We start from the raw sequence: 60,948 nt of genomic DNA on the forward strand, positions 1-60,948 counted from the left end.
AGATCAACAAAGAACATTGATTCTGATTTTAATATAAAAATATGTTACATGTATGCAATTATGTGACAATTTATACTATGACTTTCTGTGGAACCAAAAAAAAGATATTTTAATAAATGTGTCCAATAAAAGTTGTTTTGTTCTCCAAAATATCTTTTTTTGTGTTCTGAGAAAGAAAGCTAAATTCCAAGTCAAAGTCCAACTTTGAAATGAAATGAGGGTGAGTAAATGATGAAAGAACACCTGTTTTAAACTAATACGTAACATATTTCTATTGACAACTGATCAGTGTTATACATGGTTGCATTACATATCCGATAATGCTAAAAAACTATATGTTAATGTTTTATGTATGCACTTTATAGTACAGTATATGTTTCAAATAGTGTAACAAACAGAAATATGTTATTAAATATGCCCAAATATCAGATTCTGTATTTAGGCAGCATTGATACACGCTGCTTTATATATAGATACATGCTAAAGGGACATGGGTGCATTAATTAAAATGTATCTTTCAATAACATGTCTGGACAACCGCACAGGGAGTTGTCACAATAACTTTTCTATTATTAAATATCTCTGCCCGTCTCATGGATTTACCCCAAAGCTGTGGTCAGAGGTCCAATTGCACGCAAGCTGAGCCTCGGGAGATGTTGAGATATGTGTGGGCCAATAACTGATCCACTGCCGAGGAACTGTTCACACCTCTAACACTCCTTATTCTCCTCTTAACATCTCCCTCCTTTGTTCGTGTGCATCCCGCTCATTTTAATTTTTCATCCTACCCCCATAACTCACCAGCTTTCCTGCCCTCCATCGGTAAGACATAATGTGACGAGGCCGTTCTTAATTAAATTATCAGAATGCAGAATTACACATCAAATTGGATTCATGTCTAACATGCCCAAAAGCCTACACGGGCACACATCCGTGCATTATCTCTTTGAGCATCTCTCTCCTGCGCACAGTGTCTACACTTGTGAATCCTGACCTTAAAGACATGACCGAGAGAGAACGCTCTAATTTTGGTAGCGAGGAAAAAGGGCAATCGAACGAGAATAAGGAAACACCGCAGGGAGCCTGAAGCATGAAAAAATGGAAATGACGATTAGGACGAGGATAAGAGTCTCATTCTGTCTTTTACATTAACGCTGCCTTTATCTTTATACCGCCACACCCCACTGTTCCTTTTTAACACTTGTCTTTTATCTTTACTTTTTGTTATTATAATTTCCACTTCTTTCTTTCAGACTCCCTGTAGCTCGGTTGGTAACGTGTTGCACAAGCAAAGATAAGGTCAATGGTTTGATCCCAGTTAAGACACATAATCACTTGCGTCAACCAAACGCATACTTTTATTGTAAATACTACATTTTTCATTAAAGAAACATATAAAGATGTCTTGATTTGGTTGGTGTGTTCGTGTTTGACATGATTTGAACTGGCTTGATAATGGACAAAGGGCATTAACAGGAACATTGTGCAATGAGACCGTATATGGTTTGGTGTGTGTGCATGTTTATGTGCGTAAAAAATATATGCAGCCACGTGCGGCATTTGGAGAGCTCATAAATAATTGTACCAGCTAAAGGGAGATGTATAGAAAATAATGAAAACGCCGTATGGCAATTTTTGTAACCAAATGAAACAACAGAGGCAGGCAGCTGGTAGTGTGTCAGCCACAAAATAAGTGGACACGTAATTAAATTGAACGGCTGCACTTTGTTTTCTATGTTTCCATAGCATGACGCAACTGGTTTGTGCCACCTCCAGGCTTAAGATGAGTTGACCTAGAAAACCAAAAGCATCTTTATAGTGACTGGAGGAGTTTGTGTTCACAGTTTTTCCCTAAAAAGATCTTTAAAACGGAGTCATAAACAGTGGCGATTCAATCCCAGGTAGTGGTTACTGGGATAAAGAGCCTGTATTTAATGTGTACTAAAGCGTGGCGTTAAATCCCAAACTACTTTAATTCAATTAGTGTATTGAAAGTCACTTTGAATGAAATATATCTGTGAAAGGGTTTCCCGGACTATTTAAACAGGAAGATGGAAAGCAAATGGGATTTAGAATATGCTATCCATTCAATGGAGTTTGCATTCATGGGCAATTTGAGGTGACTGAACTGGTGGGTTCCTACACCCAGGCCAACATTACCAGCACGTACGCTACGCAATTTAGTTCTCATTATAGATCATTTAGGCCTTGGTCTCCCATTTATTCCCCCCACACAATGCTTGCACCCTAATATGGGATGATTTATTATTCTAAAGGAGAAGTTAAAAAGTCAGTAACCAGTTTAAAATGCGCCAAAAATGGTGTTTAATGAGCATTTTCACCTTGGAATATTTTACAAAATGGGACACGTTGTAGGACTTGGTTAATTGCAAAGCCATCATTTATTCTCAAGCAAGCTAAAACACTTCCTTTGTGTGGAAAACATCTGCTCCGTGAGAAAACACGATCCTTCTAACACCTCGGCTCTGATTGTCAGTTTTTCTCAAAGAGCAAATTAAAGTTAAAACTTGAGTGCTGCCAAAAAACGTTCTCTCACAAGCTCCGGAGTTAAAAAGTACGATTTCATCTCTTAAATGACAAATTCTTTTAGAACGCTTTTCAGGCAATAATTATTTTATTTAAAAAATCCTGATGGTTAATAATCGGAGCTTTAAAAAAATCTAATGATCACACGGAAGTTTGGATTCATTAAATACAGTGAAACTCTTTGCAAAACTAGCACATGTGGCCTCTAGCTGTGAAATGGTGCCTAATTATAGATTAGAATATATTACTAAGATGTGGCTTTCATATTAAATACTGCTGAGGTGCAGTCATCACGATCGCCAATGTGTCATTTTTTAAAGACGTTTTATACATTTGCATTGCGAATTGCTTGCCACTTTATGTTAATCATTGACATTTTCAGTAGACTGATCAAAAAATGTCTTCAATGTTCAAAAAGGCTTCTGCTTTAAAAGAAAGATATTTTGTGTATCACTCTTAGATGTTGCCTGTCTAAAGCTACCAAGGTTATTTTTTCACAGAAACATATCCACAGTGGATATACTGTGAGGTTGTATGTACATTTACTTTATAGGTCACAGGGTGGAGTGAAAATGCTGCTCGAGTTGAAAGCTTCTATTTTGACAGCAGCCCTTCAGCCCCTCTAGCACTGCATGTTTAAGCTCAATGTCATCTTCTGCTTTCCTCTTTTGGGCTTTTGAGAATCTGTTTCGCTATCTGTATCACCGACTGAATCAGAGATTTCCAGATCAGGTCAGCTTTGAAGTATTTAAGAGCACAAAAGATGGATGTATATATTTAGAACAGCTGTTTGGCATCAGTTGCAGCCTTTATAAACCTATTGTTCAGTCATGGTTACTTATTTGAAAAGTAACAAACCGACAATAAATGTAAAGTGTGCATTCTTCCAGTATATGTTTCCTGGGAATCAAACCCATGGCCTTTGAACTGCGGGCTGCCAATGGAGTTACAGGACTACTGTAGAAAGAAGACAGAAGAAAAAAAGTAGAAAGAAGGAGCTTGTTAAAGATATTTTGACTTTCTGGGTTCCTGTAGCACATCTAGTAGGGCTGGGTGCTATCAGCACAAAGGTCATAAGGAACACTCCAACTGAGGAAATCTGTACATTGAATACGAGATGCTTTGCATTAAATATATGTTTATATGATGGTCTAAGGAACAACAGTTGAGGTTAAAAGTGTGTTTTACTTGTTTATGTATCTCTTGTTTTGCATTGTAAACACACAGGATGCAACATTGTCACAAAAGTGCCAACATCATCATGTGTAAAGATTGCAAAGTGTGCAAAATGTAAACGTCTGGACAGTTTTTTCCTCAAAAACTGCAACAAAATCACAAATGGCAAAGGCCAAAGGGTCTTACAATATAGATTTTGTATATAAAATAAAATAGGTAATTACAGGTAATAAGAATTATAATAATAATTTTGACATATATGAATTGCTAATAGTCAATAAATACAACACTTACATAAATACACTGTTATTCTTGCCCTAAATAATAATAAATATACAATAATATATATGTATATTTTTTTGTAGCATTTCTAATAACCAACCCATACTGTTAAAAATCGTGGAGGACAGTGATGTGATGCAATTAACATTGATTCTTCCCCACATACAGAGTATAACATAGAGAACAGCTGGCACAACCAGCGAGGATATCATCTGTTTCTTAGCTGAATGACATTGACATTGTCTATGTTTGACTACTTTGTTGTTAAGCTGAAAGAATGTCTGGATCCACTCATGTGGAAATGGAAATTAACGCCGTGGGGGAGAAGAAACTTCATGGCATATCCAAATTAAGGTCAAGTTTTTATATATTTATTTATGTTTTTGGTGTCTGTGTGCATCTTGATTTAAACTGAAGATGATACTAATTTCTCTCGCTACATTGTAAAGGCCACGAAACACATTTTATGGTACACACAGAGTCTAGATTAAGATAAATCTACAGTATTCTGCTTTCCTTTTCTGACAGAATTTCACCGGGACCAAGTCTGTGACCCTTTACTGGCATCCCAGCCTCCATTCTGAAAGATATTAGTCTCAAGTGGATTTCAGGTGGCACAATGAAATATGGGCTGTCAGAAGTGGTTCCCTTGGTTATGGGGCGCTTGTAGATTACATTTGAATCTTACTGTCACTGAGAAGTTCTCCAAACATGTTTATTTTAAACGCTGTTTGATATACAAAGATATGATATGAAATTCTTACGACTGCTTTACTCACCTGACTTATTGCGCTATTTGATCCAATTTTACTGTACTGTTACTGTAATAACCCAAATAACCTATTTATAATGTGGGTTTCTATTTTATGTACAGTGAGGAATGCAGGGAATAAAAAACACTTGCAAACAGTTGGTATGGAGTCAAAATCTAAGAGCTCCACCTACTGGTTACACAGAAAGTGCCTATGGCTTTGTGGTATTGCTTTTTATATTGCTAGGAACACACGCACACACAAAAAGGTCTGATGCAGTGATGAATTGCAGAGAAGACCGGGGCTAATTGTCACATGGGAAGTTGCAACAAGAGCCAAATCTCCGTAACAATCACATTTTCCCTGTTAGTCACGTGTCCAGGTATAAATTTTTAGCCCATGCAAATGGACTTGAGAATGACTCAAGCAGTCATTTGTAGGCTGGTTTTAAACACCTACTTCGCTAAAGTACATATAATACAATAATCTGTATAGATATATTTATATACGGTATATATATATATGTATGTGTGTGTGTGTGTGTGTGTACCCAGATAGAAAATTGGTTATGGGCCTTATCTGGTAGAATTTGGCTGTTGTTATGGCCCACATACCGCCACAGACCACTCCCCTCGAATGGCCCTTAAGCTGCTTGCCTAAAGAATACCACAACCATGCCTGAAGCAGACAAATAACTAAACCACAACTTTTATATAACTCACAAAGAAAAATCGTCACAAAAGGTCAATCTGCGTTAATTCTATATCTATTTTTTTTCTGCTCAATAATGTCAAAATCATGCCGTGACAGAAATATTAAAAAAATATTTCTAATAAACCTACCATGAGATATATTTAAATCATATTCATATTAAACTGGCGCCTGTTGTAAGGAACAAAAACTACTTGAGATATTAGTAGAGAATTTTGGGGCCAGTTCTCCTGTGTGTAGTTTGAGTCAACACAATGCCGGTTTTATAAGCCATATTAAACTGGGATTTAAAAAAATTGAAATATTAAATAACCAAGAAACATTATTACTTTATGGTTTATACTTATTAATGTGATTTAATGTGAAAAAATTACACTCAATTACAACATATTATGATAGTTTCTACATATTTGTCGACGGTTGTTTTAATCTAGATTCTGTTACACACCACCACATAGGGGTTTTAAATCAATTCAGAAACAAGACAAATTATTATTTATAACATACTTTGTAGTCTATGTTTTATTTGCTCCTTCACATAAAAATGTACATAACCTCTGTAGAACCTAGAAACTGAATAAATTCAGGTAGTTTACAAAAAATTTGACTGTTAATATGTTTCAAGTTAAGAAAATGTGCACATTTAGATTTTACAAAAGCTAGCCGATAGCGCCCCCCACAGGTTACTGGTACAACTGCGTCCTAACTGACTATGACCCCATAAATGATAGGCCTATCTGTCAATTTCAGTCTCGAACATGAGCAATAATAAAAAGTGAAAAAATGTATATACCACAGGTAAAATAAACAAATTTAGTATACTCTGGTCTGAAACATCATATGGGGAACATCGTGTGAGGAACATTGGATGAGATGCATCAAACAGCAGGTCAGAGAAGAAGATTGTGTCCATCGTGCCTTGATAACTCACTTTAAAGTGAATAATTGTTGTAAAATTATTAAATTTGTTGTTTTTCTAACCTTAACTGGAATTAAATCGCTAGGATAACAATGTTTTGTCCAACATTTGATACATGCAGTCTGACTCTTTTCCAATTAAAGGTGATGATACTGTACTTAACAATCAGAAGGTGTAAATGACAACTGCAGACACATCATGCAAACAAACCAACTCCACCGCAAACTGACCACATGAGCAAGCATTTACACCTTCACACACAACATCCTGCCTATTTCTGTCTCATATGCATTGAACTTGAGTGGAAACATTTGTGGTTAAGATCATCTATATTACTGAGAATAAAAGACCCTTTGCCAAAAACACTGCTGATGAAATTTTGCGAAAGTCACACCTTTAAAGATCTCTGCAGCTTTACTGAGAAACCTACACTAAAGAATAATATATAAGAAAATCTGAAGAAAGTCTGAAATATAAGAAAACAAGAAAAAGCAAAACAATTAATTTATTTTGGATGAGTTAAGGATTATGATTATTTTCAGAATCCTTACATGTCTTATTGTGTTGGGTAATTCAAAGGGTGCTGATTGTAAAAATTATTCAGATAAAAGTCCTAACAGGAAACCCACTTAAACATCCTGTTATTCAGGTTATCTCTGTACATGAGTTGATTCTACAAAGTCTATAGGGAGACTTTTAAACAACGTACTAAAAAATATTTTCAGATACACATATACACCAACACACGGTGAAAGAGCGTCAGATGCAACGGCCCACCACTTTAACAGTTGATGTAAGACTGTGAGCATGAAAGAGAGACACAAGTGCAATATATTGGAAACGAATGCTGTGACCTTTGTGCAAACTTTTATGTTATGAAACTTCGTATATGAGTCGTATACCCCTACATAGCAAAGCCTCTAAAGCAAATTATATGTTGGCTATATACTGCATACAAATGGACATACTTTTTATTTACAAAGTTATATAGGAAATGAGTTGTTTCAGTTAAAAAAAAATACTGAAAAAGGCACCTGCGTTCTTTTTAACCATCAGAAGTTCTGTACTGTGTCTGTTCGGATTGGAGCATAAATACTAAAGTCAGAACTCTGCAGTTGCTTTTTCTTGAGTCGCTTTTGTCTTCTGGTTGTCACATCCAAGGATGCATAACACACATCATCCTCAACCTGTAATAAACATTATTATTTCTAACATTGAATAAATTATAAAAGTTAAAGGATTTTGGTTTTGAAGTTATACTTCACAAGTTATATCACTCGGTACGGAAAGTATTTAGACCCCCTTAAAATTTTCACTCTTTGTTATATTGCAGCCATTTGCTAAAATCATTTAAATTCAGTTTTTTTCCTCATTAATGTACACATAGCACCCCATATTGCCATAAAAACACAGAAATTGTTGACATTTTAAAAAAGAAAAACTGAAATATCACATGGTCATAAGTGTTCAGACCCTTTGCTATGACAAACATATATTTAACTCAGGTGCTGTCCATTTCTTCTGATCATCCTTGAGATGGTTCTATGCCTTCATATGAGTCCAGCTATGTTTGATTATACTGATTGGACTTGATTAGGAAAGCCACACACCTGTCCATATAAGAATTTACAGCTCACAGTGCATGTCAGAGCAAATGGGAATCATAAGTTCAAAGGAACTGGCTGAAGAGCTCAGAGACAGAATTGTGGCAAGGCACAGATCTGGCCAAGGTTACAAATAAAATTCTGCTGCACTTAAGGTTCCTAAGAGCACAGTGGCCACCATAATCCTTAAATGGGTGACGTTTGGGACAACCAGAACCCTTCCTAGAGCCTTGGAAAAGAGAGGTGAAGAAGAACCCAAAGACCACTGTGGATGAGCTCCAGAGATGCATTCGGGAGATGGGAGAAAGTTGTAGAAAGTCAACCATCACTACAGCCCTCCACCAGTCGGGCTTTATGGCAGTGTGGTCCGACGGAAGCCTCTACACCGTGCAATACACACGAAATCCCGCATGGAGTTTGCTAAAAAACACCCGAAGGACTCCAAGATGGTGACAAATAAGATTCTCTAGTCTGATAAGACCAAGATAGAACTTTTTTTGGCCTTAATTCTAAGCGGTATGAGAGGAGAAAACCAGGCACTGCTTATCACCTGTCCAATACAGTCCCAACAGTGAAGCATGGTGGTGGCAGCATCATGCTTTGGGGGTGTTTTTCAGCTGCAGGGACAGGACGACTGGCTGCAATCGAGGGAAAGATGAATGCGGCCAAGTACAGGGATATCCTGGACGAAAACCTTCTCCAGAGTGCTCAGGACCTCAGACTGGGCCGAAGGTTTACCTTCCAACAAGACAATGACCCTAAGCACAAAGCTAAAATAACGAAGGAGTGGCTTCACAACAACTCCGTGACTGTTCTTGAATGGCCCAGCCAGAGCCCTGACTTAAACCCAATTGAGCATCTCTGGAGAGACCTAAAAATGGCTGTCCACCAACGTTTACCATCCAACCTGACAGAACTGGAGAGGATCTGCAAGGAGGAATGGCAGAGGATCCCCAAATCCAGGTGTGAAAAACTTGTTGCATCTTTCCCAAAAAGAGTCGTGGCTGTATTAAATCAAAAGGGTGCTTCTACTAAATACTGAGCAAAGGGTCTGAATACTTAAGACCATGTGATATTTCAGTTCTTCTTTTTTAATAAATCTGCAAAAATGTCAACAATTCTGTGTTTTTCTGTCAATATAGGGTGCTGTGTGTACATTAATGAGGAAAAAAAATCAACTTAAATGATTTTAGCAAATGGCTGCAATATAACAAAGAGTGAAACATTGAAGGGGGTCTGAATACTTTCTGTACCCACTGTATATATAAATAAAGGATAATTGCTTTACTCGTATATATGTTTTATAAAAAATGATGAATAATATATTTGACTACTTTCCCTAAAATGCAGGAGAAACAATTGTGCCTTTAATACTGTAGTAATTAAACATGCAAGAGTGTTTGTGTTGTTCATACCTCAGGAATATTTCCACATTTTACATCTTTTCTGTGATCAGTTCCACCACCTGAAATTTTTTCGAATGAGAACGTCACTTTCTTAAATTTGCTTTAAAGGGATTATAAAAATGCCTTGACTAGCACATTCCAAATACTACTGATTAATAGAGGCATTTATTCTACATTTCAAAGTAAAAGTTGAGAATGAAGAAAATTAAATGTATGAAGTACCTGTAGTTTTCTTCTGACAGAGGCAGTATAAACAGATGGAGGAGAAGAGAACACACACAGGACAAACACTGAAGAGCAGCGTCCAGCAGAGAAAACAGTCTGAAGCAGGAGGAGGAGAGACAGTGCTGGAGGGCCCAGAACAGGAAGTTACTGAAAAATATATAATTTTTTATTACTATTTTTTATTAACTCAAATAATGAAAAATGACGGACAAAAGTGTTTGCTTACCATCAAGAGAGAGACGTGTTATTTGGTTTCCATAATAGTACACATCTGAGTATGTAATTCCGTTTTCATCTTTTTCTATCTTTTTCTCATATTCCGCACAGTAATACAGTCCCAGATCATAGACTGTAATGTTAGTAATATGTAAATCAAAAGAATTAATTTTGCTGTTTTTAGGAAGACTGAAACGTCTAAATGTTTCTTGGATAGTTTTCTGATAATTTATAATGAGAGAGGGTTGATGTTCATGAGAGCAGTTTCTAATCCATACAATAATAGAACTACGAGTTAAAGGACGATCACAGTAGAGAGTGATGTTGTCTCCTGGTCGGACCTTCACCTCGATCTCTGCTCCATAGACTTCTCTTTGTCTGAACAGTAAAATATCTGCCGAAGTCAAAAAAACAGACTGCTTAGAAGTTGATCTAGATCCAATGCAAAAGTATTCACAGCTATACAAGGATAGCTTAATATTCATTTTAAACAAATGAAAAAATGTTTTGTCTTACATGTAAGCAGAGCAAAAGTAACTCTTGATCTCTCCATCTCAGCGAGTGTGAACAACTGACTCTGATGATGTAGATAACAGATCTCATCTGATTGGTTCACACCAACGGAAAATTGCCTCGGACATTTGAAGAGAGAGAGTTGTTCCAACCAACCAAAAGTGTCGCTCTGTTTTGACTATTTTTTGTTTTTTTATTGGTTAAAAAGATTTGGTTCACATGCAGTCAGTCAGTGTATCTATCTAAAGATCTATCTATCATGAGGGCCTTACTGTTTGAGAAGAAGCTGATCTTTTAATCATCTTGAGGACGATATTAACTTTTTTGTTTTGTTATAGTACGTCAAACTACAAAGCTGCAAGGCAACAGAATCTAAACACATGTAAAGAGGAAACCCACAAGACTTTCATTCAGACCACTTTTAGACACATTTACTGTTTATCCACGTCATCGGGTCCTTACCTCAAATATCTCTTAGCTGATCACTGACAAATTTTCCATTAGCCTTGGGTGTTGGGTTGAGTCTATATTTGCTTGGGGCACCTTAAATTGGTTCTGTGGTTAAAAATAATATTATGTATTTCACATTAGTTCTATAAGAACAATAATTTTATGAAGTTTAATGGACTACACATTATCAATAATAACATTCTCAGTTGGCAGGTTTTGGTTTGTAATATGTTTGGAATGTAAAAATGTTTGTGAATATTTTAATCTATAAAAGCATTTTAATTATACACAATAAACTACCACAACTAGGAGCCATGAAAAGTTTCTCAATACATATGTGACATCGTGGGAGACCACAAATATGTGTGTGCTTTTTGTTTGATAAAGACATAATGGAGTGTGAGTGTATGTGCGTAGAAAACTGCTGAGACAAAAACTGCTTTCTTTCACTTACTGTTCAGATGTAGTCGCTTGTAGGGAAGTGTGCGACTTTGGGGTCAGGGGTTTCGGGGTAGTTCCATCTCAGTCCACTGGAGGGCAGATAAGAGCTAGAGTAAGTGCACAGACCAATTTTAGGAGATACAAAATATGATTGCTGTTGTTAATTTGACATTAAATCATGTCTTATTGCTCATTGTGAAAGCTATATTCTCATAGAAAAACACAATTATATCACGAGCCAAATGCTCATAGTGCATTTTTTTTTGCTTTTGTTTATCATTTGTTAGAAAATATAACAAGATGCCCACAATGGTTTTAAGCACACACGCAACTGCTTGTATAGTAAAATTTGACCAGAAAAAAAAGAAATTACTTGAGACACTCTACTTTACATAGTTGATGAATAAACCACGCCGTGTGCGTTATGGTGTGACAGCAAATATTTAGAAAATAAACTGAAAAAATATTTATTTTATATTATTAATGTCTATATTTATTACATAAAATTGTGAGGGTTTTTTTGCTAAATGTCACACCACAGGACACAGGAGCAGTTTATTTGTCAAGTACTATTTACATTATGCCACCCCTTCAATTTTACCTGGATATATATTTATATGTAAAATATATGTCATTGTACAAAGATACATACAGAGAGTATCAACTTGCATTTTGCATTAGAGCTGTCCAATGTGCTTAATGTACACTGATCGCTGCCATACAGTAAGTTTCTCAACAGGGGTCGCTATAACTCTGTTGTTACATCTTGACATTGTATAAACTTGCTTCACTTTTCAAAAAAAAATCACATCCAAAGGAAATTAAATGTGCTTATGGAAAAAAATGTGCTTGAAAAAACTTTTACAGGTCTCTGACGTGTAATGCAGAGGCTTACAAATCAATTCAAAGTAATGTGCTTAGCATAAAACACCAAAAATGAGTCACAAACATGAAACACACATCTTTAGATTTTATCCAAAATAATGTGTTATTGATGTATTAAAAAAGAACAGACGTCTTTGAGCGACAACATATCTTGTACATTGTGTGAATTGAATTATATAGTTCACTTAGCTGCATGAAACTATGCTTTAAAAAGACAAAAGTGTTATAAAAAATTAAAAAAGTCTACAATCATATTTAAACCACTAAATATCTTACCAATCAGTTGTTATGATTTCAGCCCACATGTGTCCCCTGTTTTGAGTAACTTTGATGTCATTTCCTGTTCTGTGCCATGTTTGTAGTCATTTGTCGTTTTTCTTGTTGATTAGTCTTCCACAAGTGTTTCTTGTGTTTCTTAGTCGCAATTACAACGAGCTCTGCACTGTTTCCACTTCCATCTGTTTGAAGCTTAAAGTGTCTCGCCTCATAACAGTTGTTAAGCACAGATGCACTGACTTAAATCTTAAGAAACAAGCGCTTATGTACATTTATAAAAAAAACATATTGTAATGCTGGTTTATTTGGTGCCCCTGGGCACTCGCCCAATTGCCCATATGATTAATGTATATATGTCTATACATACTTGTCAGGGTTTGTGCACAGAACCCAAGCACAGGCAGCAGTGGTGTAAAGTGAATATTTTAATAAATACAAAGACACAAATCAAAAACACAAGAGGGGGTCAAACTACAAAAGACAGGGGAATACAATAATGCAGACTAAACAGGAACGTAGACTAGACTAGACTACATTTGTCATATGTCATATGTCATATGTCATATGTCATATGTCATATGTCATATGTCATATGTCATATGTCATATGTCATATGTCTTGTCTTTTCTTTTCTTTTCCAAGTTATTAAGCAAAAACAAACTGACACTGGACAGAAAACACAGGGGCATAATAAAGGGAACCAAATCAAGAGGGGAACAGGTGCAGGGCATGAAATCATTAACGATCAATAATGAGGAAACGAGAGGGCAGGAACAAGGATGAAAACGGAGAGAGCGCATGGCATGACAAAACAAACAATTTCATGTCTCTCTCACACTAAACACGTGGGTCTGCGTTGATCCTGCCACAAGACTAAGAAAAACATGAACAAAAGAGAATCATGACATATAATTTTCCAAAAATTGAGACAACACACATCCTGTTGATCTGAAACATTAAACCTTTTTATTTGCCTTGTGAACTTCACATGAAAATTTTTCTTTTGAAAATGAAAACTCAGAATCCTCTAACTAATCCAGAAAGTAAAAGAAAAAGACGTAACAGTTGGAATAAATATTTAGTTTCACTTATTATGTTATCGTATGCTCACTTCAGCAGCAATGTTGTGAATATTTTTTATCTACACAATGATAATTGACAGATACATTTATTTTTTTCGTGAGTTGGAGTAACCTGGAGAAAAGTTACTTAACTAGGATTATACTCGCAGTGATCATCCCACACAATAGAGTTCTACCCGCTAAGATATTAATGTTTGTCCAATAACCAAAGCAATTTTTTTCTCATTAATTATGATGTCGTGCTTTCTAAAACCTCTAAGAGTGTGAAGGTGCAAACACAGCACGTGTTCAAAGCAACTCCACCACAAACTGACCACATGAGCATGCATTTACACCTTCACACAGAACGTCCTGTCTATAGTTTTCTCACATGCATTGAACTTGAGTGGAAACATTTGTGGTTAAGATCATCAATATTACTGAGGATAAAAGACCCTTTGCTAAGCTGTAAAATCGCCATGGCTGGCTAGCAGGCAATAACATGTGTGAGGAAACATGTACCACTAAAGAATTAAATGTTTTACTTTTGTTATTAGTGATTTAAAGTGGTCAATCTAACATTTACTGATCCAAAATGCAAGAAAACAAGTAATAACAATTCATTTATTTTGTATGCCATTCTGGCTACAAACGAACGTTACCTCAGAAGTTGCTCTCAAAGGTTGCTGATTGTAAAATAAGTCAGATAAACTAAATGTTCCTGTCCTTTTCTAAAAAAAAAATACATACTGTAAATGCTAATATAAACTTATTTTATTTAACGTATTTTAACATCCTGGTATTCAGATCATCACATGTACATTAATAGTTTTTATACAGGGACACATTTAAAACAACACATTTAAAATGGAAGAAACACATATTCACCAACACACAAAGGCGGTCAGATGGCACGGCCAACCACAACAACAGTCTCCAAAAAATAAAAAAAATGCATCCAGATCACATCTGTACAGGCATTAAGGATATGTGCACCCTTGCAATGTCTCTAAGTAATGAAAATGATACTGTATGTAGGATATATATATATAAAGGGAAATACTTTTTTCAAACTTAGACATAAAATTAGTTGTTTCAGTCAAAATGTAAATAGCACCTGTGTTCTTTTAACCATCAGAAGTTCTGTACAGTGTCTGTTCTGACTGCAGCATAAGTACTAACGTCAGAATTCTGCAGTAGCTTTTTCTTGAGTCGCTTTGGTCTTCTGGTTATCACATCCAAGGATGCATAACACACCTCATCATCACCCTGAAATAAACATTATTCTGATTCTTAACAGATCATAAAGTAATTTTGTTCAAATGTATTTTAGTTATAATTTTTGACTTATATTGCCCTTAGAAGTATTTTGCTTATTCTGGTGATAATCTGTGCAGAAGTCGTAGGCATGTTAGTATTTTCTTAAAAAAATTAAGTACATTTATATTTTATGCTCTAGTGTATTAGTAGGAAATATCAATTTACATTTTCAAACTTTGCTTTTGATAATTGTATTATTCCAGTTTACAGTTATTTTTGTATTTAAAGTGTGGCAATAGCCAGTGCTTCACACAGAGATCTGGACTGACCATATCGATATGAGACAGACTAAATCGATGCTAGAATATACTTACTTCAAAAGCTACCTCAAAAACTATGTGCAAGCGTTTCTAGGACAAAACCTGATTTAAACGCAAAGAGTGGTCACACCAAATATTTATTTTATTTTGAAGTAAATTGATAAATAAAATTCGAGCCATGGCTCTAGCAATTTTTAGTTTTTGCTCTTTTTTCAGAATAAATGGCTGGTGAGACCGTATCTCTGTGTGGAGCACTGGCTATTTTGACACTGCATACAAAAATCTCATTGGAAATTGAGAAAATTTCGGAAAAAACTAACATGCCTAAGACGACTGATTTTGCCAAGTGGTTGATGTCCTCAGGACAACATATTTTGTTGACCTAATGAAAACATTTTTATAAATAAAACCTATACCCACACCAATCCCCAAACTTACTCCTAAAATCAGAGGGCAAATGATAAGCGAAAAACAAAGGTCTAGTAGCACCAAATCCTGGTTGGAAGTTTAAACTTAAAATAAACTTTAAGCTTTTTTTAAAATCTGATTGGTTGATTTAAATGTTGTCCCAGGGTCAACATGATGTTGTCCTAAGGATATCAACCACTTGGCAAATACAGGAGAGCCTGCCTTCACTGTAGAGTTTAAACATGAGCCTGTTTGTGTTGTTCATACCTCAGGTGCGTTTCTACTTTTCATATTTTCTTTGTCATCAGTTCCAACATCTAAAATGTGTAAAAATGAAAACAACACTTTTTAATATCAAATAGGACATTCTGTGTAAAGACTCCTGATCCAAATCCTGCTGACCAGCAAAAGTATCTCATATACATTTCAAAGTAAGAAAAAGGAGACAAGAAAAATATTTGTATTATTTACCTGTAGTTTTCTTCTGACTGAGGCAGTACACAAAGATGGAGGAGAAGAGAACACACACAGGACAAACACTGAAGAGCAGCGTCCAGCAGAGAAAACAGTTTGATTCAGGAGGAGGAGAGAAAGTGCTGGAGGGCCCAGAACAGGAAGTTACTGGCTCCAAAAAAATTATGTTACATGTTAATGAATAACTCTTGTCAACCTTGATTAGTTCTTCTCAGAGAAAGGCAGTTACCCGAGACAAGCATTACAAGCAAAAATTACAAAGAATATTACAAGAACGGCCAAAAGTTTTTTTTACCAGCGAGAGAGAGACGTGTTGTTCGGTTTCCATAAAGGTATGTGTACATGAAGCCATTTTTATCATTAAATTTTCTTTCGTATTCCGCACAGTAGTACAGTCCCAGATCAGAGACTGTGATGTTAGTAATATGTAGATCAAAAGAATTAATGTTGGAGTTATGAAGAAAGCTGAAACGTGGAAAGTTTGTTTCATCCATTATCATATGATCTATTATGAGAGAGGGTTGATGTTCATGAGAGCAGTTTCTAATCCATGCAATGCTGGAACCACGAGTTAAAGGACGGTCACAGTAGAGAGTGATGTTGTCTCCTGGTCTGACCTTCTCTCGATCTCTGCTCCATAGACTTTATGACTGAACAGTAAACCATCTAAAAGACAAATAAATAAACAAACAAAATAAATAAACAAGTAGCCTTACTAAAGAAGATGAATTCCAAATCCATTTATGTTAAGATAAAAGCTTATTTAAAATATTAAAATAAATAACAATTGAAGAATTAAATTTGTCTTACATATAAATGCTGTAACAGTAACTCTTAATCCCTCCATCTCAGCGAGTAAGTCTGAATAAATGACTCGTGACGCATCAGATCTCATTTGATTGAGTTGAAAGAGTGAGAGGTATATCAACCAATCACAAGTGTTCTCACTCTGTTTTATCTGTTTTGTGCATTACATTGGTTCACAGAATTAGACATTAAGTCTTATGCCCTGTGACCAACAAACACATTTATACAGAGAGTGTACAGTTTTTAAAGACATATATGTAGATATTGTATTTATGTTTATTTAAAAAATGTGTGTTTTGCCTTTTACATGCAGTCAGACAATTTAATTTAAGACTTATCAGAAATATCCTATTGTCTGAAAATAAACTTGTCCATTAAATCTGGAGATAATCTGTAGAGTATAATTCATGAGGTCTTTGTTTTGTTGCAAAGCAACAAAGCAACACGATATAACATGTAAAAACAGGAAACCCACAAGCCTTACTTGATCACTGGTCACTGAGAAAAAAATGTTTCCATTAGTCCTTGTGGGTTAAGGTGCTTAGTTTAAGTGTATGCATATTCCTGTGGAAGCTAAAAATATGCTTTACTGTGATTAAATTAAACAAACTAGAATATTGTTTCTAAACAACAGATTTGTTCTTGTTTGTGAAACTACAAACATACTGGATATATATATATAATATCTTCATTATTTGAATGAATACTAAATTGTATTTTGTTTGGTCTTTGTGTTGAAACTCTACTGGTCAGCATAGTGGGCTATGTTACTGTATATTATCACATTACAGATGTGAATACAGAATACAACACTATTAGATTACACAATACTAGCCATAATGTGCAGCATCTGCACACAATCACAATCTTCTTCTTGTAGTATTTGGTGGTGGATGGCATACCAGTGTCTGGTACGTTTAGCACCACCTACAGAAAGGGACTGTTGAGGATGTACAGTATGGCTAATATTATTAAAAATGACGTTTAAATTTATGAAAATATCGAGCGAGTCACTTCACGAAACGTCAACATGAAAACAGAAGCAGCGTTTTGGAATTATGATCTTCAGGAACTCTTAGACAGATGGACTCCACATGCTCCCATTATAGGAACAGAGAGGGCTACGGATTAACCAAACAATCTTCTTTATTGTGTTACTCAAGAAAAAATGTTACCTACATCTCGGATGGCCTGAGTGTGAGTAATTAAATGGCAAATTTGAGTTTTTGGCTGAACTATCCCTTTAAGCCTTGTAGGCTCAGTATTGTCTTATTCATAGGTAAGGAATCACTATTTTTCATCTTGACACCATTTTAGTCCTTAGTTTACAACACTTACACAGTTTAGTCAGCACATACGAATCAATCTTGGACTTCACTGAAAGTTGATTTGAGCTTTTTAATAATTATCCCCTACTGTACAGGTCCTGCTTTTTAGAATTTTTTTAGGTTTAAGACCAATGTCTGAGAATTTCTGGAACATTAATGAGACTTAAACTTCACTGACTGTACATATGCTGTAGCATGTTATGATGTACCAACTAGGGTATAGCAGGGCTGATTTGTTGTGTAGTTCATCAGTCCACTAGATGGCAGTTCAGAAGTTCAGAAAGCAGACACCAATATTAAAATGCTTTTAATAATGTTTTGCTAAATTCTTGATGTTGGCAATGTGATTTTTATGTATATATTTAAATTGATATACATTAACAATGTAAAACAGCACAAACCGACTCAGTGTAGCATTTGGAGCTGTCCATAGTGCTGAATTACAACTGGTATTTTACAAAAGTGTTTCTCAACAAGGGTCATGGGTCATTTTTTTGTTTGAGTTTTATACAGCATCTTAAAGCTGAATAAAAATACTTTCCAATGGTTTTTCAATATGATTTGTTAGGATAGGAGAATATTTGAAAATCTGTAATCTAAGGGTGCAAAAAATCAACATTTGAGAAAATTGCCTTTGAAGTTGTATATCAGAGGCGCTTTAGCAGTGCGTTGCTAAGAAGAAACAGGTTTATTTTAATGCTCTCTATTGGCTTACCACTGAATTGATGTTGTGGAGAGTGATCATCATGAAAGCTGAAATTCTAAGCTTGAAATTGATACCAAACTTGATTAGGTATTTCTCAAAGAGCCGGCAACAGTAAACAATGTTTTTAGGCATGTTTCCGATCATTTTTGTTCACCATTGTTCTGCATTCACTAAAAAAATATATGTATTTATGGTGGGAAATTATCTTCATGTAACACAATCTTTACTTAATATCCTAAGGATGTTTGGCATAAAAGAAAAATCTATTGACCATATAATGAATTATTGGCTATTGCTGCAAATATACCTGTGCTACCTATGACTGGTTTTATAAGTCCAGGGTCACACACACGCACACACACAGGGGTTTTATTTTTATTTTGCTAGAAACACATGACATCATAATCAGTTCACTTCTACCAGAAAGAGTCGGAAGGCAAAATGTTATGTAGTGAACATTTATTAAACAGCTGATAGACAGAATATATGGTTATAGTTAATATGAATATGTAGTTTCTTTGGAGTAGGCTCCTGTCTGTGGCTGGCATCCAGAGGGCCAAGATGTCCTCCACTTCTCCCCTAGGGTTGTATGGACAGGGGCCTCCTGGTGGTGATGGGGAGGATGGGGGGCGAATAAATGCTGCTTCGACTGCGAACACAAAGGAGGGGTAAGTGGCGATCTTTTATTTTATCCATGTTGGAAGGTGAATGGCTATGTGTTGATTGGTAGTGAATAATGCAAGATTGAGTTTTCCCGGCAGAACTTGCACTATATATCTAATATTAAATATTGTGTGGTCAAGTGTCACCTATATTCAGATATTGTAGATGCATGTACAAGAATGTGTCTGAGACGTGTGTTGCACTGTGTCTGGAAAAAGTGGTGATAACCCACTGCTCTTAACCACAAATTGTTCCAGTCCATCTTTGCACTCTATACCAGACACTTGCTAACACTTATTAGTGCAGAGCAACAACACAAAGTTGTGGTTTCCGGTTTCAACCCTATTGTATCTTAGAGCTAAATGTATTTCTGAAGCTCAGTTGGTAGAGTTGAGTTTTGTGTGTACAAAAGGTTAATGGGTTTGATGCAGCCATTTCGCATACTGACAAAATTTACAACCTGAATGCACTCTCTTTCGTTTTTGATAAAAGTGTTTGCGAAATGCATGAATGTAAATAAACTACAGACTTGTTTCACGTTTATGCAACCTTAAATGTTTACATTTTCTGTATGATACATGATAAGTAAAAGGCAGGTCAAGGATTTTCAAAAGGTTTCTTTAATTTTGCACCTGTTATTTTTCCTGTTTTTAACAATTTTATTAGGAACAGCCATCTGTTTAACTGTGTACTTGTGAGTAATCTTAGCATAACAAAAACAGGAAACCCACAGCACTTTCCTTCTGGCCACTTTGATCACTTTGCATCTACTGCTGCAACTTATTATCTGCTCTGAACTCACACTTATTTTTTTATCGCTGATCATCAAACACATGCTTCCATGAGATCATATGTGGTTTTGTATGTTGGTTAGAACACATTTAATGAGGTGCATTGTTTAGCATTTTATTTTTCATTCATTCAGGGGGTAGAAAATAAACAATGTTTGTCCACACACTGTACATTGTAACACTTCATTTTTTCACAATTACTTTTACATTAAATAATGAGAACAAAGCATTGTTGCACTTCAGCTATGTTTATGTGTTTAAAAGACACAGTACAGTGAACACCATGCTGAATTTATACAGGTCCTTAACGTGTGATTGTCCTTAAAAACCTAATAAAGACAGAATAAACATAAAGGACATATCACCCGTCTTCAGAGAGTTACCCAATCAGTTTTGTCATCACATCAAATATTAATTCTAATTTAAAAAAGGTGATAATAGGTTTGGATAACCTCAAATGACAGCCAAAATAAAAGATCGAAGACTAGACAGGAACCAAAAAACTAGACTGGACAAACTAACATTACACTTTACACTACTAACTGGACTGGACTAAACTTCGACACGACTTGAAGAACAGAAACAAGGTATGAAGGCTTCGCAAGGTTAAACACACAGGTGAGCACACGATAAGGAATACAAAACAAACAAGCAAAGGACCAAAAATACAAGGACATTAAATAAGGAACTAAATCAAGCAGGGTACAGGTGAGGGACATGAAACCAATATGATCATTTACGAGGTAATGAGAGGGGGGGGGCAAAAACGAGACCAGAGAGAAAGTACATTATGTCTTGACCGACAATAATGTGTTTCACTCCACACAAAACACGTGATACTGTCATGATCCTGCCCCAAGACTGGAAAAACCTGAAAAGAAGTGGCAGAACCATGACATTAATAACTTCAGTTATCTCTTTGAGATTTACAGTTGTGTGTGATTAGTTTTTAGTTTTTGTACCCAAATATGTTTACTGCATCCTTGAGAAAGTTCATAACTGAGTTGGCAAGGAGTATAGTAAGGATTTACTATGGTTGAAAGCAGAGTTTGTATAAAAAGAGAGTCCCATTTTAGGGATGATCAGATGGTAGTAGTCTATAGGTGACTTCATAATAAAGGTTGAACTTTTCAGTCTTATTCATTTCAGACAGATGTTTCTTTATGTGATCACCTGAAATAACAAAAGTTGTAAAAATTATAATAGAAATATAAAGATTTAAATTTGAGGCAATGTTGTTGAAAGGCTACCTTTAAAACATTTACTGTTAGCACCTCTGCACTGTTCTCAGAACCTTAAACAACCATTAATTATTAATAGGTTAGTACAATGAAAAGAATCTATAATGCGATCCTGACATTAAAACTTTCACAATTCAGGTTTCCTAAAAATATCTTGGTGCAATCACTCCTGGTATGAATTATGTTCATTTATAATAATAATTTAGTCATTTGGCAGACGCTTTTATCCAAAAACAGTATAAAATGTTGCTAAATAGCTTTTTTTAATAATTTGATTAGTCATTTTCAGAAAAGGCAGTTTACATGAGTATTAAAAACAATAAAGAATATGACAGACAAGTGACAAACTTTCTTCTTACCAGCAAGTGAGACACCTGTTATTGGGTTTCCATAATACTACACCTCAGATGTGTATGTAATGCCATTTTCGTCTTTACTTATTTTTCTTTCAAATTCGGCACAGTAGAGAGTGATGTTGTCTCCTGGTCTGACCTTCATCTCGATATCTGCTCCATGGATTTTATGACTGAACAGTAAACCATCTAAAACAGAAATAATCCATCAAAATAAGTAGCCTTAGTATACAAAACGAATAACAAATTAATTTATGTTAAGATAAAAGCATATTTAAAATATTAAAATAAATAAAAATTGAAGAATTAAATTTTGTCTTACATATAAGTGCTGTAACAGTAACTCTTGATCCCTCCATCTCAGCGAGTAAGTCTGAATAAATGACTCTTGACGCATCAGATATCATTTGATTGAGTTGAAAGAGTGAGAGGTATATCAACCAATCACAAGTGTCCTCACTCTGTTTTCTCTGTTTTGTGCATTATATTGATTCACAGAATTAGACATTAAGTCTTATACTCTGTGACCAACAAACACATTTATACAGAGAGTGTACAGTTTTTAAAGACACATATGAAGATATTGTATTTATGTTTATTTGAAAAATGTGTGCTTTGCCTTAAACATGCAGTGAGAAAATTTTATTTAAGATTTATCAGAATTGTCTTATTGTCTGAAAATAAATGAGTCCATTAAATGTATCTTTTAATCCATTAGAGTTAATCTGTAGAGTATAATTCATGAGGGTCTTTGTTTTGTTGCAAAGCTACTAAGCAACACGATCTAACATGTCAAAACAGGAAACCCACAAGCCTTACTTGATCACTGGTCACTGAGAAAAAAATGTTTCCATTAGTCCTTGTGGGTTTAGGTGTTAGTTTAAGTGTATGCATATTCCTGTGGAAGCTAAAAATATGTTTTACTGTGATTAAATTAAACAAACTAAAATATTGTTTCTAAACAACAGATTTGTTCTTGTTTATGAAACTACAAACATACTGAATATATATATATATCTTCATTATTTGAATGAATACTAAATTGTATTTTGTTTGGTCTACTATCTGTGGTGTAGACATGGTGTAAGACTTAAGCAATCATTGTCTCACTGTCGACATCTCTGTTTGAAAGATAAAATTGCAGGTTGCGTAATGTATTTATCTTCCAACCATCTTTTGTTGAAAGGAAATTATGTTTTTTTCCCTGCAAAGTCAAACAGCTCAACTTATAAATCCGTGTAAAGCTTGCCATTGTGATATGGGATAAGATAAGCATACAGTTTTCAACAGATTTGTATGTACACCCAAATTAATAATTGAATAGTTTAAATTAAATAAATAAACAAACAATGGTCACATAATAATAATAAAGTAAATACTTAAATAATAAAATATATGTAATGTCTTTATTCAATCATACATGAATGGTGCTCTTTTTCTGTGACTTATCCCTTGCAGGCTCAGTATTGTCTTATTCGTAGGTAAGGGATGACTATTTTTCATCTTGACACCATTGTAGTCCTTAGTTTACAACACTTACACAGTTTAGTTTAGTTCACTGACTGTACACATGCAGTAGCTTGTTATGATGTACTAACTAGGGTATAGCAGGGCTGATTTGTTGTGTAGTTCATCAGTCCACGGGAGGGCAGTTCAGAAATTCAGAAAGCAGACACCAATATTAAATTCTGATAATAATGTTGTTGCTGAATTCTTGATGTTTGTAATGTGATTTGTATTTATATATTTAAATTGATATATATAAACAATATAAAACAGCACAAACCAATTCAGTGTAGCATTTGGAGCTGTCCATAGTGCTAAATTCTTACAGATCTTTTACACAAGTGTTTCTCAACAAGGGTCTTATGGGTAAAAAAATTTGTTTAAGTTTTATACAGCATCTGAAAGCTGAATAAATATAATTTCCAATGGTTTGTTGATTAGATTTTTTAGGATAATACAATATTTGAAAATCTGTAATCTAAGAGTGCAAAAAATCAACATTTAAGAAAATTGCCTTTGAAGTTGTAAATCATAGGCGCTGTAGCAGTGCGTTGCTAAGAAGAAACTGGTTTATTTTAATGCTCTCTATTGGTTTACCATTGTATTGATCTTGTGGATAGTGGATCATCATGAAAGCTGAAATTCTAAGCTTGAAATTGATACCAAACTTGATTAGGTATTTCTCAAAGAGCCGGCAACAGCAAATAATGTTTGTAGACGTGTTTCCAATCATTTTTGTTCTGCAATCACTAAAAAAAATCTATATTTCTGGTGGGAAATTATCATCATGTAACACAATTTTTACATAATATCCTAAGGATGTTTGGTATTAAAGAAAAATGTATTGACCCATATAATGAATTATTGGCTATTGCTGCAAATATACCTGTGCTACTTATGACTGGTTTGTAAGTCGTTGGTCACACACACACACACAAGTGTTTTATTTTATTTTGCTAGAAACACATGACACCATAATCAGTTCACTTCTACCACTTCTAAAATTAAATATTGTCGTGGTCCAGTGTTACCTATATTCAGAAATTGTAGATACATGTACAAGAATGTGTATGAGACGTGTGTTTCACTGTGTCTGGAAAAAGTGGTGATAACCCTCTGCTCTTAACCACAAATTGTTCCAGTCCATCTATGCACTCTATACCAGACACTTGCTAACACTTATTAGTGCAGAGCAACAAACACAAAGGTGTGGTTTCCGGTTTCAACCCTATCGTATCTTAGAGCTAAATGTAGTTATGTGTTATGTGTTATGTGTGTACAAAAGGTTAATGGGTTTGATGCAGCGATTACGCATACTGACAAAATCGTCAGCTTGAATGCGCTTTTGATTTTTAAGTGTTTGCGAAATGCATGAATGTAAATAAACTACAGACTTGTTATGCAACCTAAAATGTTTACAATTTCTGTATAAGACATGATGAATAAAGGGCAGGTCAATGATTTTTAAACGGTTACTTTACTTTTGCACATGTTATAAAAAAAACATTTTTATTAGTAACAGCCATCTGTTTAACTGTTTACTTGTATCAAAGCATAACAAAAACAGGAAACCCACAGCACTTTCATTCTGGCCACTTTGATCACTTTGCATCTACGCTGCAACTTATCTGCTCTGAACTCACACTTAATTTTTTATTGCTGATCATCAAACACATGCTTCCATGAGATCATATGTGGTTTTGTATGTTGGTTAGAACACATTTAATGAGGGGCATTGTTTTGCATTTTATTTTTTCATACGCATTTTCAGCGGGTAGAAAATAAACAATGTTTGTCCACACACACATTGTAATACTTAATTTCTTCACAATTATTATTACATTAAATAATGAAAACAAAGCTTAGTTGCTATTCAGCTATGGTTAGGTGTTTAGAAGACACAGTATTGTGAACACCATGCTGAATTTATACAGGTCCTTAACGTGTTATTGTCCTTAAAAACCCTATAGTGACAGAATAAACATAAAGGACATATCACCCGTCTTCAGAGAGTTACCCAATCAGTTTTGTCATCACATCAAATATTAATTCTAATTAAAAAAAAGGTGAAAATAGGTTTGGATAACCTCAAATGAACGGAATACAAATAAAGTTTTATGGAAATACTATAAATCAAACTTACTGAACATTTTTAAAACCAATTAAAAAATTAAATTGTCAGGACTTCAGAAGGACAGAACCCAGGCACAGGCAGCATTTACGGAAAAGAGTAATTTATTGACAAACACAAAGCAAATCCCCTGTGGTGAAAAAATAACACTGACAGCCAAAATAAAAGATCATAGACTAGAAAGGAACCAAAACACTAGATTGGACAAACTAACATTACACTTTAAACTACTAACTGAACTGGACTAAACTTCCCCACAAATAGAAGAACAGGAACAAGGTAAGTAGGATTCGCAGGGTCAAACACACGGGGTTCTCTCCACACAAAACACGGGATACTATCTAAAAACCTGACAAGAAGTGGCAGAACCATGACATTAATAACTTCAGTTATCTCTTTGAGATTTACAGTTGTGTGTGATTAGTTTTTAGTTTTTGTACCCAAATATGTTTACTGTATCCTTGAGAATGTTCATAACTGAGTTGGCAAGGAGTATAGTAAGGATTTACTATCGTTGAAAGCAGAGTTTGGATAAACAGCAACCCAATGGAGAGTCCCATTTTAGGGATGATCAGATGGTAGTAGTCTATAGTTGACTTCAGAATAAATGTTGAACATTTCATTTTTACTAATTTCAGTCAGATGTTTCTTTGTTTGATCCACCTGAAATGACAAAAGTTCTTAAAATTGTCTTTCACAATATAAATATTTACATTTCTGGCAATGTTGTTGAAAGGCTACCTTTAAAATTTTTACTGTGAGTACCTCTTCATTATTCTCAGAACCTTAAACAACCACAAGTTATAAAAATGTTAGCGCAATCCTGACAATAAAACTTGCACAATTCAGGTTTCCTAACAAAAATCTGTGTGCAATCACTCCTGGTATGAAAAGAAGCTATTTATCCACACACTGAAGTAAAAATGAGTATAAATAAGAACCTGTAGTTTTCTTCTGACAGAGGCAGTACACACAGATGGAGGAGAAGAGAACACACACAGGACAAACACTGAAGAGCAGCGTCCAGCAGAGAGAATGGTCAGATAAACGAGGAGGAGAGACAGTGCTGGAGTGCCCAGAACAGGCAGTTACTGAAAACAATTTAAGATTTTTAATAATTACTATTTTTTAATAACTCAAATAATGAAAAATGACAGACAAAAGTGTTTGCTTACCATCAAGAGAGAGACGTGTTATTTGGTTTCCATAATAGTACACATCGGAGTATGTAACTCCGTTTTCATCTTTTTCTATCTTTTTCTCGTATTCCGCACAGTAATACAGTCCCAGATCATAGACTGTAATGTTAGTAATATGTAAATCAAAAGAACTAATTTTGGTGTTTTTAGGAAGACTGAAACGTCGAAATGTTTCTTGGTTAGTTTTCTGATAATTTATAATGAGAGAGGGTTGATGTTCATGAGAGCAGTTTCTAATCCATACAATGATGAGACCACGAGTTAAAGGACGATCACAGTAGAGAGTGATGTTGTCTCCTGGTCTGACCTTCAGCTCGATTTCTGTCCCATAGATTATTTTCTGACTGAACAATAAAGCATCTGCAGAAGCAGAAAAAGTAGACAGTTATATTTCTGTCAAGACAATAGCTTTAATAAAATGTAAAAAAATTGATTAAGAATTTTTGCCTTACATATAAGAGCGAGATTTACACTTGATCTCTCCATCTCAGCGAGTGTGAATAACTGTGTTAATGACTCTGATGATGCAGATTTCAGCTCTCATGTGTTTAGTTCACACCAATGAAAGTTTGATTTGGATATGAAGAGTGAGAGTCAACCAATCAGAAGTGTTGGTGTGGTTTGGCTGTTTGATGCTTTTTATTGGTTCACAAAATTGGACATGCTGCTCAGTCTAAGCTATACCTTTTAACAAGCAGACACACATGCAGAGAGGAAACATTATTTAAAGACACAAATGTTTCTTTACGACTGATACGGTTGCCAAAACTCTGATTTTATTTTATTTTGATTTGATAGATACGTATGATTACTTGAAATAGTTTTGTTTTACATGCATTAGCAAACTAACACCTATCATGAGTGTCTTACAATTTGAAAAGAAACTGATCCATTCATGTCATAATGTATCAAACTACAAAGCTGGAAGGCAACAAAATCTTAACACGCAATAAAACGAAATCTACAAGCCTTTCATTCTGACCACTTTCAGACACAATTACTGTTTTGTTCACGTCATCAGATTCTCACCTCATATCTCTTAGCTGATCACTAACAAATGTTTCCATTAGCCTTGGGTGTTGGGTTGAACTTAAAATTGTTTATGTGTTTTTAAAAAAATAATTAGTACATTTAAAATACACATCTTTCCTATACAAGCATTAATTTCATGTGATTTTATTGACTATTTATTATAATTAAAATAATTTATAGTAGGTTGGTTTTGGTTAGGAATATGTTTGGAATAAGTTTATTTTTAACATAGAATATATCTAACATAGATTTCAATCACACAAAATAACCTACAACTAGAAGACATTTTTTCATAAACATATTCACTTCAGCTTCAATTAGAGTTTCATTTATCTGTTTCTGTAAACAGAGCAATCAGGTGCATAAAGACTTATCTCACTGAAACTCTGCAAAAGCTGGTTTTCTCCCTACACCTACATACAAGCCTACATAAATATACTCCAAAGTTCTGAGATAAACTTGCCTTCTTTGACTTACTGCAGCAGGGGTGTGATTGTGAGGACAGGGGTTTTTGTTTTAGTTCCATCTTAGTCCACAGGAGGGCAGTTTAGAAATACGGGCAAACTTTAGGAGAAGAACACTGCCATCGTTGTTGATGCTAAATTAACATGAAAACATATATTATTGTCTTATTGCTCTTATTGCAAAAGCTCAGTGGTTAGTGTCACGGTTCTGCCTATCATGTTGGGCTAATTCTTGGTCTTGAGGCAGAAACCAAAACAGAATTCCCTGTTTTATGTGGGGAGAGAAGTTTTCGGCCTTTTGGCCTTCCATACTCTCTCCCCGAGTCTCGTCTTTTCCCGCCCTTTCTGTCTCGTTAGCTTTCCCTTAGTGTTTCATCTGTGTCACCTGGCCCCTATTAATTATCCTGTATGTCTCCCTATAAAACTTCCTCTTGTTTCTTTGTCCTGTGCTGGTTCGTTGTATTTACTCCTCTGAGTTTCGTGTTGTGCTTCGTGTTCCACTAGCTAAGTATTACCCTGTGACTACCTTGTTTTCATTGTGTACATTGCTTCTTGTTTGAGTGTAGTTTTTGCCCCCTCGTGGGAAGTCTTTTGGTTTTTGTTATCTTGATATCGTGTCCTGTTTATTCCCCATCGTGGGTTTTTGTTTGTTTATTAAAATACCTTTGTTGTTCCCCGTACTGCTGCCTGCGCTTGGGTTCTTCAGTGCTTAATTCATAACAGGTTAGAGCATGGTGCTAGCAATGCCAAGGTCATGGGTTCGATCCCAGGGGATTGCACGTAGTCAGAATTAATTACAATTCAACGTAAGTTGCTTTGGATAAAAATATCTGCCGAATGCATAAATGTAAATTTGTGACCAAATTTGCAGAGCAGGGTATGATAACGCAGAGCTACATACAACGAACCAGCACAGGACAATGAAACATGATAGGTATAAATAGGGAGACAAACACAGGGTAATTAATAGGGGCCAGGTGAAACAGATAAAACACTAAGGGGAAGCTAATGAGACGGAAGGGCAGGAACACAGACGAGACTCCGGGAGAGTATGGAAAGCCACAAGGTCAAAAACATCTCTCCCCACATGTAACAAAGGATTCTGTATGATTCCACCTCTAAACCAAGAAATACCTGACAAGGAGAGGTGGAACCATGACACTTCCCGATACTATTCGGAGGGTCAGACACACTCTCCCAATTTAAATCTAGATTAAAGACACATCCTTTCAGCCAAGCATTCACTTAATGCATAATATGCTAAACAAAAAATGAACAGCAGCGAGACTTCTTTGTCTCTTTCTGTCTTCCTCCCCCACCAGGCCACGACCAGATGAACGTCATATGTACAATCGTTACTAGAGGTTACACCAGCTCCGTCCCTCTGGGCTGAGATTGATTTCCCGAGTTTTTTTTTTCATTTATTTATCATTGGAGTTTTGGTTCCTTGGCTTTCTCACTGGCAGACTGCATTTATTAGATATTATTTATTAGAATGATCTTGCTTGCTCTATAAACACCATGCTCCCTGTTTATACTTTTTCTTTGATTTTCTGATGTTCAACTGTAAAGCTGATTTGGAACAATGCACACTGTGAAAAGTGCTATGTAAAACATTTTTTTAAATAAAAATTGCAAAATATAAATTATTTGGCTTAGTTTGTTATTTAATATATGATTTATATCAGCATTTTATAACACAGACGAAATGACTGCTAAAGATTTGACAAGAACCTTTTCCTGCATTTTTCCCAACCCTTTCCAATTTACACGAATACATATATATGTAAAATATATGTCTGCATGGTACAAATGCAGATATACACTACAAATGTCTTCTTTTGCACTAGGAGCTGTCCAATGTGCTAAATGAATACTAATCTCTACACAAGTTTCTCAACAGGGGGCGCTATAACTCTCTTAGGTTGCCAAGCCTACATGCTTTTAGGTTAAAAGTATAAGAATTTACAATTAGATGTCTTGTTTAGGCAAACAAAAAACTTTGGGTAATTGAAAACAACTGAGCAAGGGCTCATTAGTATATCCTACCCTGCTTTTTACACAAACTTGCCCAAGACTGAAATCCCCATCCGTCAAAAAAACTCATTGGAAATTGAATATATTTTGGGCTTCTTTGTAAACATTAAAATGATACTTAACCACTATATATTATCATTATTGATTTCATAAGAATATGCTAAAATGATATGCTAGAAAAACTTGACATGTCCTTGACGTGTGTAATGATGTTGGCTTTACACATCATGGGCTTATCATAAGACACCTAAAAAGTGTCATAAACAAGGAACACACATCACCATGGTCTTTTGGTCGGAGTTTATCCCATCAGCTTCAGTCATTATTGTGATCAGTGTTTGCTTTAGTTGGGCTCTTGACTCTTATTCTTTACTACTAGAACATTTGCTTTAGGCTTCTTTAAATGCTGACGCAAAGAAATCTGGTAATTGCCAATTCAATTGGTGATTTAATCAATATGAATCACTGACATGCTTTGATATTACAGATTAGTGTCATGACATATTTACATTTAGTCATTTAGCAGACGCTTTTATCCAAAGCGACTTACAAGGGGGGTAGGTAATGGAAGCAATTAGGACAGCATAAGTACAACAAAAGCATAAGTGCAATCAAAAAGAAGACTGGTCTCATATAGCCTAACACAGTATACAGAATCATTGATTCATACATTTTTTTTTTAAGTAGAGTAGAGTAGAGTAGAGTAGAGAAGAAAATAGAGTCAGAACAGATGAGTCAGAAGTTGACGGAAGAGATGCGTTTTCAGACGTTTCTTAAAGATGGCTACAGAATCTGCAGATGTTGAGGCAGCAGGCAGATCATTCCACATAGGTGGAACAGATCAGGAGAAGGTGCGCGAGAGAGATTTTTTACCTTTATGGGATGGCACCACAAGATGCCGTTTGTTTGCAGAGCGTAGGGATCTGGCGGGTACATATGTCTGCATTAGCGAGTGAAGATAAGGTGGTGCCAAACCAGTGGTCATATGTGTCATATTCTCAGAGACAAATTACATATGCTAACAAACCTTGTAACTAATAAATTATTTAGAAATGTATAATCAGTGTATGAAACTCAACAATGGTGACAATATACAAAATAAAACTTCATGCTGCAATAAATGCTGGGTAACTTCATAGTACAAAACTCATTCATGATTCCCAGCATGCATTGTATTTGATCTGTTTATCTGAATTTGTTTGATGATTGTCACCAATGTTGATGTTTGTATGATTGTTGATGTCTAAGTGTGTCAATAAAACATTATTTGACACAATCGTTGCACATTTAGGAACTGAAACACTTTCATCAGTGAGAAAAGGCTGGAACTCATTCTCATTATAACATTTAACATAATGAAACAAAATGCAAGTTAATAAAAAAATGTATAAGAACATATACAAAATATAACCCCCCATTCAACACATACACATATAAACAACAACTAATTGATTTTTGGATGGATGTTGTGACCCTAAAGATGTCACATCTAAGATGGCTGATAGTCTTGTATTAAAAGCCCAGGTAGTGTATTGAACAGCGGTGAATTCAAGGAGCACAGATTACGTATAATTTATTATAAATTTACAGCAATATTACAATTTCATTTCCAATCTCACCCATCGCAATTCAGGAATCACAACTAATAGTTTTATTAACTTTATTATTTAACCTTTTAAAATGAAATAATCTTTAAATAAAATAATGTAAGCAGTTATTTTATTACTTTAAGTATTTATATTAAATACAGTATAAACTTTCAATAGGTTTATTAAAACATCTCCAAATATCACTGGATAAATATACATACCTTACAATTTCCAACAGTTAATTGATGTTGATAGTGAAGTATTTTAGCTCCATTGCATATCAGTACTCTTGTCCACTTATCATCCAATATTGAGACATTTGGTCAAAGATATTTGTTGCCTAATGGTTAGAGAGCCAGATTTAAAACGCAAAGCTTGCAAGATCGATTCCCAGGCTGGCAGGCTTCCAGGGCTTTATTAGGTGACCCCCAATGGGATCACCTAGACATACTGTTTGCATATTTAAATTCTTATTATACATTTATATCCATTTACATAAAAAGTACATATAAAATTTGACTTAAAAATGTCTTTCTTATCCTCAGCCTCCTCCTATAGTTTAGCATTGAAAGGCCTTTCTCCAAATTACAATTAGACTTTCGGGAAAGGCCATTTTCACATCTTTTAACATTTGGAAAACCATGGCCTTTTAGCAAACAAAGTAAAAAGAAACTAAATGTATGTGTGTTTGAGAGGGATATATAAAGGCTACATTATTATTATGTTTGACTGGGCCTGACATTTTAAACCTCTACCTCTGTGGCAGTAGGGCTTCATCCTCTGTTATAAATGAATTATCATTCATAGTGTAGGGTACTGAAAAGAATTACACGTTTTTTTCCCCCAAAATTATGAACAATGTAGTAGTTTCTAGAATGAAAAGAATCTCCAGTAATATGACTACATCAGCAACTGTTGCAAATAAAGCTGATACAAGGCAAAGTCAGTTTTCAGAAACCCAAATAAAGGTGGATTTTTTAAGGAACATACAGAGAAGGAACATAAAATAGCTTTTATACTGCCTTCAAAATAAGCAATGTGATTAAATACATGAAACATAAAACAATTTTGATAAAATACCATGGACACTTTAAAATAACAGTTACAAACATCTCAACAAAGTACACTTTATGTAACAAATATAGCCATGATCCATCCATCCATCCATCCATTTTCTTCCGCTTATCCGGGGCCGGGTCGCGGGGGCAGCAGTCTAAGCAGGGATGCCCAGACTTCCCTCTCCCTGGACACTTCCTCCAGTTCTTTCGGGGGGACACCGAGGCGTTCCCAGGCCAGCTGGGAGACATAGTCCCTCCAGCGTGTCCTAGGTCTTCCCCGGGGTCTCCTCCCGGTGGGACATGCCCGGAACACCTTCCCGGGAAGGCATCAAGGGGGCATCCGGAAAAGATGCCCGAGCCACCTCAGCTGGCCCCTCTCGATGTGGAGGAGCAGCGGCTCTACTCTGAGCTCCTCCCGAGTGGCCGAGCTTCTCACCCTATCTCTAAGGGATCGCCCAGCCACCCTGCGGAGAAAGCTCATTTCGGCCGCCTGTATCCGGGATCTTGTCCTCTCGGTCATGACCCACAGCTCATGACCATAGGTGAGAGTAGGAACGTAGATTGACCGGTAAATCGAGAGCTTCGCCTTGCGGCTCAGCTCCTTCTTCACCACGACCGACCGGTACAGCCATGATAAGTATATATTTTAAATATTATAGAATAAAAATACTGCATATATTTAAATTTTTTATACACTTAATTAAGTAATTAATTTGTAGCGTTTATAGTTTTATAAACACATAACTTAAATAATTTAATTTTATGATTTTTTATTTCGCACTTAATACACTGATGCAGATTTAAGTCTTCTGTGAAAAAAACTCTGATTTATAACGTTGCTTTACAGTCAAAAATATTAAGCTTCCCGGCCGTTTCCATGGTGTCTTGTGAAATCTGTGATCCATTGACAATGTCTTCATGTTTTTTTTTTAGCGCGCGTCATCTCTGGGTATCTTTCGGGAGGTTGATTTAATTAACTCTTATAAGCAAGGTTTGGGTTAATTAACCGAGAGGTCAGGGTTCATCTGACAGTAAGTTAAACCTGCTTTCTGGAATACACCCCAGGTTTGGTTATGCAAAACGGAAACTGTTGATGCTATGCAAAGTGGTTTGAATTGGTTCGCACTGACATGGTAGACACATACAGCAAGCACCTCCCACAGGTACATAACAACATGAAGCAAAACAATAAACATTCACATCAACATATATTCACCATACACTTAACACAACACAAGCCTGCGTATACCTTTTCAAGCCGGCTATGGGAAGGTGCATAAAGACAAGTAAGTGTTTGTATATGGGTGTACTGAGCTGTAGCTCAGTGGTAAGAGCATTGCAAGGTTGTGGGTTCGATTCCAGGGGATTGCAAATACCTATGTAAAATGTATAGGATAAAGCAATGTAAGTCGCTTTGGATAAAAGCGTCTGCCAAATGCCTAAAAATTATAAAATAAAAAGTACTATCTGTGTGTTTGGTCACAGTGTCTGTCTCAATGTTGCACTGTGACAGCTAGGCTATTAATGTTTTGTCCAATAACCTACACCCATTTTTCCATAGATTTAATAATGTTGTGCTTTTTCAAACATCAGAAAGTGTAAAGGTGCATACACAGCATGCAAGCGAAAAACCAACTCCACCACAAAGTGACCATATAAGCAAGCATTTACACCTTCACACACAACGTCCTGTCTATTTCTGTCTCATATGCATTGAACTTGAGTGGAAACATTTGTGGTTCAGATCATCTAGATTGAGAATTAAAAAAAACTTTGCCAAGACACACGGCCGGTGAAATTATGCAAAAGAAACACATTCAAAGATCTCCGAAGTTTCTCTGTGAAATCTTTAACCTGCATAAGAGAATTAAAAGTAAAATGACTTTGGGTAATAATTTTATGACTTTTATAATATAATAACTTAATATTTTTTATAATTGAAAGTTGATCTAACATTCGCAAATCCGAAATATAAGAAAGTAAGACAATTCATATATTTTGAATGCACTTCTTAACATAAAAATGTTGCCTCAGAAGTTGCTTCTCTCGTTTTAGTTTATTAGGCAAATTGACCTACGTAGCAGGATGCTTACATCTCTCAATGTGTTCTGTAATTCAAAAGGTGCCTATCGGAAAAATAGTTGGTTTAAAGTTCATTTTCTTTTTTCTGCGAGAAATATATACTTTAAAACACTAAACCCAGGTAAACCACATTAACATCCTGTTGTTCACATCATCACCTCTGTACATTTGCTTCTACAAAAGCTAGTACTTTATTTAAAAGGGGAAAAATCGTATTCTGGTCTTATTTTTTATCTCTTTTTAATCACAGAATTAAAGAAAAATCCACCAACACATAGTGAAAGAGGCCCACGGCCCACCTCAACAACTGTCTGAATTAATAATTATGAAAGACACAACTGCAATATATTGGAAAAGAATACTGTCAGATCACCTCTGAACATACATCAAGAACCAGGCAAGAGACTTTGTGAGGTGTACAAGCTTACAAGTCTCACATTCTGCGCTTTTTAAATATTGATATGAAATTAGTTGTTTCAGTCAGAAGGTTTTAATGAAAATGCTACCTGCGTTCTTTTCAACCATCAGAAGTTTTGTACTGTGTCTGTTCTGACCGGAGCATAAGTACTAAAGTCAGAACTCTGGAGTTGCTTCTTCATGAGTCGCTTTTGTCTTCTGCTTGTCACGTCCAAGGAAGCATAACACACCAAATCATCACCCTGAAATTAACATTATTCTGATTCTTTATCAACAATAAAAAGTGAAATATGTTTTTGTATAAATTATGCCTTTACAGTTATGAATAAGGTTTAAAAACATATGCCTGTAATCTTCACTGTAGTCCTCAGCCATGAGAGTGTGTTTGTGATGTTCGTACCTCAGGAATAGTTCTACTTCTTTTGTTTTCTTTGTGATCAGTTCCATCACCTGAAATTTGAAAAAACAAAGAAGAACATCACTTTCTTATATGCATTTATATAGATTAATGACTAGTAAATTCTGTGCACTGATTCAAATACTGCTGATTGACAAATGCATTTGTTGTACATTTTAAGGTAAAAGGTAACATGTAAAGATCAAGACATTGGATGATGTACCTGTAGTTTTCTTCTGACAGAGGCAGTATACACAGATGGAGGAGAAGAGAACACACACAGGACAAACACTGAAGAGCAGTGTCCAGCAGAGCAAACACTTTGATTCAGGAGGAGGAGAGACAGTGCTTGAGGGTCCAGAACAGGAAGTTACTGCCTCAAAAAACAGCATTAAATGTTACTGAGAAATTCATTTTGAATAATTTGATTAGTTATATTCAGAGAAAGGCAGTTTACATGAGTATTACAGGTAAAAACGACACAAAATGTTATAATAACAAGTGACAACATTTTTTCTTACCAGCGAGAGAGAGACGTGTTGTTCGGTTTCCATAATAGTACACCTCAGATGTGTAGGGAGTGCCATTTTTATCTTCATTTAATTTTCTTTCGTATTCAGCACAGTAGTACAGTCCCAGATCAGAGACTTTAATGTTAGTTATATGTAGGTCTATAGAATTAATGTTGGAGTTTTGAAGAAAGCTGAAACGTGGTAAGATGTTATTATACATTGTCTTATGATCTATAATGAGAGAGGGTTGATTTTCATGAGAGCAGTTTCTAATCCATACAATCCTGGAACCACGAGTTAAAGGACGGTCACAGTAGAGAGTGATGTTGTCTCCTGGTCTGACCTTCAGCTCGATATCTGCTCCATTGATTTTTTGATTGAACAGTAAACCATCTGAAACAGAAATAGGCAAAAAAGCAAATAAGTAAGCAATATTTAGAAGAGGCCTTACTACACACAACTAATTACAAATTAATTTGTAGTAAAACGTTGCTTAAAATATAAAAATAAATACCAGTTTTTATATAATAATAAATATAAGCTTACATATAAGAGCGGTAAAAGTTACTCTTGATGTCTCCATCTCAGCGAGTAAGTCTGAATAACTGACTGGAAATGCATCAGATCTCATCTGATTGGTTCACATCAACGGAAAATTTAGTCGGAAGAGTGAGAGATGTATCAACCAATCACAAGTGTTCTCAAGTTTTTTGTGCTTTTTTATTGGTTCACAGAATTAGATTTTAAGTCTTATACACTGTGACCAACAGACACATACACAGAGAGTGTACATCGTTTAAAGACAAAAACCTTTGAGTATGATTGATACATTTTGTTCCATTTTATTTTACTGTATGTCTGACTCTAACATGTGGATAGTGTATTTATGTTTATTTGAAATATGTGTGCTTTGTCTGTAAAATGCAATCAGCCAATATACTGTAAGATCTATCAAATATGGAGTTAATCTATAGGACTATCATTCATGAGTTTTTTTGTTTTGAAAGCAACAAAATCTAACATGTCAAAACAAGAAACCCACAAGCTGGTCACTGAGAATTTTTTTCTTTGTATGTATTTTCCTGGGGAGGCTCAACATATTTTTTACTGCGATTAACATAAACAAACAAAACATTTATTTTTAATATATAATGTCTTCAATCAATCATGCATGATGGTGCCTTTTGCTGTGACTTAATCCTTGCAGGCTTAGTACTGTCAAATTAATAGGTTGGAAGCGACAATTTTTTATCTTGACACCATTGTAGTCTTTAGTTTACAACACTTAAACAGTTTGATCAGCACATATTAATTTTGGACTTTTTGGACTGAAAAATTAGCTTTTTAATAAATGTCTCCTATAGACAGGTCCTGGTTTTCAGAATATTTGAGACGTAAGTCTATGCTTAAGTCTTACCGTCTTAGTGCTTTTTATACATACGGGCACAGATTTCGGGTCTCATAAAATCATTGGCTCCCCTGTGGCCAATGCTGAAACTACTATTTATAGTACTACTTATTCATCAATATGTGCATTCTTCATAAACCTAACATTACTAAAAATAAACTTCACTGACTGTAAACATGCGGTAGCTTGTAACGATGTACAATTGTATAGCAGGACTGATTTGTTGGGTTTTTGATTTAAGGGCAGTTCAGAAATTCACAAAACAGACAACAATATTAGCAAAAATACTGTAGTATTAACTGTATAGCACTGGGAGCTCTCCAATGTGCTGAATTTCTACTGATCATCCTACCAAGTGTATTTCTATTTAATTTTAGCTGTGAACTGATTAGGATTTCACACGTCAGTGTAGCCAAATAAAAAAACATTAGTCTGCTTAAGGTTATCAAGGAGAGGAATGTGTATGAGGTGTCAATTACAGTTTGGTGTTTTGTTTCTGTCCACTGTGCAGCGTTTGTTAAGCCTTTGACAACTAAAAGTGACCAGGTTAGTGAAATTCAGGCTTAAGTCTTACATTTAATTCTGATATCATGACCTCCAAAATTAGATTTCAACTATTAATTTTACTTTGATTTTAGTCTTTGATGGCCTTAATCAGTTAGTATTAAATATATCATTGTTGTGGTTTTACAGAATGTTCTTTACATTATGTAGAAACAGAAGATGACGAAAAAATCTAGCTTGGTTTTCAGAGGCAGGTTTACTATAGGGTATATTCAGATGTGCACATGCTTGTACAAGAATGTGTATGAGACGTGTATTGCACTGTGGCTGAAAAAGTGGTTGCAAACCCTCTGCTTCTAACCACAAACTGTTCCAGTCCATCTATGGACTCTATAGTAAGTACTAGCTAACACTTGCAAGTGCAAACACAAAGTTGTGGTTTCAACATGTCTCTTCCTGTCTCTATTGTAACTTAGAGCTAAATGTGTTCCTCTAGCTCAGTTGGTAGAATATTGCTTGCACAATAGATCATGGGGTTTGATCCAAGGTCCACACACACTATAGCTTGAATCATTTGCTTTTGCTTAAAGTGTCTGCTAACTGCATAAATGTAAATAAACTACAGACTCGTGTCTCATTTCTGCATTTTTATCTTCAATAGACAAGAAGAAAGCAGGTCAATGACCAACATGTTCAAACTTCGTTATATTTTGAACATGGTTATTTTGTTACTTTTTTGTAATTTTATTAGCAAAGACCACCGCTTACTATAGATCGTTAAAATAGGTCATCGTCTGTTAAACATATATTTCTGAGTCTAGAGGAGTACTCTTAATACAAAATCTAACTGTAACAAAACAGGAAACCCACAGCTCTTTCATTCTGGCCACTTTGATCCAGGCCCGGTTCCTGCCAGGTGAAAAAGGGTAGGCTAGCAGATATCCTGGGCGGGCATTTATCACACACAGTAGGCTATATAGCGGCCAAAAAAATTTAGAGATCATTAAAAAAAAAAAAATCCAGATTAGAATTTGTTTGTGTAAAATGATCATTTGTGTTCATTTTTTATGAACTTCTGGCAACATTTCTCCCAAATTTCATAAAAAAAACTTAATGTTTGTTTTTACATAAAATGAACTGGAGAAAAAAAAACGGGTCAAATCAACAAAAAAGAGAGTGTGCGTTTTTAAAATGGAAACATCGTAAAAAAACTGAACAAGATCATATGTAGTTCTACAGGACGGTCACAGGTCTGATCTTCAGCTCGATTTCAGTTTCATAGATTCTTCTCTGACTGAACAGTAAAACATCTACGGCTGCAGAGAACAATATACTGCTTGGAAGTTGACCCATAAGCAAACATAACCACAGTTATATTAAAACAATAGCTAATAAAATATAAAAAAATTATGAAGATTTTTTGTCTTACATATAAACTGTTTTCATCTGATTGGTTCACACCAATGAAAGTTTGATCTGGACATGAAGAGTGAGAGTCAACCAATCAAAAGTGTTGGTGTGGTTGTTTTGTGACTTTTTTGGTTTTACAAAATTGGACATCCTGCTCAGTCTTAGCTATACCTTTTAACAGACACACATGCCGAGAGGAAAACTTTTCGTTAGGGCTACTATGGTTATAACTCCGATTTGATTTCCAGATGTAGATAAATGTTTACTTGTAAACTTTTTCTTTCACATGCATCAGCCATCTAACATCATGAGGATCTTACACTTCGAAAAGAAACTGATCCATTAAATCACAGTTCATCTTTAGAATCATGATTCATGAACTACTTTGTTTTGTTATAGTGCATCAAACTACAAAGCTGAAAGGCTACAAAATCTTAGCACGCACTCACGTCAACAGATTCTCATATGTCTTGATCACTGAAAAATGTTTCCATTAGCCTTGAGTGTTGGGTTGAGTCTAGATTTGCCATGGGCACCCTAAAATTGTTATGTTTTTAAAAAAAGAATTAGTGTATTTGTCTAAAACACACATTTTCTATTAGAGCATTAATTTCATGTAATTTAATTGACTATTTATTATGTTTGGAATATTTTTATATTTAATATAGAACCTATCTAACATCCTGTATTTTATATTGTACAAAACAAACTACTACAGCTAGAAGACATTCAACTTTTTTCATGACAATTACATTAGCACATTCACTTTCGCTTTCAGCAGGTTATTTTTTCTTCTAAAATCTCCCTACACCTACATACAATCATACAAGTTAACCCCGTCTGTCCCGTCTGAGACAAACTTGGGCTCTTATATGTAGGAGGGGTGTAGCTGTGAGGTCAGGGGTTTTTTGTGATTGTTCCATTTTAGTCCACAGGAAGGCAGATTAGAAATACAGTGAACAGGCCAACTTCAGGAGACACAATATGCCACCGCTGTTGCTAGATTTACATGAAATTACATTTCATTGTCTTATTGCACTCATGGCAATTTTTTTTTGCTTTTAGTTATGTAATATAACTTTAATAACACCACTTTAAGCACACAGACGCAATGACTGCTATAGATTTGACAAGATCCCTTTCCTGTATTTATGCCTACCCCTTTCAATTACCGACACATATATTTATATGTAGAATATATGTCTGCATTGTAAAATTACATATATACACTACAAATATATTGTATTTTGCATTAGGAGCTGTCCAATGTGCTAAATGTATACTGATCTCTACACAAGTTTCTCAACAGGGGGCGCTAAAACTCTCTTGGTGTGCCAAGCCTTCATGCTTTTAGTTGTTAAAAGAGGAATTGAAAATATTTGGGTAATTGAAAATAAGAGAGCAAGTGCTCATCAATATATGCTACAGTGCTTTGTACATAGACATTGTATAAACTTGCCAAAGATTGAACTTAAAAAATAACAAAATACCCTTTTGCTTCTTTGTAATAATAGAATATAACTTAACTTTTATCTTCATTCATTTCATATGAAAATGCAGAATAATGTATATTGTAAAAACATTAAAAGTAGAAAAACTTTACAGGTCCTTAAGATGTGGTGTAGGCAATGACGTAGGCTTTACACATCACAGGTTTGTCATAGGAGCACCTAAAAAGGTCACATTTAGCATAGGGATGAGCATAACTTTCCAATCTTATACATCTCACATTAATATTTCTCAAGGATCCATCTACTGTAAATTAGGGCCGGACTTGCTTTCGCCCTCCCCAAATTGATTGGATCATTGTAAGTTGGCCTGATACACCACCGATATGGAGGACCTCAAGAGCCACGGGAAAAGTAATAATTAAAAAAATTATACTGTAGAATATTCAATAAAAGGAAGGAAGGAAGGAGGCGGGAACTGGCAGACATTTTTTAATCAAAATAACAAACTACAAAGACAGCCAGCAGCCCCTCACGGCCGACTGCCACTGATAAAATGAACTATAACACAAACACAAAAAATTACAAAATAACATACATACATACATATAAACGCAAAACATGTTCGGGCTCGGTCCTCTCTCGTCGACGGTCCGGTCGCTCGTTCTCTTATGCTCCCGATCTCTTACGTGATACGAGACTGGTGCACGCACAGCTGCCGCTCATTAACATTACACTCACCGGCCTCGAATCACGGTCTCACCCCGCCAACTCCACTACATATACATTTGTTTACAACTTAATTTAATTATCCTAACATAAATAGGCGAAATGACAAAGTAATTCATTATTTACTCATCAAGTTCTCAGTGCATATTTTTCCCTAACACATTTTGCACTCACAAAAAGTTCCACAAGGCTGACTTGCCTTAAATTAAAAATTCACTAGTATGTACAACAGAGTCAACTAAACTACATCATATGCTACTTAAACTCACCATGATATCAAACAGGAAAATTCTAAGTGTTCTACACAGTGTTGCAGTGATTATTAAAAATGATGTATCCGTGCACACACTTATTTTTTCAAAATTAATTTGTACATTATTATCTTTAATCAAAAACATTACGCTCCTCTCCCTCTCTCAACAAAAACTCTTCACGACATGACGTCAAAAAACAAAAAAAAACAAAGGGCTATACTGACTGTCCAATGACCAGTCATTTTCAGCCCTCCTCTCCAGGCCCAACTTACAACAAAACAATCAAAAAGGGAAAGGCAAAATAAAGTCCCGCCCTACATTGTTTCAAATTTCAGAAAGCGTTTCACGTGGTTATACATCCCGATACATAAAAGAAGTCAATTGGAACTTCCGTTTCTTGGTGACTTTAAGTAAATCAGACTCACACGATTATTTAGACAATCCCAATATAAGAACAAAAGGCTCTCACTTTCAAGAGTCACAAGCCAGGGCATATCGTCATTTACATTTAGTCGTTTAGCAGACGCTTTTATCCAAAGTGACTTACAAGCTGGGTAAACAATGGAAGCAATTGGGTCAAATATTAGGACAACAAAAATAATAAGTACAATAAAACATGTCTCATAAAGCCTACTACAGTGTACCGAGCTAAGTTTAGTTTATCTAAGCTTAAATAAGCATGCTTTTTTTATATTGTAGAAAACATATGCTGACAGAAGAGATGTGTTTTCAGTCGATTCTTAAAGATGGACACAGAATCTGCTGATCTTGTAGCAAATGTGGAATCAATCCAGAGAAGGTTCGTCAGAGCATTTTTTTACCTTTTTGGGATGGCATCACAAGACGTCATTCATTTGTAGAGCGTAAGGATCTGGCGAGTACATAAGTCTGCATAAGTGAATGAAGATAAGGGGGTGCCAAACCAGTGGTGGTCTTGTAGGCCAGGAACAGAGTCTTGAATTGGTCATAGATTATCCAGTCCTGAAAGTACAACATATAGACTTGACAGGTGGCATAAATATATTCAGGTTGACTCATTGTGTTGTAAATGCTGTAAAACATAATTTTAGAAGCAATATGGTACAGTACACAAAGATTAATCACTTAAAGTGAGGTGCTTTGCAGATGCATCTATTTTATTCAGTGAGTTGAAGTTAACTGAAGAAATGTTCCTTGACAAGGATAAAACTTGCAGTGTTCTTCCTTAAGCTCTAACCGCAACGTTTTGTCCAATAACCAACACCTATTTCTCCATAGTTGTAAAGATGTTGCGCTTTCTCAAACATCAGAAAGTGTAAAGGTGCAGACACAGCATGCAAGCGAATCAACTCCACCAAAAACGGACCACATGACATGAGCATTTACAACTTTCACACAGAATGCCCTGTCTATTTCTGTCTCACATACATCCAACTTGAGTGGAAACATTTGTGGTTAGGATCATCTATACTTAGAAGGAAGAAAGAAACACGGCTGGTGAAATTATGCATATATTTCTGACAATTACTATTTATACTTAAAATCGTATTTATAATTTATAGTTGATCTTACATTCGCAAATCCGAAATATAAGAAAGTAATCAAAAGCAAAAATAATTAATATATTTTGAATGCACTTTTGGACATATGAATGTTGCCTCAGAAGCTGCTTCTCTCGTTTTAGTTAATTAGGAAAATTGACGTACAGCATGTTGCAGGATGCTTACATCTCTCAATATGTTCTGTAATTCAAATGAAACTTAGCGAAAAAGTAGTCAGATGAAAGTTCATGTCCTTTAATCCAAGATAAATATATATACTTTAAACCACTGCACCCAGGTAACCCACTTAAACATCCTGTTGTTCACATCATCACCTCTGTACATTATTTGCTTCTACAAAAGCGAGTAATTTATTTAAAACAACATCATAAAAATGGGACAAATCTTATTCTGGTTTTATATTGTATTCTGTTTAATCACAGAATTAAACATATATCCACCAACACACAGTGAACGAGGATCAGATGCCACGGCCCACTGAAACAAAAGTCTGACAGTCTGAGCATGAAAGACACGACTGCAATATATAGGAAAAAATACTGTCAGCTCACCTCTGTACATACATTACGAACCAGAAAAGAGACTATACTTGAGATGTACAAGCTTAAATAACAATGTCTCAATGCATTTGTCAAACTTAGTAATGGAATTAGTTGTCAAAAGGCTGGAATACACTACACGCCTCATTAAATCAACAGATTTATATAAAGATAGACATCACACACTTGTACACTTTTTGAAAGTTTGTAGAGTAGAACCGGGCATAACATACGATGTGAAAAAAACTGCAGACTAGCGTAGAGTTTCCGAAACAAGTCCAAACTGAAAGTCTTGGCAAAATCTGAGCAAATGTCTTGTAGTGTATTCCAGCATTCAGCGAAAAGTTTTGAATGAAAACAGCACCTGTGTTCTTTTTTTTAACCATCAGAAGTTTTGTACTGTGTCTGTTCTGACCGGAGCATAAATACTAAAGTCAGAACTCTGCGGTTGCGTCTTCTTGAGTCGCTTTTGTCTTCTGGTTGTTACGTCCAAGGAAGCATAACACACATCATCACCCTGAAAAATACATTATACTAATTCTGTATCAATTATAATATATTATGAAATATTCTGGCTATAAATTAAGATATTACAGTTATGAATAAAACGAATGAAAACTCGCACTTGTAATATTCAATGTACTCAACCCAGCAAGTGTGTTTTTATACCTCAGGAGTATTTCTACTTCCTTTTTTTCCTTTGTGATCAGTCCTCCCACCTGAAATTTGTTAAAATAAGAACATGCATTTTAGATTGTACACATAAATTGCATGGTTAATAAATTCTGTGTGCTGATTCAACTACTATTAATTCACAAAGGTGTTTACGCTTCAAACGTAACAAGTACAGAAAAAACTGGTATGATGTACCTGTAGTTTTCTTCTGACAGAGGCAGTACACAAAGATGGAGGAGAGGAGAACACACACAGGACAAACACTGAAGAGCAGCGTCCAGCAGAGAAAACAGTTTGATTCAGGAGGAGGTGAGACAGTACTGGAGGGTCCAGAACAGGAAGATACTGGCTCAAAAAACAGCATTAAATGTTACTGAGAAATAATTTTTAAATAACTTGATTACTTAGATTCAGAGAAAGGCAGTTTACATGACAAAGAAAGTTATAGTAACAAGTGACAACATTTTTTCATACCAGCGAGTGAGACACGTGTTGTTCGGTTTCCATAATAGTACACCTCAGATGTGTATGGAATGCCATTTTCGTCTTCACTCATTTTTCTTTCGTATTCAGCACAGTAGTACAGTCCCAGATCAGAGACTTTAATGTTAGTAATATGTAGGTCCAAAGAATTAATGTTGGAGTTTCGAAGAATGCTGAAACGTGGTAAGATGTTTTTATACATTCTCTTATGATCTATAAAGAGAGAGGGTTGATTTTCATGAGAGCAGTTTCTAATCCATGTAATGCTGGAACCACGAGTTAAAGGAAGGTCACAGTAGAGAGTGATGTTGTCTCCTGGTCTGACCTTCACCTCGATCTCTGATCCATAGACTTTTGGATTGAACAGTAAACCATCTAATAACCGAACAAATAAATAAATAAGCTCTACTTAGAAATAGCCTTATCACATTCACATGCAATTACTTAATGTTAAGATAAAAGCTTCCTTAAAATATTCAAATGAATAATGATAGTTGAAGAATTATAATATGTCTTACATATAAGCACGGTAACATCGACTCTTGATGTCTCCATCTCAGTGAATAAGTCTGAATAACTGACTGGTGATGCATCAGATCTCATCTGATTGGTTCACATCAATGGAAAATTGAGTCGGAAGAGTGAGAGTTGTATCAACCAATCACAAGTGTTCTCAAGTGTTTTTTTGCTATTTATTATTTCACAGAATTAGAAATTAGGTCAAATATATAGAGACTGTACTTTGTTTGAAGACAAGCTATGTTCCATTTGCTTTGACTGTGCCGTGTATAGTGTATTTGTTTGTTTGAAAAATGTTTTGCTTTGCCTTTAACATTCAATCAACCAATATACTGTAAGTTCACAAATATCTTATTGTCTGAAAATTAACAAATCCATTAAATCAAAGTCAGTCTGGAGGACTGAAGTGTCTTTGTTTTGTTGCAAAACTACTAAGCAAGAAAATCTAACATGTCAAAACAGGAAACCCCCAAGCTTTACTTGATCACTAGTCACTTAGAGATTTTTTTTCCATAAGTCCTTGTGTGTAAAGGCGTTCATTTGAATGTTTATATTTACTGCGGGAAGCTCAAAATATTTTTCACTGTGATTAACATAAACAACTAAACTTTTTTTTAATAAAAATATATAATGTCCTCAATCATAAATGAATGCTGCCATTTTGCTGTGACTTCACCCTTGCAGGCTCAGTACTGTCTAATTCATAGGTTAGGGATGACTCTTTTTTATCTTAACACCGTCTTTAGTTTACTACACTTACCTAGTTTAGTCAGCACATATGTGAATTACCTTTAAACTTCAATAAAAAAATAGTAAAGCTTTTTAACAAAGTTCTGGTATTCCGAATATTTGAGACAGAAGTCTAAGTTTAAGACTAACAGTCTCCGTGCACCTAGATTACATCCTGACACAGATTTCGGGTGCCTTAACTTCTTATCTTTCGCCCCTATGGCCAATGCTGAAACTACTATTAATAGTGCTACTAATTCATCAATATGAGCATTTTCAATAAACCTAACATCAGTAAAAAAAAAAAACTTCACTGCCTGTAAAAATGCGGTAGCTTGTAATGATGTTCAAGGGTATAGCAGGACTGATTTGTTGGGCAGTTTGATTTCAGTCCACTGGAGGGCAGTTCAGAAATTCAGAAGGCAGACACCAATGTTAGCACCATATATCGTAGTATTTACTGTAGAGCATTGGGAGCTGTCCGTTGTGCTGAATTTCTTCTGATCATCCAAGTGTTTCTGTAGATCACCAAAACTCTCTTAGGCCTATTTCATTTCAAAATAGGCTTTTTTATGAGCTTGTGCTTTCCTGTAACTCAGTGGTTAGAGCATGGTGCTAACAAAGTCAAGCTCATGGGTTCGATCCCAGAGATTGCACATACTGTGCATATAAAAATATATAAAACTATATATAAAAATAGTATAATGCAATGTCTTTTTGGATTAAAGCGACTGCCAAATTTGTAAATGTCAATTGTGGTTTCCTGTTTTGCTTCTACCCCCTGTGTGGCTTTTGTAAAGCCTTTGACAACTAATGGTGACCCAGTTAGTGATATCCAGGCTAAAGTCTTAAATGTAATTCTGATATCATGACCTTCAAAGTTTGATTTCTACTATTCATTTTACTATGATTTCAGTCTTTGATGGCCTTATTCAGATAGTATTGAAGATACCATGGTTGAAGTTTTACAGAATGTTGTTTACGATATATAGAAACAGAAAATCACCAGAAAAAGACTAGCTTGGTTTTCACAGGCAGGGTCACTATGTATTCAGTTGTGCACATGCTTGTACAAGAATGTGTATGAGACGTGTATTGCATGTTGTCTGGAAAAAGTGGTTACAAACCCTCTGCTTGTAACCACAAACTGTTCCAGTCCATCTATGGACTCTATAGCAAGTGCTAGCTAACACTTTCAAGTGCAAAAACAAAGTAGTGGTTTTCTGTTTCTTCCTGTCTCTATTGCATCTTAGAGCTTAATGTGTTCCTGTAGCTCAGTTGGTAGAGTACTGCATGCACAAAAGATCATGGTGTTTGATCCAAGGTCCAAACATGTTGAAAATGTATAGCTTGAATGCACAGTCGATTGCTTTTGATAAAAGTGTTTGCGAAAAGCATAAATGTAAATATTACATGAATATAAAACTACATACGTGTGCATCGTTTCTGCATTTTAATAATCTAAAATGTTTATTTTGTCTGTTAATGACAATACAATTAAAAGGCATTTTACTTTTAAGTCATTTTGTTATTGGTGAAGACCATGCATTTACTGTAGTTACTTAAAATCGGGCCCCGTCTGTTAAACGTATCTTTTTAGTCTAGAGGAGTACTCTTAATACAATATCTAAGTGTAACAAAACAGGAAACCCACAGCTCTTTCATTCTGGCCACTTTGAACACACTTCACATCTACTGCTGTAACATATTATTTGATCTTGCAATTGATTTCTTATCACTCGTCATCAGACACACGTTGCCATTAGATTAAAGTTTATGTGGTTTTGTATGTTGGTTAGAACACGTTTTAATCTTCACAAGTAAAGAATTATAAAACATTGATTGTCCACATACATTGTAATACTTTATTTCTTTACATTTATTATTCCAATAAACAATTTAGCAATGATGGCATTTTTTAAATGAGGCCCCAGGAGTGCAGTAAGTTATACCGTTGAAAGCAGAGTTTGAATAAACTGTGTAGGGGAGACACATCTTGGTATAGGGATGATCTGATGATAGTATCTATAAATTACTTCAGAGTAAAGATTCCAGTCTTAATCATTTCAGAGTGATGTTTTTCTGTTTGATCCAGCTGAAAAATATCTAAATCCTTAACTGACTTTCATGACATTATAGAATTCTTCTGACAGAGGCAGTGCACAAAGATGGAGGAGAAGAGAACACACAGGACAAACACCAAAGAGCAGCGTCCAGCAGAGAAAACAGTCTGATAAAGGAGAAAGAGAGACAGTGCTGGAGAGTCCAGAACTGACAGTTACTGGCTCATAAAAATCATTAGTGGTGTTTTAATTTAGTAAATATATAAATATGTTTGCAAGAGCTGATCTATCCAATGCAAAATAATCACCATTATATCAATGTTAACACACTAGCTTAATAAAATAGTTTTAAAAACAGATTAAATAAAATTGGTCTTACATATAAGTGCATCAAAAGTAACTCTTGATCTCTCCATCTCAACGAGTGTGAACAACTGACTCTGATGATGCAGATATCAGGTCTCATCTGATTGGCTCACGCCAATGGAAACTTTATTTTGACATTTGAAGAGTAAGACTCAACCAATCACAGTGTTGGTGTGGTTTGACTGTTTTGTGTATTTTATTGGTTCAAAAATTGGACCTGTTTATCAGTCTTATACCTTTTAACAAGCAGACACACTTGCAGAGAGGAAACATTATTCAAAGACAAAAACTTTTCATTAGAGCTGATTACTATAAATCTGTTTTGATTTCCAGATTTATATAAGAATGTTTACTTGAAAACATTTTGTTTATCATGCAATCAGCCAATCTAACACCTGAGTGTCTTACTGTTTGAGAAGAAACTGGTCCATTAAATGATCTGTAGCAGCAACTATTTTATTTTCTCATACTGCATCAAACAACAAAGCTGCAAGGCAACAAAACATGTGAAGAGGAAACCCACAAGACTTTCATTTAGACCACTTTCAGACAAATTTTCTGTTAATTTCAACATTATCAGATTTTCACCTCAAATCTGTTAAAGTTGATCACTGACCTCCAAGAACAAATGTTTCCAATAGCGTTGGGTGATGGGTTGAGTGTAGATTTGCCTGAGGCCCCTTAAAATGATCATGTGGTTCAAAAAAGCTTTTTTAATCTTTGTTTAAAAAACATGTCTTTCCTATGAAAACTTTTATTTAATGAAATTGAATTGACTATATACTATAAATACAATGATTTATGAAAGGATGGTTTTAATTGGAATAAGTTATGTTATATATTTCGTATAGTCTGATATAGTTTCAATTGTACATTACAACATTACAACTAGAAGACATCATTCTCCGTATACACCTACATAAAAGCATACAGTAAGTAAACCCAAAACATCAGAGACAAAGTGCCTTTTTTCATTTACTGTGAGGTGAGGGGGTTTTGTGGTAGTTCCATATCAGTCCACTGGAGGGCAGTTTAGAAATACAGTTTCAGGAGACAAAAGACGATCGCTGTAATTGACAATTTTTGTCTGTAATTACTTGTCTTATTGCTCTCATACCAAAACAAATGTGTCAACAGCAAAATCATTTGTCACCGCCTGTCATTTGTTAATTATGTATGGAGGACCAGGAGAGTCATGTATAAAGTAATAAAGCATTTCATTGTTTAATAACTAATTTTTCAATAAAAATAGGCATTAATCCATTTATTTTTAATTTCATTTTTTAATTCAAATATAAATAGGCAAAATTATAAAGTAATTTATTTATTGAAAAATTAGTTATTAAACAGTGGGGCACGGTGGCTTAGTGGTTAGCATGTTCGCCTCACACCTCCAGGGTTGGGGCTTCGATTCCCGCTTCCAACTTGTTTGTGTGGAGTTTGCATGTTCTCCCCGTGCCTCGGGGGTTTCCTCCGGGTACTCTGGTTTCCTCCCCTGGCCCAAAGACATGCATGGTAGGTTGATTGGCATCTCTGGAAAAATTGTCCGTAGGGTGTGAGTGCGTGAGTGAATGAGTGAGTGTGTGTGCCCTGCGATGGGTTGGCACTCCATCCAGGGTGTATCCTGCCTTGATGCCGATGACTCCTGAGATAGGTACAGGCTCCCCGTGACCCGAGGTAGTTCGGATAAGCGGTAGAAAATGGAATAGTTATTAAACAATGAAATGCTTTATTACTTTACACATGACTCTCCTGGTCCTCCATATTTATAGGCTAATAAAACACATTCGGTAAACAAGGGCTCATTAATACATGCTGAAGTGCATTATACAAAGACACCGTATACACTTATTTATCTGTAATAGTAAAATTATACTTAATATTTTTTTTATTTCTTTATTGTGAAAACAGAAAACAAAAGCAAGTTACAAATCAAATCAATTCACAGCGATTTGATTATCATAAAACATATTACAAGTGTGAAAAACATCATTACCACTGTCTTAAGAGAGTTTATCTAATCAGCTTTGTGAGTGCAGTAAGCAGCAGTAAATTAAATTGTGGGCAGAGAGAGTCACATTTTAGCAAAGTGATGACCAGATGGTAGTAGATGGTAGTTCAGAGTGGAGGCTGAATCTTCCAGTTCCACACATCTTACATTGATGCTTCTCTGTAGGATCCATCTAAAACATAACAACATATTCAATGCAACCTAAACTATCATATTTGATATTGAAAACATTGCAAGTATACTTTTATTTTAATAAAAGTTAATACCTTATAAACATTGTCTAAATAAAACAGAAGCATGAAAATTAACATTTCCACATGTTATTTTAATCTTAATATAACATCGTTCATATGGAGCAATTTTTCTACATGGACCCTTTTTTAACTGTTACATATTTATCTAAGATATAAAGTATGATCTACTATCAACTGAAAAGTTTGATATTTCATTTTAGTTAAGAACCCTATTTTATCGTCACATATTTTTCTTTGCAATTTTTCCACTTACCGACATGATTAAAAGTAACATATAGAAGAGCTCACTCACCCAACAGAGAGAGACGAGTTCTCCTCTTTCCATACTGATACTCCAGCTTGGAGTGTAACTCGCCCTTTACATCTGTGAATATTCTTTCTGTTTTACCACAGTAATAGATTCCCTCATCGTACAGACTGACGTTCTTAATATGTAGGTCATAGGATTTACTGGATCTGTTTTGTGCAAAACTGAAATGGTGAAAAAAATCCATTACCAGGTATGCAAAATCTATCGAGAGAGATAACTGAGTGCCATATGATTCGTTTTTAATCCAAACAACCATTGAACCAACTGGTATGACACAGTCACAGTAGAGAGTGACATTGTCTCCTGGTTTAACTTTGATATTCATTTCTGTCCCAAAGATTCTTTGTGTTCACAAAACAAAACACCTATATACAAATAATTGACAAAACAGATAACATCATTTCATTTCATTTAGTTTACACCACTTGGTATGTACTATGTATTCTTTTATTTACCTCTGAATAAAATATCATAAAGCAAAATGACCTAACATGAAAATAATTTGCATGAAGATTACTTACACAGTATGATGAGGGCACTTCTTACTCGCTCCATCTCAGTGACTAAAAGTGAGTCAGATCAGTGACAGATAAAGAAAAATGTCAGCAGTTATCTGATTGGTCCACTGCGGTGGGGGTTTTCTGTACAAGTGCTAGGATATATGTTGAAATAATTTCCTGACGTTTAGATTGCTTTTAACCCATTGTTGGATCAAATATGAACATTGTCTGGGTTCATTTAACCCAACGGTTGGGTTTGTCCCTTTCCTTCTGACCCATTGCTGGGTTGAAAATAACCCAGCATTTTTTTAAAATGATATTTAAATAATTACATGTATTTAGAGCAATACTCTACAGCGATATAAAGTCAAGTCTGTTTTTATATGCAAACATAGTGCTTCTTACGATGCACTTATATTGCAGTCCCAATGTCTCAAGGTTCAGATTGTCCTTTTTAAGCAAAAAACCTGATGGGTGTGGTGTGGGTTTCCTGTTTTGTCTCTGTCTCTCATTGTGTGTTAGTCTCTAATCTACTAAATAATGTGATTGTCTGCATGCATGGTACAAGAATATCTATGAAAACTATATTGCTCTGGGTTCTGAATAAGTTGCAAAGCTAATGATTGAAACCACAAACTTTTTTTTTTTTAGTTGTGCACATTATTGCAACTAGTAGTAGATTGAGCTATTGTTTGATTCATCTTCTTAATGCAAAAGACACTCAATCAACTCATACCATGATGGGATACGCTGTGGGGATTCGAAACAATTGTGACACAACGCAAGTCATGAAATATAATAAAATTACATCTGAAACATTAAACATTTTTATTTAATGTTTATAACGATACAAACATTTCCATTGTCCAATGCTCTAAAACATAATTTGAGTAGCCATTTGGTCTACAGTAGGTAATCAATGTTTCGTCCAATAACCACAACAGCTATTTCTTAGTAAATGTTATGATGTCTTGCTTTCTCAAGTGTCTGAAAGTGTAAAGCTGCAGACACAGCATGCATTCAAACCAACGCCACCACAAACTGACCACATGAGCAAGCATTTACACCTTCACAAACAACTTCATGTCTTTTTTTGTCTCAAATGCATCCAACTTAAGTGGAAACATATGTGGTAAGATTATATTGCTGAGAATAAAAGACCCTTCGCCGAGAAAAGCGGCTGGTAAAATTATGCAATAGTAACAACTATGAAGATCCGAGAAATCTTTACTCAGAAATCTTTAACCTATAGTAAAAAAACTAAGTAATTACTTGTGTTTTAAACTGGTCAATCTTACATTCACAGATCCAAAATATGAGAAAATATGACAAAGCAAAAGCAATTCATTTATTTATATGAACTTCTGACTACAAACAAATGTTGCCAAAGAGGCTACTTTTGTGTTTGGTTTTATCAGGCACATCAACTTTACCTACTCAGCAGGACCAGAATACTTACATCTCTCAACATATTAGGTATCAAAAGGTGTTCATTGAAAAAGTCAGATTAAAGTTCCTTTCCTTTTATCTTTAATATAAACAACAGCATTTACAAAAGCTAGAAACATATTTAAAACAACATAAAGGAATAAATCCTATACTCTCATCCTATATTTTAACTTGTTTAATCGCAGAATCAAAGTTATCTATATCCACCAACACACAGTTAAAGAGGGTCAGATGCCACAGCACACCACAACAACACTCTATAAAAATCCATGAGCATTAAAAACACAACTGCAATATACTGGACAAGAATACTGTGAGTTCACTTCTCAGACAGTATGAACAGAGTGGAGAATGAAGAGACATTGTGAAATGTACACGCTTAAATAGTACTGTCTTATATAATTCATTTTTCAAAGTTAGACATGAAATTAGTTGTCTCCGTCAAAACATTTTCATGAAATGGCACCTGCATTCCTTCAAACCATCAGAAGTTTTGTACTGTGTGTGTTCTGATCGGAGCATAAGTACTAAAGTCAGAACACTGCGGCTGCTTCCTTTTGAGACGTTTCTGTCTTCTAGTTGTTACTTCCAAGGAAGCATAACACACTTCATCATCATCACCCTGAAATAAACATTATTCTAAATCTTTTTAAATAAGTTGGTTATAAATTTAGATGTTAATGTTATGAATAACACGTTTGACAACATTCCCTAAAAATAAAGTGCCTGTAATCTTCGCAGTAGTATTGAAACATGCGAGTTTGTCAGTGTTGTTCATACCTCAGGAGAGTTTCTACCTTTATGTTCTTTGAGATCAGTTCCACCATCTGAAATTTGTTCAAATAAGAACATCACTTACTGAATTGCATTTTAAATAATTTATGCACATAACAATGGCATGAGTAGCACATTCTGTGCCCAGACTCTGCTGATCCAAATACCATAACAAAGGCATTTGCTGCACATTTTAAATTAAAATACAAGTAAATAAAGAAATGGTATGATGTACCTGTAGTTTTCTTCTGACAGAGGCAGTACACACAGATGAGGCAGAAGAGAACGCACACAGGACAAACACTGAAGAGCAGCGTCCAGCAGAGAAAACAGTCTGAAGCAGGAGGAGGTGAGACAGTGCTGGAGGGTCCAGAACATGTAGTTACTTAAAAAAAAAAAAAAATGTTTTAATAAGTCAATATTTTTTCTGAAATGTATGTAAACAATAATTATACAAGGAAATTTGTAAGGAAAAAATGACAAATAATATTTTAATAACAACGGACAAATGTACCCTTACCGGCAAAAGAGAGACGTGTTGTCTGGTTTCCATAATTGTACACATCAGATGAGCGTATAATGCCATTTTCATCTTTATTTATCTTTTTCTCGTATTCCGCACAGTAATACAGTCCCAGATCAGATGCTGTAATGTTAGTAATATGTAGATCAAAAGAATTAATGTTGGTGTTTTTAGGAAGAGTGAAATGTCCTAATGTTTCTTGGTAACTTTTCTGAAAATCTATTGTGAGAGAGGGTTGATGTTCATGAGAGCAGTTTCTAATCCAAACAATGACAGAACCATGAGTTAAAGGACGGTCACAGTAGAGAGTGATGTTGTCTCCTGGTCTGACCTTCACCTCGATCTCTGCTCCATAGATTCTTCTCTCTCTGAGCAGTACAACATCTGAAGAAGCATAGAAAATAGACTGGTTAAAAATTGATCTCCAATGTAAAAGTAATCACAGTTATATTTATGTTAAGACAGATAGCTCAATAAAATGTTTTAAAACAAAACAAAAATATTTTGGTTTTACATAAAAGAACAGCAAGAGTAACTCTTGATATGTCCATCTCAGCGACGAAGTGAACAACTGACACTGATGCAGATATCATCTCTCATCTGATTGGTTCACACAAATGGAAAATTGAGTCGGACACTAAAAGAGTGACAGGTGCATCGACCAATCACAAGTGTCGCTCCGGTTTGACTATTCAGTGTCTTTTTTTTCGTTTCACAAAATTGGACATGTTTTATCAATCGTATACCCTCAACAAGCAGACACACATGCAGAGAGGAAACATATAAATGCAAAAACTTTTGTTTATGACTAATATGTTTACCATCACCATGTTTTCCAATAATGAAAGTTGGAGTGTTTGAGAAGAAACTGATCCATTTAATCAAAGTTCATTTGGAGGCCCATAATTCATGAACTACCATGTTGTTACAGTACATCAAGCAACAAAGCTGCAAGACAACAAAATCTAGACACGTGAAAACAGGAAACCCACAAGCATTTAGACCACTTTCATACACATTGTCAGATTCTCGTCTCATATCTTTTAGCTGATCATTGACCACCAAGAACAAATGTTTCCATAAGTCTTTGTGGCTTTGGCTGTAGGGTCTGTGTACTGTGTGTATTTTACTGGGGCAACCAAAAAAGCTCAAAATAGTTTACTCTGTGGTAAAAATATATTTATAATATTTGTCTAAAATCTTCTAAATAAAAACAATAATTTCATGTCATTTAATGGGCTGTATAATGTATCAAATAATATTGTTTATAATGTTTTAGATTATATGCATTAACAGTATAACTTGTACTCATAGGCCGGGCACACACTTGATGGTTTAACGGCTGAGTTTGTGGCCGATTGGGGGGGGGCATTATGATGTTTTATTGTTCCTGATCAATACAGGACATACATGTTTTATTAGACACGAGATTCTATTAGTTCAACTAATTTGTAAGCTATTTTATAGAAGGTTTTAAAATTACAGATGTGAATGTCACTACACAAAAAATTGTGTTTTGTTAATTTTCTATCATTCACCTCGTATTTGTACCATACAGCCCTTTGGGGCTGGACGCTGCAATAATGTGAAGATAATTTGTAAATGCAATAGGGTTTCAGGACTTCATGCTTGGGCCCCTAAAGATATGACGACTAGGGCACAGTAGGGCTGATTTTTGGTGTAGTTCCAACCTAATCCACAGGAGAGCAGCAGAGTTATTAGTTTTGTTTTCAGTTTTATTTTTTATTCATATTTTATTTATAGATTTCATGTAGTTACATGATATGTATATTTGTATCAATCTTGTTGTGCGCTTTTTTAATTGTAATCATTAATTCATTCAACTTTATTTTCAGACTCAAGGTCCATTAGAAAGGAAACATACAACACATACAATACACAACATTTAAAAAAGACAATTATACCAGTAGTTTCTCAAAGATGACTGGTACCGGATCACACTTTGCCTAGGATTTGACAACAACTTAATAATAGCATTCTGTCAATTATTCTTCATCATAACTCATTTCATCATTAACAATATGTCCCAAATATTTTACTTTAATGCGTGCATTTAGTACTTGCCCTGCCAGACAAAAATCTAGAAAATCAAGATCCATATCTCCCTTCATTCTACATATCATGACAGCACTCTTTTTTGTATTATATTGCACATCATATTTGATCCCATAATCAGAACATATATTAACCAGCTGTTAAAAAGCATTACAAATTGGAGGAAAGATAACCAAATCATCAGCATACATAAGATGATTAATTAAGATATTACCAAGCATACATCCAGTCCTATAGTCACTTAATTGTTCTGACAATTCATTCATATAAACATTAAGCAGGCTTGTCGCACTCCATTACTTACTCAAAAAGGAGGTGAGATACTATTACCCCATTTTACTACCATACACCATACTACCATGCTGTTATGTATTTCCTCGGTTTTATATTGCAATATAGATTAGTTAGATTTATTCGATTTCAGATCTACTTTAGTCATTCCAGTGTATTGCCAAGGCAACATTTTTGTTTAACATTTTACATAATGTAAAACTTGCCAATTTATAGTTTGTCCATATTTTCACCCATATTTATAAACTACTCTAAGAAACTGTATATCTGCTATGTCATTTGAATGCACATATTAAAATGTGTTAAAAAAATCTCTATCTGTCATAAAATCATTACAGACCAACAAATTTCTGCTTGTATTCATCATTGGGAGCTGTCCAATGTGCTGAATGTGTACTGATCCATAACACAAGTGTTTCTCAACATGGACCGCTAGGGGTCGCCAAGCCATCTTTATTTTAAGTATTTACTGTTGATTTTGACTCTTTGATGTCTTTTCCAGCAAACGAAAATGAACTTTATGTAATTCAAATGAAAATTACAATAGGACACTTTCTCTGCCTTGTTTTGTAATTATCTGTGTAAACATCTGTCAGCCAGACTTTTCATCTGCAAGCATTAATTGTGTGTTTTAAACCAATTTTCTAGTTTGTGTCACAGAATTTTAATTATGTTTCTTATTTTCGACAGTTTGATGCGTTTTGTCTTTGAGTCTTCATTTGTTTAGACCTCTTAATTCACTGTTAATTCATATTTTAATCATTTATAGTTTGCAGTTATGTACATTATTATTTATAGTTCATACTGTAGTTATATTTCTTGTGTATAAATGCGATACTGGTGTCATTATACTGCACAGATAAAAAATTGAGGGCCCAGAAGTCTATGGCTGTTGGTTACAAACTGCTTTTTACCACAAGTTGTCCCATTTGCGTGCACAAAGCAAGCACTAGTCAGCACTTTCTGATGTAGTTTCCCGGACAGGGGTTAGTTCAAACCAGGACTAGGGATTATTTAAATTAGGTTATTTACTGTAAGCAGTTTTTACAATCATGCAAAAAACATGGACACTTATGTATATTAAGATATTTCAAGCTATTTTCGGTTAAGACAGTTCTACCATTTATTTTAGTCTAATTTTAAATTAAGTTAAATTGTCTAGTCTTAAACCCTGTCTGGGAAACCGCCTTATTAATGTTAGATACAAACACAAGGTTGTGGTTTCCTGTTTAACCATTTCTAAATTTTGTCTCAGAACTAGAGACTGATCTGTGGTTGCATTTGCTTAATGTGTTGCTTTATGATGCTTAAATTCTCCGGATTAGAATAAAAAATGAAAGATGTGTCAATAATAAATGCTTTTCATTTAGTCTTCTGATTTGAATATATTATTCACATTATAATTCATTCAGAGTGATTTTTGACTTTTTTGTGAACACTAAACTTTAACATAAAAGACAAAAAAATTGTCAGGTTCACAATGCACATTTTAGGTGTCTTTATCTCACTAATCTGACACAGATAATAATGATGTTAATTTTATCCAGGTTTAATGGAGAGGCCTTTTAAATGCGCTGTGTAAAGTGGCCCCATGGAACAAACAGGTTATTAAAAGATCAAAGCGTGCGTTTATTTGATAATGGTCACAGTGGTCAGAAAACAGTCAACTTTGAATGTACTTCAAATCCATTGCTACATTATTGTCTGGTTTCAATTTACACTACATGTCCACTCAACACTCTAGGCTACAACTGACTCGAAAATGAAAAGCCTTTTAAAATTGACTCCGTTGAGACAATTCTAAAGCGGTAAGCTTGCACATTGTAAGGCTAACTGGTCACCCTTTCCTTAAACCTGGATCTAAGCACACGTAAGAATTTCTGATCTAAAGACTTTGAGCATCTAGATGGAGTATTTATACTCAGCTGCAGCAGTCATAAAGTTTAAAATGTGTCAGTCCATTTAAACCATAAAAACTAATACAATTTTAAACTTAATTATACAACACATTGGCAACAGATTGAGTGCAGTAAGCAGTTACTACTGTATTGGATGAAAGTTGAGTTTGTATAAACTACGCAGGGAGAGTCACATCTTGTCATAGGGGTGAGCAGTTGGTAGTAGTCTATACATGAGTTCAGAGTGAACGCAGAATTTTCCAGTTTTACTCATCTCACACCGATGTTTCTCCTTTAGATCTGCCTGAAATAAAAAAAAAATACATAGAGTTCAACCTATCCTGGCGATTTGAAATGATACAAGTTTTAGGTTGATGGCAATGATATAGATACCTTCAACACATTTATTGTGAGCATCTCTGCACTGTTCTCAATACCTACAACCACAAAGTGTGAAAATATGGTAGCATGAGAAATCTCGTTGAACCAGAAATTGTGCATAAGTGTGCTTTGCTTAAAATGTCAGTTATGTAAACCTAAATATATGCAATCTAGTACAGTTAATTAAAAATTCAGCTTAGCTTGGTAATTGGAATTTTTTGACAATAAGGATTTGAAACTTTAAAGGATTTAATTCTGACTTTTCAAATTCTGTTCATTGACAAAGACTTATAATCTACACATTGCAGTTAAAAAGATGGCAAAGAGTATAAATAGGTCCTACCTGTAGTTTTCTTCTGACAGAGGCAGTACACACAGATGGAAGAGAAGAGAACACACACAGGACAAACACTGAAGAGCAGCGTCCAGCAGAGAAAACAGTCTGATACAGGAGGAGGAGAGACAGTGCCGGAGGGTCCAGAACATGAAGTTACTGATAAAAAAATAATGAGTATTTTTGAATAAGTCAATGATATTTTTTCTGAAAGGCATTATACCAGTAAGGGTGCACAAGTCACTAATAAAAGAATGAATAAAAAACAGTGATAAATTAATAAGTAGTATTTTGTTTTGTCTGTATTTGTTTTCTGAGATTGAGTTTCTGTTAAAAAGTTTTTTCTTACCAGCAAGAGAGAGACGTGTTGTTCGGTTTCCATACAGATATGTGTACATGAAGCCATTTTTATCATTAAATTTTCTTTCGTATTCCGCACAGTAGTACAGTCCCAGATCAGAGACTGTGATGTTAGTAATATGTAGATCAAAAGAATTAATGTTGGAGTTATGAAGAAAGCTGAAACGTGGAAAGTTTGTTTCATCCATTATCATATGATCTATTATGAGAGAGGGTTGATGTTCATGAGAGCAGTTTCTTATCCATGCAATGCTGGAACCACGAGTTAAAGGACGGTCACAGTAGAGAGTGATGTTGTCTCCTGGTCTGACCTTCATCTGGATATCTGCTCCATTGATTTTATGACTGAACATAAAAATATCTGGTAGAGAAAAAGATAATAATCATATTAGACTTCTTAAAAGTGGAATTTTGGACTAGCATACAAAACATATCACATGTGTATTTCTGTTACTATTAATAAAAATATTTTGAAAACAGATAAAGTATAATTATAATTTGTCTTACATATGAGCGTGATAACAGCAACTCTTGATCTCTCCATCTCAGCGGGTAAGTCTGAATAACTGACTCTGATGATGCAGATATCATCTCTCATCTGATCTGATTGGTTCACGTCAATGGAAAATGTTATTCAGTTGAAGAGTGAGAGGTGTGTTAACCAATCACCAATTTAAAAAAAAAAATAGCACAGCAGGCTCACATGAGAAGAGGGAAATACTGTATATATACATATTTTTAACTATTTTATCACTGATATGTTTACCAAACGATCAGAAACTGTTTGCTTGAGACAAACAATGGATAAGCATGTTTACTTGTATGTTGTGCTTTACATTCACCATTTCTTTAGCCTTCCTGTCTTTTTATGTGATTCATT

General features: G+C 35.0%; 2 protein-coding genes and 2 long non-coding RNA genes across 4 annotated transcripts; all 4 read right to left on the bottom strand.

Annotated features, from left to right (window-relative positions):
* Positions 1 to 25,594: 25,594 nt before the first annotated feature.
* LOC130412227 (uncharacterized) lies at positions 25,595 to 27,162 on the bottom strand. The gene is made up of 3 exons (XM_056737439.1): positions 27,104 to 27,162; positions 26,628 to 27,011; positions 25,595 to 26,543 (listed from the first exon to the last, which is right to left on the bottom strand). Exons 1-3 carry the CDS (start codon positions 27,135 to 27,137, stop codon positions 26,350 to 26,352), a joined length of 612 nt encoding a protein of 203 aa, XP_056593417.1. The 5' UTR covers positions 27,138 to 27,162; the 3' UTR covers positions 25,595 to 26,349.
* Positions 27,163 to 35,999: 8,837 nt separating this feature from the next.
* On the bottom strand, positions 36,000 to 36,826 carry LOC130413196 (uncharacterized). Its single transcript, XR_008905462.1, has 3 exons — positions 36,786 to 36,826; positions 36,249 to 36,632; positions 36,000 to 36,100 (listed from the first exon to the last, which is right to left on the bottom strand). It is a non-coding gene; the product is annotated as an uncharacterized LOC130413196 (long non-coding RNA).
* Positions 36,827 to 50,895: 14,069 nt separating this feature from the next.
* Positions 50,896 to 52,117, bottom strand: LOC130413819 (uncharacterized). The gene is made up of 3 exons (XR_008905538.1): positions 52,004 to 52,117; positions 51,465 to 51,643; positions 50,896 to 51,090 (listed from the first exon to the last, which is right to left on the bottom strand). It is a non-coding gene; the product is annotated as an uncharacterized LOC130413819 (long non-coding RNA).
* A 751-nt stretch (positions 52,118 to 52,868) lies between these two features.
* LOC130411602 (uncharacterized) lies at positions 52,869 to 55,283 on the bottom strand. The gene is made up of 5 exons (XM_056736363.1): positions 55,243 to 55,283; positions 54,726 to 55,112; positions 54,441 to 54,590; positions 54,212 to 54,258; positions 52,869 to 54,053 (listed from the first exon to the last, which is right to left on the bottom strand). Exons 1-5 carry the CDS (start codon positions 55,277 to 55,279, stop codon positions 53,916 to 53,918), a joined length of 759 nt encoding a protein of 252 aa, XP_056592341.1. The 5' UTR covers positions 55,280 to 55,283; the 3' UTR covers positions 52,869 to 53,915.
* Positions 55,284 to 60,948: the final 5,665 nt, after the last annotated feature.

This window comes from Triplophysa dalaica, chromosome 2 (genome assembly GCF_015846415.1).
Source record: "Triplophysa dalaica isolate WHDGS20190420 chromosome 2, ASM1584641v1, whole genome shotgun sequence".
NCBI lineage: Eukaryota > Metazoa > Chordata > Actinopteri > Cypriniformes > Nemacheilidae > Triplophysa > Triplophysa dalaica.

What these genes read in the sequence shown, in the direction of transcription:
- LOC130411602 (XM_056736363.1), bottom strand. Translation starts at nt 55,279, where the DNA reads ATGGACATATCAAGAGTTACTCTTGCTGTTCTTTTAT. An exon ending in CTGTCAGAAGAAAACTACAG is followed by an intron (nt 54,259 to 54,440) that starts GTACATCATACC and finishes AACAAATTTCAG; the next exon opens with ATGGTGGAACTGATCTCAAA. An exon ending in AAGGTAGAAACTCTCCTGAG is followed by an intron (nt 54,054 to 54,211) that starts GTATGAACAACA and finishes TGTTTATTTCAG; the next exon opens with GGTGATGATGATGAAGTGTG.
- LOC130412227 (XM_056737439.1), bottom strand. Translation starts at nt 27,137, where the DNA reads ATGGAGAGATCAAGTGTAAATCTCGCTCTTATAT. An exon ending in TGTAAATCTCGCTCTTATAT is followed by an intron (nt 27,012 to 27,103) that starts GTAAGGCAAAAA and finishes CTGCTTCTGCAG; the next exon opens with ATGCTTTATTGTTCAGTCAG. An exon ending in AACACGTCTCTCTCTTGATG is followed by an intron (nt 26,544 to 26,627) that starts GTAAGCAAACAC and finishes AATTGTTTTCAG; the next exon opens with TAACTGCCTGTTCTGGGCAC.